At 50.1% G+C, this 70,717-nt stretch overlaps 1 protein-coding gene and 1 long non-coding RNA gene across 2 annotated transcripts; one reads left to right on the plus strand and one right to left on the minus strand.

The window, feature by feature from the left end:
• The first annotated feature begins 640 nt into the window (after positions 1–640).
• Positions 641–51,601, plus strand: TSPAN15 (tetraspanin 15). Its single transcript, XM_038534170.1, has 8 exons — positions 641–827; positions 29,261–29,446; positions 30,756–30,830; positions 40,487–40,582; positions 43,112–43,228; positions 48,462–48,509; positions 50,137–50,253; positions 50,783–51,601. The coding sequence occupies exons 1-8, from the start codon at positions 732–734 to the stop codon at positions 50,930–50,932; spliced, it is 885 nt and encodes a 294-aa protein (XP_038390098.1). The 5' UTR covers positions 641–731; the 3' UTR covers positions 50,933–51,601.
• Positions 16,309–17,972, minus strand: LOC111095469. Its single transcript, XR_005357921.1, has 3 exons — positions 17,696–17,972; positions 17,486–17,550; positions 16,309–16,473 (listed from the first exon to the last, which is right to left on the minus strand). It is a non-coding gene; the product is annotated as an uncharacterized LOC111095469 (long non-coding RNA).
• Positions 51,602–70,717: the final 19,116 nt, after the last annotated feature.

Raw genomic sequence — 70,717 nt, forward strand, 5'->3', positions numbered from 1 at the left:
CTGAGCGGTTAATTCCTGCCCTCTTCCTACGGTCTTTCCTCTTGGCAACAGCGGGAAGCACGCACTTGCACGGCCCCCGGGTTAGGCCCCCCCCAGGTTAGGCCTCCGGGTTAGGCCCCCCCAGGTTAGGCCCCCGGGTTAGGCCCCCCCCAGGTTAGGCCCCCGGGTTAGTCCCCCCCAGGTTAGGCCCCCGGGTTAGGCCCCCCCCAGGTTAGGCCCCCGGGTTAGGCCCCCCCAGGTTAGGCCCCCGGGTTAGGCCCCCCCAGGTTAGGCCCCCCCAGGTGAGGCCCCCGGGTGAGGCCCCCCCAGGTTAGGCCTCCCCAGGTTAGGCCCCCCCAGGTGAGGCCCCCGGGTGAGGCCCGCCGGCTCTCCCGCCGCGCGCCCTCCGCGCTCTCTCCCACGCCCCTCCGCGCCCTCGCAGCGGCGCCGGGTCTCGTTTGCATAACCCTCGCCCCCTCCCCTCCCCTCCCTGGGCCTCCGGCGGGTCCCGGGCCGCGCCCCGCCCCCTGCCCGCCCCCTGCCCGCCCCCTCGAGGGGCTGGGCCGCGGCCTCGCGCCCATTGGCCGCCGAGCCGGCTGGTCCCGGCCGGGGCTGTGATTGCGGCCAGCCCATGTCAGTCCCGGAGCGGGCGCGGGCGGCGGGGGCGCGCGGCCCGGCTGGCGGCCGCAGGTGGGGCTGCTCGCGGCGAGGGACGTAGCCCGGGCCCCGCGGCCCCGCGGAGAGAGCCCAGGATGCCGCGCGGGGACTCGGAGCAGGTGCGCTACTGCGCGCGCCTCTCCTACCTCTGGCTCAAGTTCTCGCTGATCGTCTACTCCACGGTGTTCTGGGTGAGTGACCCCGGGGGGGACCCTGACCTGGCGGGGTGCCGGCACTCCCTGGACCGCCCGCACGCCGACCCGGGCCTGGGTCCGGGGTTGGCTGCTCCAGGGAGGGCGCGGGGACTGCACGCCCGGTTCCTCGTCCCCCTCTCCCCGGGAAGCAGGAGACCCCGGCGCTCCGGCTCAGCCCGAATCTCAGAGCCGACGGGTCCGGAGCGGCAGAGCCGTGGATTAAGCCGAAGGAGCGCTCCGTGGCTCACCTGCGCGCACCTGCTCGGAGCGCTGGGTCTCCGCGTCTGCTGCGCTCGGGCTGGAGCGCTCGCGGCGGTTACGCGTTGCCCGCGCCCACCCGCCCGCGGGGGTTGCAGAGTTTGCCTCCCCATCAGCGGGTGGAGAAGACGTGGTCGGGCTTTGTGGGCTGGATTGGGCGGGGAAACCTGGACTCTTGGTCCTGTCCCCACTGGCTACTTGCGGACGTCCCGGAGCGAGAGGCTTCCCTACCGTGCCTCGGTTTCCTCTTCGGTAGAAGGAGGATGGGCTTGCCATGTCCGCGGAGTCTGGAGGATTCCACTGCATCACCCCTGGGGTGGCCTCCGGCAGCACCTGCAGGTCGGGTAAATTCCCGCAGCCGCTGGGCTTTACCTCCTCTTGTGTAGTGCTGGGCTGCAGGGTGGCAGTGGGGGGCCGAGACCCGGGCTTCGAATCCTGCCGCTACCACTTTCTGGCTCAGTGATCTTGGGGAAGTTACTTAAAGTCTCTAGGCCGTCATTTCTTCGTCTGCAAATAGAGACAGTAATTATATTCAACTGTAAGGACGGGCGTGGAGATTGAATGAGGTAGGCCAAGTACGGTGAGCACCGCGACCCGTGAAGAGCTCAAGAAGTGTGAGCCACGACTATTATTTTTGTAGACTGGGAAGCTGGGCCCTCCCGGTAGGCTCAGAGAGAGACTGATTTCTTTATGAAGATTTTGGGTGAGGCTGGACCCCCACCTAGAAATGAGGACATCTTTCTATAGGCCAGCTCCAGCCTTGCAGCTCTAGAAGAGTCCCCTGCTCCCCAGTAGCCACAGGGCAGAGTTGCCCTGGGACTTCGGGGAGGGGGTGTGGGAGTGGGGGTGGGGTGGGGAATGATCCCTGGCTCCCAACCCTCCCCAAACATACGCTCACTGTATTCTCTTCAGACCCTCAGCGGTTCTATTCTATTAGCAGGAACAGCTTGATCTGCCTGGTGACAGGTCTGACTTCCCATTTGACTGCTCTATGGATCTGCCCTTGCCTGGTGGTCTAGAGGTCCAGATTCTAGTCTCGTTCTGTTATTGACTCACTCGGAGACCTTAGGCAAGTCACTTCCTCATTTGGGACCTCAGAGCTGTTAAATGACTTGGCTCTCTAGAGATGGGAGAGAGATGGGCAGCACATTTGGGGGCCAGAGGATGAAGTAGAGGTTGGTGGAAGCCTCAGGGAGGCAGAAGGTTGTATGTGGGATTGGGGTGGGGGTGATTTGCTCCCAAAGTTGTATTAGCATCAGCCAGAGACTTTAAAAAAACACTACAGATGCCTGGCCCCTGGCACAGAGATTTATTTAAACTCCTCAGGTGGTTCTAGTTTGTTGTTAGGGTTGTAAACTGCTGGGCTTGTTGGTCTCACAGGCCCCTGGGTTCTGATTCTGGGATTCTTTGCCTGCCCCTTACTTGTCTGGCTGCAGGAGCTCTTCTCTCTGGAGGTCAGAGTTGAAAGAGGGGAGGCTAAGGTTGTTGGTGGGGGGTGCGGGTAGGTAAGGAGAAAATGGAAGACCAGGAGTCAGAAGGTGGGGCCTATGTTTCTGGCTTTACCCCTTCTCTCCATGTGTATCACTGACCAGTATCTTAACCTCCTTGTACCTCCATTTTCCTATCTGTGAAATGGGTAACTGATACCCTGCCCCACACTTCCCTGGATTGGTTTGAGGATTAGTGATATGGGGAGATAGTGACATGTGGGTTACAGCTGAACTCAGAATTGTCAAGGCCTTCTTCTGTCGCTGTCCCCTATAGCCTGCGGGCAAGACCACTCAATGGCCCTCGCTTTGCTTCTCTTGGGGCAGAGTGGGACTCAGAACTTGGAATCTTTCCTCTCCAGCCAACTGAGATTGTCTTCCCAAATCCTTGACTTCCCATCCCTGGAAGTATTTCTGCTTAAAAACCTCCCTACCCATGCCAAGGACTCAGCCACCTGCCAACCCTCCCAGGGCAGCTCTAGGTGCCAGATTTCCCTGCAGGGTGGAGGCCCAGCGTGAGTAAGTAATTTGTTCTAGACTGGCTTTGCTGCTAATTGGAAACCCATTATAGGAAGGCCCATTATCTCTGCTACCATCCCTTGGGGTGAGGAGTGGGGCCAAGGGTTACTTGCTTTATAAGCCCAAAGTACTAACACCATCGTCTCAGACTTAGGTCTGGAAAGGACTGTAAGTTTTACCCTAGCCACACACCTTTTGGAAGACTTTCTGCTTTAAATCTTATTATCAAATATGAAATGCAAGGACACTGTACAAAATTTTAAAGTACCAAAGTGAAGTCCTCAGTGACCAGCCTCCCTCCTGCCCCTCTCCCCTGGCCTGCCCTGTCCAGAGGGGACATCTATGATCAGTTTCTTATTCTTCACTTCTGAGGTAACATCCCAGCCATAGCATGCCCTAGGTGAACGTGTACCTGCATTATGTATTCTGTTTTTTTTCCCATATGAAGTAGCACAGTATACATAGTCCTACCCTTACCTTTTCACTGAAATGTAAGTCCATGTGAATTTTGGAGCTCTGGTAGTGGCCACCTCGTTTTGTCTGATGGCTACATAGAACTCACTGGAGGCTATGCCCAAACTCATTCAATCCGTCCCCACCTGGGGAACTTGGGTTGTTTCCGATCTTTGGTTACTGTAAGCAGCAGTGCAGTGAGCAGTTTTGAACCTGTCATTTTGCACATGCATGTGTATATCTGCAGGGAAATTTCTAGAAAGAGAACTGGTGGGTTTACAGGATACATGAATGTGTAATAGACATACAGAAATGCACTGGGCGTAAGTGTATATGGCCTGATGGATTTTTACAAAATGAACACACATGAGTGATCAGCCCCCAGGTCAACCACTAGAACAGAGAGAACAGAAGCCAGAAGCCTCCCTTGTGCCCGCTTCCGGTCATCACTCCCTCCCTCCAGTGGTAATCACAGTCAGGGTGTCTCATGGCACAGAAGCGTTTTGCCTGGTTTTGTATGTGCGTTTAAAATTTTGGTGTTTGGGGGATCCCTGGGTGGCGCAGCGGTTTGGCGCCTGCCTTTGGCCCAGGGCGCGATCCTGGAGACCCGGGATCGAATCCCACGTCAGGCTCCCGGTGCATGGAGCCTGCTTCTCCCTCTGCCTATGTCTCTGCCTCTCTCTCTCTCTGTGTGACTATCATAAATAAATAAAAATTAAAAAAAAATAAAAATTAAAAAAAAAAAAATAAAAAAAGATAAAATTTTGGTGTTTGTTAAATTATAGAGTTTATACCAGTTATAGTATTATCTACTGTATTACTTTAAACTGACTCATTTTTAATCTGAAATTATTATTTTTTAAAAAGATTTATTTATTTATTTATTTATTCATGAGAGACACAGAGGCAGTGACACAGGCAGAGGGAGAAGCAGGCTCCATGCAGGGAGCCCGATGTGGGACTCGATCCCTGTTCTCCAGGATCACGCCCTGGGCCAAAGGTGGCGCCAAACCGCTGAGCCACCCGGGCTGCCCTTAAATTATTTTTTTAAAAGGAGGCTTTATGTATACACCACTGCCAATGGGAAACCAATACGCATGATGCTAAATTGTGCAGGGAAAACAAAACGTCATTAAATCCTAGCTAGATACTGTGGGTGATGTAGGCTGTGTTCTGCGTTCAAAAGGCAGCCTGGCAAGTGTTTGAGGGGCTGAATGACAAACTGGCACCCACACAGATTTGCTGCAGCATGCAACGGGAAGGATGGCAAGGGAAATGAGCAATGAAGCCTTTGCTCAGTCTATGAGTCAATATAAATATGACTTTGAACCACTCACAAGATCTCCTGTCCTACACCGGGCGGTGGGGGGGGTGCCTCTCGTTTTCAGAGGGGGCCTCGGGGCTCAGGGTGTGTTTCAGGGCCACTTAGTAAGGCTGGCCTGAGCCCCTACATCTCATGCCCAGTTCAGTGCTCCTTCCGGTAGATTTTGGAGGATGTGTCCATGAGGAATGAGCTCACTCAGAGCCACTTGGAGCCTCCTCTTCCCACCATGCAGCGTGAATCATTCTGACATATGTGCCCTCAGCCCACTAGGGACACACCTCTAATTTTAGCACTGACCACAGGGTATCCTAGAGATCTGTTTACTTAACTGCTTTTCCTTGCTGGACTATGGACTCCCGGAGGTCAGGGGTGTAGCTCGTTCATATCCTCTTCCAAATGCTGGTTTTGGGGCTGGGCACACAGTAAGTGCTTGGGGAAAGCTCATTGCATTGGCGTGCTCAAGCCCCAACCTGTGTCTTGTAAGCAAGGATCTGAGGTGGGGGCACCTGTGTGTGTGGGGCTGGTGTGTAAACAGTGGTCAGATTTGCTGAGACCTTGAATTTGCAGGGTGGCCTGGGCTGATGGTAGAGTCACTGGCCCTCTAGAAAGCACTGGCCCTCTAAAAAGCATCAGCCTGTTGCTTTAACAATGGAGTAATTTCCAGTTGGGTACAAAAGGGTGTCAGGGTTGGGGGATGTTGACCAATCAGGAAAAAAAGGAGTTGGTGGGAAGGAAATGGGAATGGGTAGGTGGGGGAGGCAATAGTACCAGAGGCAGTATTAACTCTTCCTTGCCTTCTCTATGGATGGACCCCTCCCCCCCCATCATAGCGTGGCCTGTGATTCTTTATATTTTCCTATAATGTAATGTCTAAGAGTGTGGGCCCTATACCAGGCTGCATGGGTTCAAATCCCAACTCTGGTATTTATTTATAAGTCGAGTAACTAACTTCCTTGCACCTCAATTGCCTTATTTGTAAAATGGGTGATACCAGGGAGTCCCTGAGACTATGAAATGGATGAATATATAGGAAGAGCAAACACCAGTGTCTGGAACATTAGCATAAACACTGTATCAACTACTTCAGGATTAGCTAATCTTTTCCCACCCTCCTCTCCATTTTTCTAGGAACTCAAGAGCCATAGACTGAGAACTAGAAGGGTCCTTAGAAGCACCTCTAGAGCTATCTTTTCATTTTACCGAGGAAAACAGGCCCAGAGAGGAAGCGAGTTGCTTTAGACCCCCAAAGCAAGTTCAGGACAGGCCGAGGGCAGGACCCACATGGCCTGAGTGCATTGTGTCCCCGTGACCGCCAGCGGCTCTTCCCCTTGCCACCCTCCCCCTGCTCAGGACCCAAGGTGTGCGTGGTAGATAGCATTTCTGCAAAGAGCTATGTACCTGGCCTCCCAGTTAGGCACTAGACGAAGCCAGATGAAAAAGAAAGTAGATTAAGTTTCCAGCAGGAATTTCTAACTTTTGAAAAGAGCTTTATTGTTTTTGTGAAAATAATATGTGTGCTCAGTTAAAAACCGTTCAGGCAATTCTTGTGAGCACACTGAAGACAGTGAAAGTCACCTTTGGTTCTGGCCCTGGGAGAGCACCGCTGTTACACACCGAGAAACACCCATCTGGACATCTCCTTGTACATGCACATAATTTATTTCCTGAATTTTTAAAATTATTGTTGTGCTTGAATCCTTAGGCAGGATCATTTTCCCCTTATTCTAGGCAAGGATTTCACAGAGAAAATAGAGAGATTCAAGCAAAAAGTGACTTCATCCTGGAGAAACAGCCACCCTGCCTACCGACTATCTGAGAAGATCTAGAAGCAATGAGACTAGGGTCCCCTCTCCCAGCCTGGCCAGGGGTCCTTAACAATTCCAGAGAATCAAGAAGGCAGATCTGGGAGGCATTTGGAGAATCTTCCAGTGCATTCATCTTACAGATGAACAAATGAAGGCCTTAAGGAAGTTTCTTTGCTCTTAGTTTAGGCTTCTGTGCATGAGCCCTTTTCTTTCTGGAAGAAAGGCATTGTTTTAAATGGTAGGAATGGATGGGGACCTCACAGTCTCTTGTTGTTTGTCCCCAGGATGCAGGAGTAACAACCTGTCCTCCTCCTTCCCTGGCCTGCTGCCACCCCTCTCCAGGTGACTCACAATGCCAGCCTGGGGTGGGGCTCAGGGTAAACTAGATAAGAGACTGATAATGAAATTTCTGTACCGGCTGGCTCCATGTACAGGGGAAAGATGTCTTCTGGGTTAGCCCAGAACATACAAGATTGAGAAGATTAACCTTGCCCGGAGGGCAGCCCCGGTGGCACAGCGGTTTAGCGCCGCCTGCAGCCCAGGGTGTGATCCTGGAGACCCTGGATCGAGTCCCATGTCAGGCTCTCTGAATGGAGCCTGCTTCTCCCTCTGCCTGTGTGTCTCTGCCTCTCTCTCTCTGTGTCTCTATGAATAAATAAATAAAATCTTAAAAAAAAAAAAAAAAAAAAAAAAAAAAAGCCTTGCCCGGAGAGAAGCTGTGGATATAAATGGGTTTGAATCACATCTTTGTGGAAGGCCAGGGAGTCCAGTCCTGACCTGTGTTCTCTCCAGAGCGGAGATGGTTCTTTACTCATTCGGTCAACAAATAATTATTTGATGCCTACTGTATATGCCAGGCACTGCGATGTTTCCTGGGAAATAACTGAACAAGACAGACTTCGTCCGGGCCTTGGAAGACAGACACACCAGTAAATAAATGTAGCTTGTGATTGGTGCTAAAGAGTGAATTAGGGAGCAAATGGAGGAGATGAAATTTCCTACTTTAGATGGTGCAATCAAGGAAGGCCTTTATGAGGAGCTGAGGTCCAAGGAATGAGAAGGAGCCAGCCCATAGAAAAGGCCTATCGAGAGTATCTCAGACAGAGGCAATAGTACGTACAAAGGTCCTGAGGTAGGCAAGTATGGCTGAAGCAGATGGGGAAGCCTGGGATGGCCCAAGTAACAGGTGGAGAGGGTGACAGGGGCCTGATTGTATGAGGGGTGTGGGGTCTGATTGAAAGTGGAGGTGTAATTGTCCGGCAGTGCCAGCTGGAGACACAGATCCAGGGCCGCTTCTGCTGTTGACCCTGAGTAAAGGACCACCTCTCTGAGCTTCTGAAACTTCTGTCTGCGGATATGCTAGAGGCCTTGGGGAGGCTTCTGCAAGAGTAGAGATGCATAGGCACCAAGCACCCTATAGGGGCCAGTATCCACAGGGGGCTGGGACTTCAGATGTGAGGACTTCCAGAGTCTGTCTTATTAGAGGCTCCTTTGTGCTGGGGTTGCTCTGTCTGCCTAGAGCACATGGTTGTGGCAATAGCCTTAGGCTGAGAAGTCTGATCCCTTGGGAATGCATATGGCCTTGGGTGGGGCGGCGGTTAGGTCCTTCCCACCCCTTAATTCCTGGGGTTTTAGTGGTATACTGGCAGAGGCTGTGCACCACGTAATGGGCATGTGAGTCCAGGCAGGCTGTCCTAGAAGCATCCCACAAAGCAGAGAGCTGATCCCAGCACCTGGAGTAGTGGGGCTGGGAGAAACACTTCTGAGAGTCCCCGGGGTGGGGTGTTACCTATGCCAGGGAACGCCAGACAGGTAGAGACCGAACTCGGGTTCACAGCTTACATCCCCCACAATATCTAGCTAGGATTTAATAAAGTTGTCCCTCAGCAACTCCTATCCTCAACTGGTTTCTGCTCTGATCATGAGTCTGTCCCCTTCCCCACCTTTTTGGGGATGGAAAGAGTCTAGTGGTCACTACCACCCCTATGGGAGCCCGGAGCCCAAATATCCGTCCACTGCTGACTGAATGTCCCCACCAGAGCCTCCTGGGAGCCGCTGGCTGCCCCGCCCCGATCCCACAGTGTCTGCAGCTGTTCTGTGCTCTCTGCTGGCACCAAGTGAGTGACAGCCTCTCAAGGCACAGGGACAGGGCTGGCTCATCTCCTCACCCCACACCCCCAACCACCGCCCCTCCTCTCTGACCAGCACAAGGCCAGGCAAACAGTGATCCTGGGTCAGAGGTGGAGCAGAAGCCAGCCAGAGGCCTGAGTTCTCTCTGGCCCTGCAGGGACCACCCTTCCCCTCTGCACACAAGGCCACACATCAGGCCTCTGTCCCCAGGGCAGGGCAGCAGTCCCCTTTACAGTGTGCACACCCATTCCCTAGATGGAAAGGATAATCCTAGGGGAGATCACCGAGTGCTGCTCAGTGTGGACACTGTGCCACTGGCCATGGAGTGTTAGAAGCAGAGGCAGCTGCTGTGTGGTCCGGGGTATTTCCTCCCCTCTGAAAGGAAGGCACCAGGGGCCCTCCACGACCCTTGGAGGTTTGGCCCGGCTGGAAGTCCACGTCACCTCCTAACTGTGCCAAGGAACAGGTGACACTCCTGTTCTGAAAGGCTGTAAGAAAATCCCAAATGTTTTACAGCCATGCTTGGCAAGCAGTTTCAATTAAACTGCTTTTAGAACCAGGAAGTCCTTCAGGAGAGCTAGCTCACATTCCCTTCCCGTTTTACCCTCCTAGCATCAGGCGTTCCTTGCACAAAGGAAGCCCCTAAGCAGGCAGTGCTGGAGCACAACCTTTGGGGAGGGGCAGGGAAGGGCCCTGATGGTAGGCCTCACCCCCCACCCCTTAGGCCCCCTACCCTATAGTGCACCCCTGCTCCGCCTGCCAGGCCTGTTCCGCCCCCGAAGCCCCATCCAGGTCTTGGGTCTCCTGGGTCTTCAGCACAACCCCGCCAGAAGGGGAAGAGATTTTCCTGCTGGTTGGGCCCCTCCCTGGTGAGCCCACCTGGGGGAGCAGAGATGGCTTGTGTTGTTCCTTGGCTGTTTCCTGAGGCTGCCCTGTAACAACCCAGTGGCTTAGGGCAACAGAAATGTATTTGCTCGCCATTCTGGGGGTCCGAAGTCCGAAACCAAGGTGTCACAAGGTTCTTCTACCTCCAGAGGCTCCGGGGGAAATCTTACCCTGCCTCTGCTTTCATGTGGCCTTGCCCTCTGTGTCTGTGTCTTGTCCCAAAGCTTCCTCTGTCTTTTCTTAAATGGACACTTGACCTTTTATTTAAGGCACAACCAGGTGAGCAGGATGATTTCATCTCAAGGTTCAGAACCTAATTACATCTGCCAAGACCCCTTTTCCAAATAAGGTCACGTTGGCAAACATGAACACATCTTTTTTTTTGGTGGGAGGGTGTGGGGCGCATCCAATCCACTGCAGAGCTCAGTGGTCAGAGTCAGAAATCGAGTCCCCCTCTCTCCACTAACTGGTCACTAGCTCATCACCCTGACTCCAGGCAAATATGGCTCACCTATCTGGAACTATTTTCCCATCTAAAAAATGGGGATAGGTAGAAAAATAAAATAAAAAATGAGGATAGGCAACCACCTGCCATGTCTCTCCTGCAACAGTCAGAACTGTGGGTCGATGAGATCACAACCAACATTCCAGACACGATGCCCATGCGTCAGTAGTTCTCAAATGGAAGATATAATTTAAGGGAAAAAATCATCATAGCTCAACTCGCAAGTATGAATCCTTGGCTCAAAAAATACTCATCTGGTTGTACAGAAACTTCTTTAAGTTACAAAGTTAACTAGAGAGAAGGGTTACCTTTAGAACAGGTGAAAGGATGTATGTTGTAAGGATAACTGCAAGGAAAACAATACCTAGAACTCAGGGACCACCCCCCACTCCCCAGGTACATCCCAGTCCCCTGCAGAAGCCCAGACTCCTGAGCCATCTCCCACACCCCAAGCTAGCAGTCTCCACAGGCCTCCACCAGCCCTTCTCACCCAGGCTGAGCCTGCTGATTACCCCGTACCCCTTCTCTAATCCCAGCCAGACCTTCTCTCCTGTCTGGGCACCTCAGCAGCCAGCCTCTTCCCAGTGGTGCGCTAACTTCCCAGAGCACAGATACCGTCCAGATTGTCCAGAAGGCCAGGGAAGTTTCAGCCTATCAGTCAGGACTCACATGGAGAGAAAGTGGGCTCGGAAATCCGGCCTGGCTAGTCAGAGTTCCCTCACAGACACCACCAGAGCTCTGGCTTCCACTCCCAGCTGCACGTAAGAATCACCTGGGAAAGTTTATTTTTTTTTTATTTTTTATTTTTTATTTTTTTTTTTTAAATTTTTTTTAAATTTTTATTTATTTATGATAGTCACAGAGAGAGAGAGAGAGAGAGAGAGGCAGAGACACAGGCAGAGGGAGAAGCAGGCTCCATGCACCGGGAGCCCGACGTGGGAATCGATCCAGGGTCTCCCGGATCCGGCCCTGGGCCAAAGGCAGGCGCCAAACCGCTGCGCCACCCAGGGATCCCCACCTGGGAAAGTTTAAAAAGTGGGGGTGCCTGGATCCCACCCCATACCCACTGCATCAGCTCCGAAGATGGGGCCTGGTGTGTACTTGCAAAATGCTCCAGGGCCAGAAGCCTCAAATGATAGTCAAGGCCCCCTGGATCTAGAAGGTCTTTTTGACCTCAGGAAGTGACCGAGGCTCAGAATTTGGCATCAGCCCCGGAAGCCAGCACCCACTCCACTCCAGCTAGGGGGCTTGGCCCCAGTCTGCAATGGGGGGTCTCCAGGGGCTGGCCTCTGCCCTCTGCCCTCCACTGAGCCCAGCACAGCCTGTCCCCTGGCAAGGGGCTGGAAACAGCACAGAAAGCCTATGCGACTTGTACACGGCCATACACAGTGTCCTGGGAGGGGCTTCCAGCAGCCTGGAGAGTAGATGTTTCCGGCTCTCCCAGCAGGAAGGAGGAGGGCTCTGAGCCCCTGAGTCCTGACCCCGACCAAGCTCTTTTCCTTCTCCTCTCCATGCAAATATTTACTTCCCTGCAGGCCAAGATGCAAATGGCTCCATTGGCGAGAAAGTCCCCTTTGGAAAAAATTAAACACAACAGACACTTCTCTACAGTGAAATAGCTTCTTCTTAGGGATGGATGCAGATGCTGGTTTGTGCCAGTCACTTCCCCTTGTAGGGGCCTCAGTCTCCTCAGCTGTAAAATGGAACAAGTACCCCCATCTGCCTGGCTCACAGGGTTGTGCTGAGGATCCAAAGTGGTGCAGCAAAGTGTTGGTGAGGCAGGCACATGATGGCATCCCTCCCGTGCCCTCCAGCACCCCCTGACCATCACCCCCCCCCCCCCCCCCCCCCCAGCACGGGGCTCCTGCCCAGTAATACCTACTCCCGGCACCTATGCTGATGCCTCCTGCAGACGCTCCACTCAGAGCCCTGCAGGCACTGGCCCACTGGCCCCCGTGGGAGGCACAGTTATCCTCTTCCCACTGAGGAGGAAACTGAGGCACAGAAAATTGTGGGTGACTTGTCCCTGGTCATGTGGCCAATGAGTCTCACTCCTCACCCATCAACCAAGTGATCTTCCCCTGATTTGGTGCCTGATGGCGTGGGTCTGTGTGGCCTCCGGGCCCAGCCTTCCCAAGGGTTGTGTCTGACCTCAGAGTCCAGGTCCAGTCATCGTCCCTCTGCTGTGACCGCCCTCCCTCTCCTGAGGCTCGCCTGTGCTCCTCTCTGCCCGGCCTCCTCATGCTCCCAGCCCCCTTGCCACCTCTTCCGAGTCACCCTGAAGCTCTGCTACAGTCCAGGCTGCCCCGCGGGACAGGAAGCCACACCTGGCTTCTGGCAGCTGCTGCCCACCTTAGCTTCCATCTCCCTCCTGGGCTGACCCTCCAGGTGAGGAAGAGGACACCTTAGTCTTCTGTTTCCCCCTCCTGGCCCAGGCCTAGCCTAGAGCTGGACAAATGCACCACATTGACTTCCAAGGGCCGTGGAGGGCCCCTGGTGCCTTCCTTTCAGAGGAGAGGAAATACCCCCAACCACACAGCAGCTGCCTCTGCTTCTAACACTCCGTGGCCAGTGGCACAGTGTCCACACTGAGCAGCACTCGGTGATCTCCCCCAGGATTATCCTTTCTATCTAGGGAATGGGTGTGCACACTGTAAAGGGAACTGCCGCCCTGCCCCGGGGACAGAGGCCTGATGTGTGGCCTTGTGTGCAGAGGGGAAGGGTGGTCCCTGCAGGGCCAGAGAGAACTCAGGCCTCTGGCTGGCTTCTGCTCCACCTCTGACCCAGGATCACTGTTTGCCTGGCCTTGTGCTGGGTGGGTGGGGGGAGAGATGAGTCAGCCCTGTCCCTGTCCCTTGAGAGGCTGTCACTCACTTGGTGCCAGCAGAGAGCACAGAGCAGCTGCAGACACTGTGGGATCGGGGCGGGGCAGCCAGCGGCTCCCAGGAGGCTCTGGTGGGGACACTTAGTCAGCAGTGGACGGATATTTGGGCTCTGGGCTCCTATAGGGGTGGCAGTGGCCACTAGACTCTTTCCATCTCTAAGAAGGTGGGGAGGGGGACAGACTCATGATCAGAGCAGAAACCAGATGAGGACAGGAGTTGCTGAGGGACACACAGACCCTATGACAGGAGTGGGGCCTGTTTGTCCCTGTCTTCTTCCTTCCCTGAGGTCTCTTTTGGGCCTGGCCTCTCTTAGAGCTGAATTTGCCTTTATGCAGCCAGGAAGCCCTCCATGCTGCCCCTTGTCCAGGCCAATCGTGCCTTCTGTTTCCTCCTTTTTTTTTATTTTTTTATTTTATTTATTTTATTTTATTTTTATTTTTATTTTTTTTTTATTTTTAAGATTTTATTTATTCATGATAGTCACAGAGAGAGAGAGAGAGAGTCAGAGACACAGGCAGAGGGAGAAGCAGGCTCCATGCACCGGGAGCCCGATGTGGGATTCGATCCGGGTCTCCAGGATCGCGCCCTGGGCCAAAGGCAGGCGCCAAACCGCTGCGCCACCCAGGGATCCCCATCCTCCTTTTTTAAAAAAAAAAAAAAAAATTTAATTTTATTATTCATGAAAGACACACACACAGAGGCAGAGACCATAGGCAGAAGCAGGCTCCCTGCGTGGAGCCCAATGCAAGACTCGATCACAGGGCCCCGGGATACTGCCCTGAGCCAAAGGATGTCCAACCACTGAGCCACCCAGGCGTCCCTGTTTTGTCCTCTTAAAGCTAACAATCAGTGAGCCCTCCCTCTGTTTGCTAGACATTCTCTTATTTACTCAGCCAGCAACCCCAGCAACCGTGAGAGGCAGCATTATCATTGCCTCACTCTACACTGAGGTAAGGAGTGGCCCAGAGAGGTTAGGGAACTTGCAAGGAAGGAAATGCTCAGCCTCACTCTCAGTTCCTTTGTGTCTCAGGGCCTTTTTTTTGGGAGAGTGTTTCCCTTTCGGAGACATGAGCTGTTTTGGGGGTGGGGTGGGGGGAGCTGTTGGTTCACTGGCTCTGTGACTCCGGCAGCCATCTAACATTTCCGAGGCATTTGGGGGCCCTCCGGTTCTCCCCAAGGCTCTGCTAGAGGAACGAGGACCCCAGGGTGGGGATCAGTTTCCCAGGGCAGGGGTCCCAGACTCCTGCACGGAGGTGGGCTGACTATCCCCCTGCGTGGGCCAGGAGCGAGCAGACCCGAAGTGGCACAAGGCACCAGCTCTCTGGACCTGCAGGAAGGCAGAGATGGAGCCGGCATCCCTGTCTATCAGTGTCCCTCACTATCCTTTTTACTTTTTCATCAGAGGAGGGCATGCCAGGGCATGAGAACTCTTGTTCCTGATGTGGGAGGACAGCTTGTGGTGGAGGGAGCACTGGCCTGGGAGTCTGGAGACCCAGGTCACAGCTGCTATCCGGTGGCTAATATGCTGTGTGACCTCGTGGGAGTGACAGCCTCTCTCTGGGCCACAAATTCCCATCTGCAAAATAAGGGGTTGGGCCAGAGCAGCATCCGTCTACTTATTGCTGGCAGTTCACAAGAGGCTTTTACATGGTCTCTGGGGCAACATTTTAAAATGTAATAGCATTAGTGTGATATGTGTTGAAGAAAATAATTAGTATCTCAAATCTGTGATGTTTTTTTAAATAAAGATTTCATTTATTTATTCATGAGAGACACAGAGAGAGAGGCAGAGACACAGGCAGAGGGAGAAGCAGGCTCCATGCAGGGAGCCCGATGTGGGACTCGATCCTGGGACTCCAGGATCATGTCCTAGGCTGAAGGCAGACACTCAACCACTGAGCCACTCAGATGTCCCTCATTATTATTTTTAAATATTTTTTTTCAATTCCTTAGGAGTTTCTTTCTTCTTCTTCTTCTTTTTTTTTTTTTTTAATTTTTAATTTATTCATGAGAGACACACAGAGAGAGGCAGAGACATGGGCAGAGGGAGAAGCAGGCTCCCTGTGAGGAGCCCAATGCAGGACTCGATCCAAGGACCCTGGGATCACACCCTGAGCCAAAGGCAGATGCTCAACTGCTGAGCCACCCAGGTGTCCCTCAAATCTGTGATCTCATAGATGTTGACAGGTTAGGTCAGGATTTTATTATTTATTTATTTATTTATCTATCTATCTATTTATTTATTTATTTATTTATAACTTTATTTTTAAGATTTTATTTATTTGAGAGAGAGAGTGCGGACACATGCACATAAGCAGGAGGGAGGGGCAAAGGGAGAGGGAGAAACAGGCTCCCCACTGAGCAGGGAGCCCAATCCCAGGACTTTGGGATCATGACCTGAGCTGAAGGCAGACGCTTAACTGACTGAGCCACCCAGGCACCCCATGATCATATTTCTTTTAATAAGAAAAGTCAGCTGATTTAAAGAAAAGTAGTGGCACCTCCTGGTCAGGTGTGGGCACTTAATATAGTCTTTGGAGCTGTTGACTTTTAAGGAAAAAGTATTACATCACCTCACAGGTTTATAAAGGAGTGTCCCCGTCTCCCCGGGGCCTCTGAGTGACTACTGGGCAGGTGTTAGTGCTCCTGGGTAATAGCAGAGACAACCAGCCCTCAGGGAAGTGGCCTGTCCAAGGTCATGCAGCTCCTAAGTGGCGGAGGGCCTCCAGCTGGCGGGCGTTCTTTGCCAGGTTGCAGCAGCCCAGCCTCAGGGAGTGGCCGGTCATGCGGCCTTCACCTCCTCTCACAGCTGGCACTTGGCACCAGGGCTGCATGGGCTGCATGGTGATAGTTTGTTGTGTGTGTGCTCTCTTGTCCTACTTTTCTTAAAGTAGAGGAGGAGGGAATTGAGGGTGTGGAGTGGCCCCCCCTCCCCCTCCCCCCAGGCCTCTCCCCAGTCCACAGGGAGGGGCATGTCCTGAAGCCCTCGGGGTCCTGTTTTCTAGCTGGCTTTCTTGGATGCATAATCGGTAGGTTCCTGTTATAACCTATATTTAGCCCCAGTTAGCAGTTAGTGATACATCTGTTTAGGGCATTAATTCCAGGCCACAGGAAGCTGCCGGCCACTGGCCTCTGGTGAGTAGGCCCGGGGCTGTGGCCCAGGCTAAAGGGAAAACTCAGACCTGTAAGCAGGCTTCCTCTTGGGAAAGATAGAACTTGCATCTTGCTTGCTTTCTCAACTTTTTATTGTAAAAAGAGTACAACCTAGAGAAGGTGAAAGAATGACACAAGGAACACTCAGGTGCCCACCAACCAGAATCCAAACATTTGGCCATGTCAAAGTAAGTTGCAGACATTGTGACAATTCACTCCAATATCTCAAGATGCATCTCCTGAAAAAGAAAAAAAAGAACATTCTTGACTATAACCACCATTATCGTGCCTAAGGAAATACAAGATCCGTGTTAAAATTTCTCCAGTTGTCCCTACAGTACTTCTCACAGTGGATTAAAAAAAATAATCAGGATCCAGCACCACAGTTCCTGCCTTGCATTGAATCTCACTTTGACAGAAAGGTCCCAGTGCATCTGAAACATGGGTGGAAGTACCTCCGAGTCCCTGAATGTTATATGTTCTGGTGTCCCGGGAGGACCATTGTGTTACCTGCCTGCCTTTGCCTGATCCCCCAAGACCTACTGGGGCCTTGCCCTCTTCTTGCTCAGGGAGATTCACAAAGTAGATAGGGAAAGGCTTGCTGGGCCTGGATACTGATGTGGAACGCAGGGGTGGAAGGGGCCTGTATGAGCCTTCATCCCATTGGAAGCCCGACTGGGGACTCCCTGAGCTTCCACCCTGAATCGCCAGCCGCACATGCTGGGCCCTGTGCCAGACCCTGGGGGAGGTGCTCGAAGCTGCTGCCCAAGTCAGGGCTGGCTGCCCACGGCCTGCTTAGTGAGACCCAACATGCCCTGGCGTTGCTAGATCGTGGACGCTCCACAAACACCGAGCATGCATGAGCAGGTTTTCGGGAAGTCGGTGTCCCCACAGATACGTGGGACGTGGTCTTTTGTTCCCTGGCTCTGATGCTTCCGGTGTGGTTGGGGTGGGGCAGGAGAAGCTCTTTGTCTTGCAAGCTGGAGAACCCTGGTTGCTGGAGAAGCCTCAAATCAGTAGTTCCGAAATCAAGTTGTGAGAGGGGAAATGAGCTTTAAAAAAAAATTTTTTTTAAACCCACAGAAAAGTTGAAAGAAGGGTTTAAAGAACACCTGCATGCCTTTGGTTACCAATTGCTAACATCTTAACATCTCTCTCTCTCTCTCTCTACCTCTCTCTTTCAATACAACACTTTTTTTTTTTTTTTTTGCCAACTGGGCCAAAAGAAAGCTGCAGGCATTGTGACCTCACCCTCAGACACTCCAGCGTTCAGCTTTCCAAAAAAGGCATTCTCCCAAGAGCTTGCCATTGTCCATCTGAAAAAAAAAACAAAAAAAACAAAAACTCCATAAGACAAAACCTCATCTCGTATGCAGTTCCCATCCGCAAATTTCCCCAGTTGTTCCCCCGAAGGTCCTTTGGGCTGATCTTGGACTCCAGCAGGCCGCACGCAAGGCTCACATGTTGTCTTGGCCGTGACGTGTCCCTGGAATCCCCCGGCCGTCGGGGCTGCTTGTGATCCCTCTGCCGCCTCCGGCCGGTGATGTACAAAGCACCAGCGGTCTGGATTCTGGATGCGCTTCTCGGTTTCCTGGTCACTGGGCTCAGGCCACACGTTTCCGATACAAGCGCTGCGCGGGGGCAGGAGGCCCGGGCACCGCCGGGGGTTCGGAGGCATAGGATGCGCGGCCTGCAGTGCCAAGCCCGTCCGCCGGCCCCTCCATTGTCAACAGGCGCTTCCTCTTGATGACAAATAAGCTATGGGGTGACTCTTCCGGCTATGTGAATATTCTGTTCGATGAAAGAACTTTTTTTTTTTAAGATTTTATTTATTTGAGGAGGGAGAGAAAGCACACACAGGGGGAGGGGCAGAGACAGAGGAAGAAGCAGACTTCCCACCCAGCAGGGAGTCCCACTCGGGGCTCGATCCCAGGACTCTGGGATCATGACCTGAGCCCAAGGCAGACCCTCAACTGACTGAGTCACCCAGGCGGCCCCTGAAAGGACTTCTGAAAGCAAATCTGAGCGTGGGACTCCCTGTTTAAATCATTTCAGCTCTTTCCCTATTGCAACTTCGAAACATATCTCAGGTCGGCCTGCTTCCCACCCCCTGCCCCATGTCCACCCTAGACCAGGCCACTGCCACCTGGCATCAGAATGATCACAGGAGACTCCTGACTGTGTTCCCTCTGCACCTCCACCCCCTCAGTCCATTTTCAGCATGTCAGTCAGTCCCAGTAACTCATGGTTGAGTTACCCACGGGTCAGACGTTCCTCTGCAAACCTGCGCACCTCCCGCCCACTCTGAGCAAGAGTCAGAATCCTCCCAGGTGCTTGAAAAGCTCCATTTGACCTGCTTTGCCCTGCCCTGCCCTCTGACCTCATCTCCTACTCTGTGCCCCTCTGCCACCCCATAGATGATGCTCTTCTGTGAGCACATGAGCACCTTCCGAGGTCCCGGGAGCTGCTTGAACATTCGTCCATACATCGCATGGATGTTAGAGAGCTCTCTCCTACTTCAAGTGTGCTCAAAGGTCACTTTCCCTGGCTAAGCCATGTAAAATGACAGTCCCCTCCCCGAGCCGCCCTGGCCTCCTTTCCTGTTTATTTTCCTCCGTAGCACTTATAACCATGACATATGGAGTTTTTCTTATTTGTCTCTCCCCATCTAGAATGTGAACTCCCCCAAAGCTGGGGCTGATGTGTTTGGTTTGCTGCTCTAGCTGTGTTCCCCCCACCCCCTGCCTCTAGTTCCCCAAATAGCTGCTCTCAGAGCCCTGGGGGGGATCCTTTCAAGAGGTCCACGAAGTCAAAACCATTTTTATAGTGATAGGGAGATGTTGCTTGCCTTCCCCACTGTCATCCTCGGGCGACGTGTCCAGTGGGGTGTCCCAGGGCCTGGGGTAGTAATATGGCAGCAAACTGAGCGAGGAGCAGCTATGAGACTGCAGCTCTCTTCCATCAGCTACACATTGTTTGCAACGATGTAAAGCCCATGCCACTCTTTCTCACTCCATTTCTTCGGAAAATATTTTGTAAAAAGTATGCTATTTAGGCTAACGTGTAAATCTATTGTTATTTCTAAATGAGTCAATAAATATTTAGAATATGTCTGTTTTGATTTCTTATGTAGGAAATAATGAATATCTGTAAAAACCAAAGCTGTAGGGTCCTCCAAATACTTTAAGGCTAAAAAAGGTTATCCTGAGGTCAACAACTTTGAGAACCACTGGCTTAAAAATCCCCTCAGTAGAGAGACACTGAATGAATGTACATGTCCATTTAACCTGAGAGATGTGGCCTTGGTGGTCTGGCCTCAGTGAGCTTGCTGGGCCTCCCCCTGTTCCTCCATCTACCTGTGCTTGGCTCCAGCTATGCTGACCTGCTGCCCCCCTGGTACCTTCATGGGCATCCGAAACTGCTTGTCTACTTCAGAAATCTTTGCTCGTCTATTCCATGCATTAAATGGACTCAGTTCAAGCATCACCTTCTCCAGATACCACCTCAGATTTCACAGGTCTTGCCTGTGATTTAGCATCTCCTCCTCTCTGGCCCCTCTGCACACTCTACCCCAGTGTTTTCCTAACTGCTGCATTTGTTGGTGTGCAATTGTGTCTTACTAGACTGAGTTCCTTGAGGGCAGGACCTATCTTATCTTTTTATGCCCAGGCTTGACACATAATAGGTATTTAATAAATATATGTGGAATCAGTGAAGGCTACCTTGGAATTCAAAATAGGGACTCCTTTCTCTCTGAATTATCCTTGGAGCAAAGTGCCTCTAAAAGGGGAAATGGTTTCTGGCATCTAATTTGAAAATGTTGGTGTTTGAACAGTACTATATCTTTACTGGGGAAGGAGGAAGAGCATTTATTGAACACCAGAAATTTTTGCGTGACACCCTGCTTCGGGATCCTGCGGTTCATCACGCCACTGTGGACCAGCTTGGGCCCTGACTGTTTTTCATATGGTTTCCGTGGGGAGAGTGTGGTCTGGGAGCTAAGCCACCAAGTACTTGTGTACTGGGCAGCCCCAGTGGCTCAGCCGTTTAGCACCGCCTTCAGCCCAGGGTGTGATCCTGGAGTCCCGGGATCGAGTCCCACATCGGGCTCCCTGCGTGGATCCTGCTTCTCCCTCTGCCTGTGTCTCTACCTCTCTCTGTGTGTCTCTCAAGAACAAATAAATAAAATCTATATATATATAAAAAAATACCTGTGAACTTGTGGAACTAACACATTTGCACAGTACATTGCAGACTTTGAAGCTGTTGAGGTCAAGGATGGTATGTGTGTTGCTGGGTCCTGCCATGGTGCCCTGCATGCAGTAAGTAATAAACACCTGGCATTATTTGTTCAATGAGCATAACTAATACGATAAATATCAGTTCTGGTGAGGGCTTCCCATTGTTGACTTCATAGGTGATCAGAAGTGAAGAGAGACCTCTGTAGCTGGGGTGATCCAGAAAGGCTTCCCCGGGGAGGAGGGCTCTGAGCTGAGTTTTGGGGGATGGGTATTAGACCCTACATCTTTACTATTTCCAAAGAACAGTCGGTGTCCTATCTACTGTTGCTATAGGACAGTGTGGCAGGTGTGCACCTTGGAGGCTGGGTGGGAAGGGCACCTCTGTCCCCTCTAGGGCTTTTACTCATACTGAAGTGTGACATTCTGGACCAGGTAGGACAGCAACCTGGGGAGGGGACTTTGGGCCACCTTCTGCTGATGGCTGGGATTCTAGGTGGGGCTGTCCTTGTAATGAGTTTCCATGGACTTCCAGAGCAGCGAAAGGATTCTAGGGCTTGTAGCCAACCCCTTCCCTTTTGGAGCAGGGAAATTGAGTCCCAGAGAGGGGGAGGGGCTTGCCCAAGGTCATGTGGGAGTTAGTGACAGACTGGGATTAAAGTCCCCTCCCCCTTCCAATTCTGATACTGCTCCTTTTCCCTTTTGTCTTTTGACCGGTTTGGAGTCACGCGTCCTTGGAGTGGAGGCAATTCCTGTTCTGTAAGACCCCACACACGCAGGCACTAATGCTTGTGATCTGATTGCCTCCTCTCCCTTCCAACTCTAGTTCAGGGATAAAGGGAGAAAGAATGAACCAAGGGATATATATATATATAAGATTTATTTATTTATTTATTTATTTATTTATTTATTTATTTATTTATTTATTTATTTATTCATGAGAAACACACACAGAGAGACAGAGAGGCAGAGACACAGGCAGAGGGAGAAGCAGGCTCCATGCAAGGAGCCCAACGTGGGACTCAATCCCGGGTCTCCAGGACCACACCCCGGGCTGCAGGCGGTGCTAAACCGCTGCGAAGGGCCACATATATATAAAAAGCACTTTGATTCATTTTTTCTTAGATATAAAACTACATCTAATGTTAAAAATAAGAAACATGAAACAGTGTAGAGACAACCCTTAATTTACATATGGTCAACTCAGCTGGATGACCGTTGGGCAGTGGTCGCCTGGCCAGGGGGCCTCAGCACCTCTGTACTGATGCTGGAGGGTCCTTCGTCTCTTCCTTACCCCTCCCGCTGCCCTCCCCTGCCTGAGCTCTCCCATCCATGCAGCTGCCTCCTTTACCAGGGCTTCTCCTTTCAGCAGCCCCGAGGGTCATGGAGAAGTGAGGTCACATGAGACCCTCGTCCTACCCCTATCCCCCAACCCTGGTCCTGGAGTTCCTCTCACCTCCACTTTGGGTTCTGGGGGATGACTACCACACTGTTTCTGGGAAAAGCCCCAGGCCAGCAGAAGAATCGGGGATGTCTGGCCCAGTAGCTGGGGGACACGTGTATGCTCTAAAAGACTGCTGGGACCTGAACTGGAGGCTGTTGTCTAGGACAGAGCACTCTTGTCACCCCTGTGAGCCTGTGTCTCCTTTTAAAAGGTCTGAGAGGTGGGGAGGCCTCAGCCAGCACTCCTGCCAGCAGCCCACAGCCCTGAGCCGGAGAGCCTTTGCTCACTGGATGCTGTCTGCTGCAGGGGGGGAAGGCACTCCTGGCCAGAGGGAGAGGGTGACCAGTGGTGGTTTGGCACAGGATGTACTCCTGAGTGGACACTCCAGCAGGAAGGACCCCCTCAACCCCACACTGTAGAGCTCTTCCTCCTGAGGGGCCCCAAACCCATATCCCAGTCTCTATTCCCCATTTCTGGCTTCTCAGCTAGCGCTCTACCCTAGGCCTGTGGGTACTGCCTGCAGTGACCAGAGCTGGGGGACATCCTGTCCCCACTGCCAGGCCCACCCATCCAGGATGCATTCCAGGGATCAGTGGCTCCTGTGCCAATTGGGCTCTGTTAATGAGTCCACCTGGCCAAAGCCCACCTGGGGCTGAGATCTGGGAAGATCATCACCCAGATGCTGCGGGAATATAGCCCTGGGAGGCGGCTTCTGACTCTCTTGGTTCTGTGAGGGGGTAGGGGAAGTGAGAGGTCTGGAGAGGGTGGGAAAAGAAAACCAGAGATGAGGAGTGTGTTGGGGGGAGGTGATTTGCTCTCGACTTCTTTTTTTTTTTTTATTTATTTTTAATTTTTATTTATTTATGATAGTCACAGAGAGAAAGAGAGAGACACAGAGACATAGGCAGAGGGAGAAGCAGGCTCCATGCACTGGGAGCCTGATGTGGGATTCGATCCTGGGTCTCCAGGATTGCTCTCTGGGCCAAAGGCAGGCGCCAAACCGCTGCGCCACCCAGGGATCCCTGCTTTTGACTTTCCTTTTTCCCTTTGCTCTTTCCCTTGTTTCCAGACTAAACACAGGGCACTCTGATCTGTAGGCCTTGTACGCTCCATTCTAGAATGTTATCACCAGAGTTTCTTCTTTGGGCTTATGGGCATCTGAAGCAATATCATTTCTCAGATTCATTCTTCCAGCAGGTTTACTGGGCCAGTGGTCCCTGCACTCGTGGAGGATCCGGTGGTGGGAAGTCAAACTACCTTGTATCCTTCAAGGCTCGGCTCCATTGGGCCTTCTCTGATTTCCCAGGAGGAAGTAATTGCTCTGCCTCTTGTCTCAGAATATCCTTACGGGTTATCTGTTTTACCACTTCCACCTGTCTGCCCCCAAACTTTTTCTAAGGAGAGTCCCAGCTGGGTCAGCTCTTCCCCACAGTGTTTGGTACATGTGGGGAGTTCTTGATTAGAAATTCCACGCTCTGCCCTGGCCAGGTCAAATAGCTGGGCCTGCCAAACCTCCCAGCTTAGCCTGGAATGTGCTGTGTGCATGTAGGAGTCTTCGAAATCAAGAAGACTCTTGCCTATCTGTTGCTGACAGGAGGGGAAGCAAAACAGACCACTGTATCCACCTTGTTTCCAAAGGCCATGTTTTCCACCCCTGGACCTAGCTGGGGTCCCTCCAGTCTTCTAGAGGCCTTTATCCATTTCTGCCCAAAAAGCTCAAAGGGCCTGGGAAGCACTGTTCATAGAGCTGTCCTAATAAAGAAGGAATAAACCTTACTCATGGACAGGAAGTCCTGATAAAGATGTCATTCCTCCCCAAAGGGATCTATAGGTTCAACGTGATCCAGTGGAACCTCAGCAGGTTTTTTTTTTTTTTTTTCTTGGAATTTGATAAGGTGATTCCAAAATGCTACAGAAGAATCAAGGTCCAAGGATATCTAGCCACTTCAAAAGAAGACGGGAAGGGACTTAGCCTTCTAGATGCCCGGATGTATCAGAAAGCTGTAGTTGCTATCATCAGGGGGCGTTGTTTGCAGATAGACTGACGGAGGGTAGGGATAAGGAGCCACAAACAGACCTACGCATATGTGGGACCTTAGCGTGTGACCTCACCACATCAGTGGGGGCAGAACTGGCTAGTCAGTGGTGCTTATTACATTATACGTGAAAGTGAGCTGTGTCAGAGAGTATCATGGACCAAGGTCTGCAATTAACCCAGTGCTCCGCACTTGATGTCTAGATTTTGTTAAAAGAGAGAAGTCCTATTCACGGTCAAGGCAGAGTTGATAACAAAGTACCAGTGACAAAGGCCAGAGAGACTGGCTCCTTTGCCGGCAGCAGGAGACAGCAGCTGTTGCTTTCCCAAGGGGCTGGCTTTGATTTGGGGTTGGGAGGAGCCCCATTCCTTAAGCATGGGCTGGCTGGGGCAGGGCAGTGGCCCCTGGCTCCGGGACCCGGGAGCTCAGAACTGCCCAGTGGTCCTGGAGGTGGGTCTGGCACTCTCCTGGAGGAGACATCCATTCGGGTTGAGGGCACTCCCAGGGACTTCTGGATCTGGCCTGTCCTGCTTTCCCGAGGGGCAAGAGGAGGGGGACAACATGAGGTGAGCTTTTTTTTTTTTTTTAAAGATTTTTGAAATTTATTCATGAGAGACACAGAGAGAGAGGCAGAGACATAGGCAGGGGGAGAAGCAGGCTCCATGCAGGGAGCCCGATGCAGGACTTGATCTTGGACTCTGGGATCATGTCCCAGAGCCAAAGGCAAACGCTCAACCGTTGAGCCACCCAGGTGCCCCGAAATGAGCTTTTCGGAGCAACTGGGCGGAGAGACTGTTTTCTGCTGAATGAGGTCAGTGAATATGAATTGAACTCGCTCTAGCTTGTGGCCGGATGATTAGGGCACATGCTTTTTAAATAAGGATGGTCTCTGTGGCTTCAGAAAGGAGCATTGTGGAGAGTGGTGAGGGACAGCCTTCAATGGGGGATACTCTAGAGCTGTGCTGTCCAATGTGGTGGCTGCTAGCTACCTGTGGTGAAATTTAAATTAGTCACAATGAAATAAAATTTAAAATTTAGTTCCTTAGGCACACAAGTCACATTTCAAGAGCCAGAACATAGTAGGTGGCTAGTATGTGCCTAAAAGGGTGAAAACGGGTCTTGCAGGTCTGCTGTGAGACTTGCCCCAGCTGAGGATGAGCCAGCAGATGGTGACCGGATGCTTCCCGAAGGAGGAGACACAGGTGCTGGAATGCCTCCCAGTGCCTCCCACTTCCCAGCATCTGTGTGAAGCTGGGCCTCTCCCTGCAGTGGGGAAAGCTGGTTCCAAGCTGCAGGGCTCAGCGAGAACCTTCAGGTTGGTTTATGCTGGGCCCCAGGGCTCCTGCGTGCCCTATTGGAGATGCCACAGGGCTTGCGAAGCCTGGTGCTTTGGGCCTTGTCTGGGGGCTGCCAGCAGCATCCCCTCTTTGGCCCCAGATGGTCATGACTGTGCCCAGCCTCCTCGAAGCCCCCCACCTCCCTGCCCCCAGCCCTGTCTTGCTGAAGCTGTCCGGCACCATTTGCTTCTGGCTGGGGCTGGAGTGGTCACCACCAGCCTTGGGGAAAGGCTATAATTAGCAGAGAGGACTGGTTGGGATTGATTACATGCTGGCACTGACAGTTTATTTTATACTCGAATGCAAACACAAATTGATAGTGTCGGAGATGCAAATATCATTGGAAATCTTGAAGTTCCTGGGAGGGGTACGGCTGCCTCTCTCCAGGCCCACTGCCCCTTGAGCACTTGAATGAGGAGCCCAGAGCGGCCCAGGCTGTGTGGGAGCCCCCCTTGGGGGTTGTCTGCCCGGCCCGGAGCCCCCCTGGCTGGACCAGGAGAAGTGGGTGTGTGATGGCTCAGCACACAGTGCTGGGGGACTTGGGAGGCTTGGCTTTGGGTTTGCCACAGTTTTTCCTATGGCTTCAGTGGTCTGGAAATGTTGCAAGGCTGACTAGCAAGGAAAATGCGACGCTTTGCTACAGGAGGGAGAGCACACCAAAGGAAGTTTTATTTCCTGCCGCCAAAGCCATTCTGGAGTGGGCCCCGGGTCTCTAGGGAACTTGTAAAAATAGAAGAAGCCGCTGACTGCCTTTCTGGAGAGGGCTGGGGTCAGTTCTGCCCTGGTGTTTTGGAGATGGTTTCTAAAGCAGGCCACCTGAACCCAGAAGCAAAGCCTCAGGCGGGAGTGAGGGAGGGGCACAGGCTGGGGGCCCTCCAGCCCAGAAGACCTTTTTTTTTTTTTTTTTTTTTTTTCCATTTAAACCAGAAACAAAAAAGTCTCAGAAGTATATGGAATCAATTCTGAAAGTACTAAGATGTTGTCTTGTTGGGTCAGCGAGAGCAGAACTACATTTTTCATCGAGACAGAGGATAAAACCCCACCTCTGTCACCCTCAAGGACACCGTGTCCTTGCATATTTAATTCAGTACCTGCGTGAGCTCTCAAGACTTCTGTCCATCTGTGCGTCTGTCCGTGTGGGGTCTTTTTTAAACCGTGATCTTCAGCTTTGGGGCTCTGCGGCTGGTTCCAGGTTGGGGTTGAGGGCTTCCGAAGAAGTCCAGTGATTCTGAAGAGGGAGGCTGGGCTTTCTTACAGCTGCTTGCTCCTGATCTCTGAGGACCCCCAGGGCATAGGCCGGCCTTGAACAACGATTTCACCTTGTTCTGGGTTTGGGAATGTGAACTGACCTGATGGCCTCTGACTGATCTTGCTCTGGCAAAGGTAGATTTTACCTCCTATGATCACCATTTTCATGTACGAAGTTTCCAGTGTGTGTGTGTGTGTGTGTGTGTGTGTGTGTGTGGTGCCTTAGAAATTTAAACATTCACCCGGTGGGTAATTTGATGACATCATTTCCCTCACAGTTTTCCTGATATGGTCAACCTGGTGACTTTCGCATCTCCTGGCCCGCGTATTGGAAAGGCATCCCTTTCAGACTAGGGGGAGTGTGTCTCAGTAACCCCAGATTATCTTTTTGAACCAAAGGGAATGGCATTTAGCTATGAAATGCAGCAGAGGCCCGGACCTGGGCCCGGGGAGACAGCTTCCTGGCAATCCTCTGTTATCCGGTGTTTCTGGATTGTTCTGTTTGACTTTTGGCATCCCGGCCACTTGCTTGTCAGAGCTTCAGAGACAGCAGGCACCTCGTTTACCCAGGAGAGTCTTAGTACTCTTTAGAAGGAAGTCAAGGGGATCTATTTTGAGGGCACGTTGGAGCCAATTTAAGGCTAGTAGGTAACTGGAGAGGCGGCCTCCTTGGTGTTCTGGCTGTCGACATTAGGGTTGCTATGTTTGTGGCCTGCCTCACCAACATCCTGTCTGTATTACCCCTCACTTCCTTTGCTCGGACCTTAGCTGGCCACCCGGCGGTTCTGGTTTCTCTCCCACACCACCTTCTCCTTGGTGGGGAAGTCCAGCATAGCGATTTGTCTTTGCCCTCAGGAATGTGTGGCCCGGAAAGTCAGAATCCTTGGACAGGCAGGAGACGGGTAGACAGCGTCAGACGCAAACCCAAGGGGGTTGAATGGGAAGTCCGGCTCACATCCCTTCAATACACGTTGATTGTAAGCACTGATTGTACTTCCTAAATGACTGGACTGCAATGGGTGCTGGGGCTGCCCAAAGCAATCGGAAAATCCCTCCTGACATGGAGCGTATAGTCTCTGTGGGGAAGACAAAAAATGAAAAAGTAAAGGAAAAAAGGTTGCATGTTAAATACTGGTAAGTGCAAAGGATAAAAACAGGACAGGGAATGGGACTGAGAGTTTCAGGGGGAAGGATTTTCTACTTTTAGATAAGATGACCCGGAAAGGTCTCACAAAGCAGCTGGCAATTAAGCAGAGACAAGACGGAGGTGAAGGAATGAGCCCTGTGGATGTCAGGAGGAACATTCTAGGGAGCGAGAACAGCATGTGCAAAGGCCCTGGGGTGGCACACTTAGTGTGTTCCACCAGCAGTAGGAAGCCCAGTGCTGCTAAAGCCAAGTGAGGAAGGGGAAGGAAATAAGAGGTGAACTCAGGTTGTGTGGGCCTATCATCTGTGATTAGGGTTGTGGCTTTTATGCTCGGTACACAGAGAACCAGCCTGATCTGATTAGGGATTGCCTGGTCGCTCTGGTGTGGAGAATGAGCCAAATGGGGCCAATCAGGGCACTATCCGAGGGCGGCAGTGTAGCCCCAGGCTTGTCTGAGGCTTGGGTGTAGTGTCAACTGATAAAACTCCCTGGAAATTTAGTACGAGAGTTTTAGACTGAGAGAAAAGAGGGGCCCTCCTAGGGCTTTGCGGCCTGGTTTTTCCCGATGGAGTGCTACAACAGTCATGTTTCTACTGTTGGGAAAGTTGATTAACAAGGAATTCAACTTAAAAATCCCCTCCAAATCCCTCCTGCTCCAACCTCTCCACCCTCCCAATGGTCCTCCTGCAAATACATGCCATGCGTATGGACGCTGTGCACAGTGCCCGTCTCTCTGAGCGGCTCTGAAATGTCCTTGGGGTGACCTGCCTGTGCAGTAGGCATCACAGTGGCCCCAAGCTTTGGGGTTTATAGCGTTTCCACTTTCCTTATCTCACAAATGCCTTGCCAAAACCTAGGGTGTGAGCAGGGCAGAAACAAGCATCTTCATACCATTTTTCAGATGACAATGTAGACCTGTGTCCAACACCTGTCTGAGGCCCACGGTTAGCAAGTGGCGGATCTGGGACTCACACCCAGGTCCTCTGAGACCCTCCAACCAGTGGCATTTCCCCTGACTCACCAGTAGTGTCCTCTAAAGGGGCATTTCCAAATAGGGTCTGTGCCAGTTTTCTAGGGCTGCCCTAACGAAGTGCCACAGATGCTGTGGCTTCAACCACAGAGATTTACTTCTTCATGACTCTGGGGACTAGAAGTCCAGGATTAAGGTTTGGCAGAGTTGGTTTCTCCTGAGGCTTCTCTCTTCGGTTTGTAGATGGCTTCCTTCTCCCGGTGTCCTCACAGGGTCTTCCCTCTGTGTGTGTCTGTGCCCTAATCTCTTCTTATAAGGACACCAGTCATACTGGATAAAGACCCACCCATATGACCTCATTTTAACTTAATTACCTCTTTAAAGACTCTGTCTCCAAATATAGTCACATTCTGAGGTGCCGGGGGTTAGGGGTGCAGCGTATGAACTTTGGGGGAGTACAGTTCAGCCTAGAGCAGGTTCCCTCATGTATGATCACCTGGGGGTGAGCCCCCCAAAGGCAGGCACCATAGCTCCCAGATGAACTCTTTGTAGGAAACGCAAGTGACTGCCAGTCCTCCTCTCTCACTCCCTGCTTTCTTGCTGCAGCTGATCGGAGCCCTGGTCCTGTCCGTGGGGATCTACGCAGAGGTGGAACGGCAGAAATATAAAACCCTTGAAAGTGCCTTTCTGGCCCCAGCCATCATCCTCATCCTCCTGGGAGTCATCATGTTCATCGTCTCCTTCATTGGCGTGCTGGCTTCCCTCCGTGACAACCTGTGCCTTCTCCAAGCGGTGAGTTGGCCCCATGTACCAGTAGGCGGGGGGGGGGGGGGGGGGGGGGGGGGGGGGAGGTCCTTGGAGTCCCCAGGAGAGCTGGAGAGACTGGCCCTGGACCCTTAGGCAGCCCAATTTTTTCAGTTCTTGCCTCAAACCAGACTTTCTAGAAGGTTCTCTGGATCAACCTACCTGATTCATGCTGGCCCAGGAGAGATCAAGCCACCTCCACTTTTGGTGCAGAGGCTGATTTGAATACAATCCTTTATATTTAAACCCTGCGTTGGTCTGGATCTCAAGTTGCCAGTGGGAGGGACCACACTCAAATGAGAGCAAACAAACCCAAAAATCACTGGTGGTGAGTCTTTGGCTCATGTAATCAGCAAACCCACACTGGGACCTGGGGTTTAGATGGTGCCCTTGGGCTCTCTCTCTTTTGCCACCTCCCGGCTGGACACTGGGCTTTGTCCTCACGCTATCTTTGCAGTGGTCCCAGCAGTCTCAAGCCAACAGGGCCTTTTCAGCTCCTGATCCAGGGAATCTTAACTGGCAACCTGTGACCAAGTCCCAGGACTCTGATGGGCCTACTTGGGTCAATTGCCTGGTCTGGGATCAGGAGGTGGGGTCAGCCCCACCTGACCTCCTTTCTGTGAAGTGAGAAATGGCTCCCCAAAGCTGGGGGTACTGGGTAGGCAGATCCATTCACTCTGCACCCACATGTGTGTTTGATCTCACTGTCACCCCTCATGTGGGAAGCTCCTCAAAGCCCTCACAAGCAGAGCATTGGTGCTGCCTGAGGCTGGAAGTTGCTGGCCTTGGTTTGGACAATGCCTGCCCTATGATAAGGGGTAAAGGTGGGGGTATATATCCTTCAAGCCTCAGACATCCCCTCACCCACTCTGGGGGCTCTGGGAAGCCACTTCTGAGGGGTTCTGCAGGCAGACCTGGAGATGCTGGCCCAGCCCGCCCATCAGGCCAGGCCTGCCCGCTCTGGGTCAGCTGCAGTGAGGACCAGCTCTCCTTGTGGCGGTGGTGGTGCTGGGAGGGGGGGTTTCCTACCCAGACTCTGCTGAGGACCCCCCGGACACACCTCAGTAACAATCTGGCCTGGACAGCTGAGTCACCCTTCCTGACCACTGACTGGCCCCAGAGATGGGTTTTCCCGGGGAATATCTGTCACATCCTGTGTCCTCACAGGAGGAAAGAGCAAAAGGCCCAGGAGCCAGTAAGAGCTCCAGCAGAGACGATCCTCCTTATCATACTTGACCTCAGAGCAAATGGCGCTTCTCTTGCCCCTCTAGGCGAATCTCTGAATTTTGTTTTTCAGTTTATGTACATCCTTGGGATTTGCCTCATAATTGAGCTCATTGGTGGTGTGGTGGCCTTGATCTTCCGGAACCAGGTGGGCCTCTGGCGCGTGCGACAGCCGCGTGCGTATGCTGAGCACCCACTGTGTGTGCCCTAGGCTGAAAACTAGGGGTGTGCAGAGGGCGGGGTCGATAATTCCCTGTGGAAGGTCCATTCTGCTGGGGAGCTGGGCATTGAACAAGTAAACCAGAGAACAAGAAGAGGTGACAGGTGAGCGTCTGGGGCAGATGAGGGAAGGAGGAAGGAATGAAAAGGAACCTCCCAGATGAGGCTCAGGGGAAACGAAGGTCCAGGCAGAGGGAATCACTGAGGCAGAAGGGAGCTTGGCAGGTTTGTGGACCAGGTTTGTCTACCTTATTTCACTCAGCCCAATGCCCTCAGGATTCATCCACGTTGTTACAAGTGGCAGGATTTCCTTTGTTTATGGCGAATATTCCATTGCACGTGTGTGTTTGTAATAGATATATATAAATACAACATAAAAATAAAAATATATAAATATATTAAATAAACAGATATATTTTTCCATTTCTTTATCCATTCATCTGTCCATGGACACTTAGGTTGTTTCCATATCTTGGCTATTCTGAGTAATGCTGCAGTATACCCTTTGGATATATTCCCGCAGGTAGGACTGCTGGATTGACTGTATGGTTCAATTTTGAAATTTTGGGGGAACTTTCATAGTGTTTTCCATAATGGCTGGACCAATTTACATTCTCACCAATAGTGTCCAAAGTTTCCTTTTCTCCTTGCTAATATTTGTTATCTCCTACCTTTTTGGTAATAGCCATCCAAATAGGCATTAGGTAATATCTCATTGTGGTTTTGATTTGCATTTGATGAGTGATGTTGAGCATATTTTCATATCCCTCTTGGCCATCTGTATGTCTCCTTTGGAAAAATATCTATTTAATAGTTCCCTCTGCCCATTTTTAATCAGATTATTTGTTGTTGTCATTGTCATTGGTATTCAGTTGTAAAGTTTCCTTCTACATTTTTTTTCCTTACACATTTTGGATATTCTTATCAGATATGCAGTTTACAAATATTTTCTCTTGTTCTGTAAGTGGCCTTTTAATTTTTTTGTTTCTTTGCTGTCCGAAAACTTTTTAGTTTAATGTAATGATAATAATGCTTATTTTTACCTTTATCGCCTGTGGTTTTGGTGTCAAGTTTGAGAAAATTATTGTCGGGGCAGCCCCGGTGGTGCAGCGGTTTAGCGCTGCCTGCAGCCCGGGGCGTGATCCTGGAGACCCTGGATCAAGTCCCATGTCAGGCTCTCTGTATGATGCCTGCTTCTCCCTCTGCCTGTGTCTCTGCCTCTCTCTCTCGTAAATAAATAAAAAAAAAAGAAAAAATTATTGTCATGACCTATGTCTAGGATTTCTTTCCCCTGTATGCTTTCCTTTTAAGAGTCTTACGATTTCAGGTCTTATGTTTATGTCTTTTATCCATTTTGAGTTGATTTTAGTTTATGATGTAAGATAATGGTCCAATTCATTCTTTTGCACATGGATATCCAGTTTTCCTAGCACCATTTAAGCATACATTTTCCCATTATGTATTCTTGGCATTTTAATAGAAAATTAGTGGGTAGGACTGGGTTTACTTCTAGGTTCTCTATCCTGTTCTATTGATCTGTATGTCTGGGGTTTTTTTTTTTTTTGGTCAATACCACACTATCTTGATAACTATAGTTTTCTTATTATTTTTTTTTTTTTAGTTTTTTTATTTATTTATGATAATCACAGAGAGAGAGAGAGAGAGAGAGAGAGAGAGAGAGAGAGGCAGAGACATAGGCAGAGGGAGAAGCAGGCTCCATGCACCGAGAGCCCGAAGTGGGATTCAATCCCGGGTCTCCAGGATCGTGCCCTGGGCCAAAGGCAGGCGCTAACCCGCTGCGCCACCCAGGGATCCCTATAGTTTTCTAATATAGGTTGAAATCAGAAAATGTGATGCCTCCAGCTTTGTTTTTTGTGCTTAAGATTGTTTTAGCTTTTTGGAATCTCTTGGGTTCCATACAAATTTTAAGATTTTCTTCTGTTTCTGTGAAAAAATGCTATTGGAATTTTGATAGGTATTGTATTAAATCTGCAGATCACTTTGGATAGTATGAATAGTTCAGTAATAATTCTTCCAGTCCGTAAATGAGGGCTATCTTTCCATTTATTTGTGTTGTCTTCAATTTCTTTCATCAGTGTTTTTATGCTTTTCGGTATATAGATCCTTCACTTCTTTGGTTAGATTTATCTCTAAATAATTTATTCTATCTGATGCCATAGTAAATGTTTTTTTTTTGTTTTTTTTTTTTAATGATAGTCACACACAGAGAGAGAAAGAGAGGTAGAGACATAGGCAGAGGGAGAAGCAGGCTCCATGCACCGGGAGCCAGACGTGGGATTTGATCCCGGGTCTCCAGGATTGCGCCCTGGGCCAAAGACAGGCGCTAAACCACTGCGCCACCCAGGGATCCCGTAAATGGGTTTGTTAATTTATTTTTTGAATAGTTCATGGTTGGTGTGTAGAAATGCAACTGATTTTTGTATGTTGATTTTTGTATTCAGCAACTTTACTGAATTCGTTTATTAGTTTTAACAGTTTTGCTGGGATCTTTATCATTCCTTTCCTTTTCATTTTTAAGTAGGCTCCATGGCCAGCATGGAGCCCAACATGGGGCTTGAACTCACAACCCTGAGATCAAGACCTGAGCCAAGATCAAGAGTCGGAACCTCAGCCAACTAAAACACCTAGGCACCCCAGGAGTCTTTAAGATTTCTATATATAAGATCATGTCATACAAACAGAAAATTTTACTTCCTTTCTAATTTGGGTGACTTTTAGTTCTTTTTCTTACCTAATTTACTTGCTCTGGCTTAGGACATCCAGGACTATGTTGCATAGAAGTAACGAGAGTGGACACTTGTCTCTTCTTGATCTTAAAGGAAAAGCTTTCTCTTTTCACCATTAAGAATGATGTCAGCTGTGGGCTTATTATGTATGACCTTTGTTGTGTTGTGGTACATTCTTTCTATACCTAATTTGTTGAGCATTTTTATCAGAAAGTATACCAAATTTTGTCAAATGCTTTTTCTGCACTTGCTGAAAGGATCGTTTGATTTATATCCTTCATTGTTAATATGGTGTATCTCACTGATTGATTCACAGATGTTGAACCATCCTTGCATCCCAGGGATAAATCCTGCTTGATCATGGTGTATGATCTTTTTAATGTGCTGTTAAATTTGGTCTGCTAATATTTTATTGAGGATTTTTACAGCGATGTTCATCAGAGATATTAGCCTATAATTTTCTTTTCCTACAGTGTCCTCATTTGGCTTTGGTATCAGAAGAATGCTGGCTTCATAATGACTTTGGAAGTGTTTCTTCCTCTTCAATATCTTGGAAGAATTTGAGAAAGATTACTATTAATTATTCCTTCAATGTTTGGTAGAATTCACCAGTGAAGCCATCTGGCCCTGGAGTTTTACTAGTTTACTAGCTCTTGACCTGTTATTGTTCTGTTCAGATTTTCTGTCTTCATGACTCAGTCTTTGCAGGTTGTATGTTTCCAGAAATTTCTCTATTTCTTTTTTGTTACCCGGTTTGTTGGTGGATAATTGTTCATCATAGTTTCTTATGACCCTTTATATTTCTGAGATTTTGGTCATGGCATCTCCTCTTTCATATCTGCTTTTGTTTATTAGAATTATCTCTTTCCTAGTCTAACTAAACATTGTCAGTTTTATTTATTTTTTAAAAAAATCAACTCTTAGTTTTACAGATATTTTCTATTGTCTTTCTAGTCTCTATTTTGTTTATTTCTGCTCAGATCTTTGTTATTACCTTCCCTCTACTAACTTTGAGCTTAATTGGCTCTTCTTTTTCTGCTTTCTTGAGGTGCAAAGTGAGATTTTTTTTAATTTGAGGTCCTTTTCTTTTTCTTTTTCTTTTTTTTTTTTTCTTAAAGGAGATATTTATTACTATAAGCTTCCTTCTGAGAACCGCTTTTGCTGCATTCCCCAAGTTTTGGTATGTTGTGTTTCCATTTTTGTTTGTTTCAAAATATTCTTTTATTTCCTTTTTTCTTAGCCCTGTAGCTGTCTTTTCAATCTAGTGTCACTACTTCTCCTCCCTTTTCCCCTTTTCTCCTTTCAGATCATCCTTTCCAAGCTGGAAGGTCAGGGTATTGGTTCATGTCTCGGCAGCCTGAGGGGAGAGAGATGTTCATTCCATTTGTTCATGGGGCCGCATTTCTGGGCAGCCATTGGCTCCCAGCCAGCCTGTGGCTTTGCAGAGGTTATGGATTAGTGCTTTCCTAGCTAGAGCCCAGCCCCAGGTTGGTCAGCAGCATTGATTGTTTTGGTGAACAATCCCCTAAATGAGCAGCAGTCTGGTTTCCACAAAGGTGGGCTGATTTGTCACTTTCCAGTGCCCCTGGGTCAGTAGGGGCCAGGACACCCACCACTCCTTCTTGTAGTCATGGTGGGTGGAGTGGGGGTGGTCAGCTCTCTAGTCTTCACTGGAGGATGCTGTGGGCTGAGGTCAGGGCTGAGAATTTCTCATTATCTCATTAACCCCAAACCCTGAGGATTGGATGGGGTGTCCCCCTCATGGGGTCCTGTCAGGGGAGGATCTCTGTGTGCAGCCCAGGAAGGACTCTCACCATCAGGCCTCTCGGCTTTTCCATGAGAACATGGAAGCCATGTTCTCATATGTCCATGGTGCATAATTCAAAATAACTGGAAAATGATATATAAAACTATAAATGTGGTAACAGCTCTATCCTAAAAAAAAAAAAAAAAAAAAAAAAAAAAAAAATCGGCCTGGAAGAGACAGAGAGAGAGAGAGACAGGCAGAGGGAGAAGCAGGCTCCATGCAGGGAGGCTGACGTGGGACTCGATCCCGGGTCTCCAGGATCACACCCTGGGCTGACAGCAGTGCTAAACTGCTGAGCCACCCAGGCTGTGCTTTTTATTTTCTTTTTGATATTTTTTTCCTTAGCTCTCCAATTTTCATTTCCTTATAATCATGGAGGAAAATACCATATAAGGAAAAATAATGTCCTTTCCAACTCTAATGCAAACTATAAGACTGGCCAATGCTGAGGCTAGGGGAGCAGCCTGGCTGTTGATGGCAGCAGGAAGGGGCAGCGTGGAGAGAAAAGGCGGGAGGTAATGAAGGTCAGCTGCCAGGGGGAGGTGAGTTCCCAGTTCCATTTCCTCCTTGCCAAGAGGAGGAGAAGCATTTCTCTGAGCCATACTATAACAGGGGTGGCCCCATAGGCTACCTGTTAAGTCTACAAATCCACTCGTGGTGTCAGATGAGGACAAATTAGGCTAATGACCTCATGCTCGGTTCTCAGGAAGGGGCACTGGCCATGGCCACCGCTGGCAGCAAAACATCAACAGGTGCCTGGACATAAAGAAGAGATTCTCCATCCCTGACCCTTGGCAAGGTTTCTGCTAGGAGGCCTGACTCAATGGTCAGACTCAAGTGGCTTCTCTATTTGTAGGGAGTCTACTGGCTGTGCTCTGGGGAGCCCGCCATGGAGCCCCAAGGGCCCGGGCATCAGAAGGGCAGTGTCCTGATGGTACGAGGTGAACCTGAGTGACTTCCACAACTGTCTGGGTCTCACCTTGACTGACTCTCCAGCTTGTTCTGGGGCCTCTCTTGGGGGTACCAGGGGTGTTGGGGGAGGGCAGCTCCTGCCCATGTGTTCCCAGTTAGGCAGAGCTGAGCGGGACACCCAGAGGGTGTTAGGCTGTAGCTGGTACATTTGTACCCCAGCCCTGGCCTCCTGGCCTCTATCTTTCCTCTACTGCCAAGGCAAGGGTGAGGAGTGGTCTCTTTCCTGGCCTTGATCAGAGGTTGCTGATCCCCCAACATGGAACCAGGGAACAGTGGACAGCACCCAGCCTGGCACTAGATGGTTCTGGACATATCCTTGAAGCCAGAGATAGGAAAAAGATGACACTGTGGCCCCTTCAGTGGAGCACAGGACACACATATATCCTGCCACTCGATGCAGCAAAGTAGAGGAGGTTTTGCACTGAGATCTGGGCAGCCTCTCCCAGCTCGTGTGCTCCACCATGGACAGCATGTGGGAGTGAGAGCTGGAGCCCCAGGTACCTGCGAAGCTGAAGCAGACCTCTTCTCCCCGCCAGGATTAAATCTGTGACTTGCGGCCAGGTTGGAGGAAGGGTCTAGCAAATATTCCAAAGAACCTTGTAGCTTTCTCTCTTCCTTTTTTCTTGCTCCCTGGGTTCTCTTTAGGCCTTGGTTGTTAGATTGAGTCCGTCTCGGTACTGGAGGCAATAGGACCCATCCCCACAGTCTGGGGCACTGAGGGAAGCCCAGAGATGCTTGTTTGGTTCACGTGCAAGGGAAGGAAGGAAGTCCTAGGCCAAGCACCCCCTGTACACCGTGAGAACTGGGCTGATTGGTATTAGTGTCAGCGGGGCTGCTGACAGCCGGGCCTCTGCAGCCTGGGTCTCAGGGGGAAAGCCCCGGAAGCTCCTTCCAGGGAGGCCAAGAGGGAGGTTCCCCCTGCTGCCCTTCCACCCCCCTCTCCTCCCCCTGCTCCTCAGCCTCCCAGCCTGGCCACCTACCCCACCCCCTTGATTCCTCCGTCACTTAAAAACATTGAGCACCTTTACTGGAAGCCCTGCTGTGGAGGCTTTGGATAGCTTTAAAACTAGATTTAAAAGAACAAACTAGAAAGGACAGCTCTTTGTAGCTTGCTTCTGGTGGTTTAAACAATGTGCTCTGAAAATCCTGTGGCCTTTGATGTTTGCTTACTCTTTGCCTGGTTTAGCCCAGGCCTTGTGGCCCCTGAGGCCACACCAGCCTTGCATGCGAGGTGGGTTTTCTCGCCCTAGTTGGAGCTGCTTTTGCTGCTGTGAGCTGGATTGGGGGGCTGGGGGTGGGGGGCGGGCACTGGGTGCTTGGTCTCTGAGAGCAGCAGAGGAGTCAGGATTCCCTGCTGGGGTCCACAAAACACATCCTCAGAGTGGCTCCCCCAGTCCCGCAGAACGTAGCTGAACACAGCAGAGCACTTCACAGTTAAATTCATGAGCCATGCAACCAGCTTGTCTCACTCGTTCATCTGCAGCCTTATCATGGCAAAAGGACCGTTGAAGTATCCTTACATCTCTGGTATATACCCCCCTCACACACACACACACACACACACACGCACACACATGCATGGTGCCAAAGGCAGTGCACACACAAAAGAGCACAAGAGCCAGCATGATCCAAAGAGGTCCCCGAGGGGCCGGGGGCAGCTGCTGTCCACGCAGCCTGGGACCATCTGTTCCTCCTGCCCGTTTCGAGGGGCCTCCAGCGGGGCCTCCCTTCCCTGTGGGGGCCCAGCTCAGCTTACCAGATGGAAGGCCTGATTGTCACAGAGGCCTTTTTTGGGCTTAGCATGTTTGGAAAGTACCCAGAGACTGAGTAAGTTTGGAGAGAAAGGTCAGAGCTGCTTACTGAAGAGGGAGGAAGAGCCTTTCCCCATCAGGCCACTGGGGATCCCCTCTGCTGACCCTGCCCTGGCCTCCTGCCCTCATTCCCTGACTCCTTATCTCCAGGCCTGGGGGAGTCCAAACAATATGTGACCCAGGGGAGGGGCTGAGAGGTGACCATTGGGCTGGGGTGCAGAGGGACATGGAAGACCAGGACTGTGTCTGCAGGGCCCTGAGAGTGGACTGCAAGAAGTTGACACAGCCCTATGCGTGTGCTCCTGGATCACCCCCCTGCACCTGTGCTCAGCTGATGACCCCCTCCCATACCATTCAGTGCCATGAGCTCATTCCCTTGCCCTGTCCTGGGGAGTGGACTGACCCCACCCTAGCATCTTGTTTCTTAGGTGCCTCCAACCATGCCCCAGCTGGCTGGCCTGTCCCTTCATCCCCTGGAGGAGCAGGAACCCCAGATTGGAAAAGTTTCATGACCTGGGGGCCTCTGAGAAGGGTGGCCCTGAGGCCACGGGGTCCCTGCTCTGCTCAGGTTATGTGACCAGCAAGCCCCTGCCCTGGGGTCAATATAGGACTGAGGCCAGCAAGTGTGTGCATGGTCTTTCACACGTGACAGGGCCTACCCTCTGCCCCCCGGGGCTGCTGTTAGGTTCTTGGCTCCCCTGTCCACCTCTGAGTGGCTGATCTTCCTGAGCAGAAGGTTTTCTCCTGGCCACGGAGACAGATTTCCCTGAGCTGGTTTCCTTTGTTGCCTTGACTGTGAGCACTGTGAGTGTTGGGAAGGAGGCAGCTGATACACTGTCCCCCTCTTCCTGATACTGGACGTGGTTTGGGGGAGATTACCCCAAATTGAACCTTGGGATTAGCCGTTTCCACTCATGATGCAATGCTATAGGGTGTGTGCCTCCTGGAAAAGGAGAGAAAGACCTATAATAATACCATGGCCTACTATGTGCCTGGCACCTTGCTGAGCACATTTGTAGCTTTAGTCTATCTAGACTCAAATCCCTACGAGGTAGAGGTTGTCCTCTCCACCTGGCAGGTGAGGAAGTAGAGGCTTGGATGCTAAAGTAGAGGCTTGGATGCTAAAGGAAGTAGAGGCTTCCACCTGGCAGGTGAGGAAGTAAAGGCTTGGACATCTGAGGCCCGGGTGGCTGCTGGAAATGTTCTTGACCATGAGGCTTGATGGTCCTTCTCAGCCTAGTCTGATCCTCATAGCTGGAGGTTATTTCAAGGATAGGCCTGCAGGTGTGGTTCACAAGTGAGAAACTGAGGCTCAGAGAGGGCAAATAGCTGGGGTGGAGCCTGCAGTGGCAGGACCAGGCCTGGGACCCAGGGCCCTGTTTGCCCAGCAGCGCCTGCAGGCGCCTCCCCAGGGGATCGTCTGGCTCCAGAGCCAAGAATGCCCCCTTTGTGCCAGCACAATCTCTGGTGATCCGAGGGCCTCCCTGCTCTGAAAGCCCTGATTGTGGCTCAGAGTGTGGGGTTGGGCCGCCCACACTCCCGCCCCCGCCCCTTCCCGCTGTGGGGCCTTTTGTGCTCCTGGATTTCAGCACAACAGCCGGGCTGTTGATCCAGAAGGCCCAGCGTGACCGGGAGAGGGCGATGTGCCAGCGCTGCTCCCCATGGGGCTGGGCCCCACCTGAGCTCGGAGGGGGGCCTGGCCAGGGCCCTGCAGCGATGAAGCATGGCCCATGGGGTAATCAGGAGAGCTGATTCCCAGTCCTGGCCAGACACCCCCCCCCCCCCCCCCCCAGCCTGCTCTGGGCCCCAGGAGAGTCAGCCGCCCTCTCTGGGCCTCAGTGTCCTTATGCGTAGCACAAGAGCTCGGGCAGAGAAAAGTGCAGAGGGGTCTGGAGCACAGAGACTCAGCTGGGGCCTGTCTCTGGGCGGAGGAAAGGGCACCAGGCCGGAATCTGCCCAGTTCTGGCCGGGTGCCATCTCTTGGGGCCTGGGCTCTCTGATCTGTATAGGAAAGGGGGTGAATCACTCCTGCTCAGACATGGCAAAGGGACCCAGGCCTCAGAGGGGCACCGGGGCGGGGAGAGGGTGTGTGGGCAGGGAGGCGGTGGGGTGTTCCTGCAGGTGGGGTGGGGGCTACTTGGCCATGTGGGCACCCTGTTCCAGGCCCGAGTTCTGGGAGATCTTGGGTTGGACTTTGAGGGGGTGGGGTGTGGCCTGGGTTTTTTTGTAATGTCTCCATTCAAAATAGACCATCGACCTTCTGAATGACAACATTCGAAGAGGAATCGAGAACTACTACGATGATCTGGACTTCAAAAACATCATGGACTTTGTTCAGAAGGAGGTGAGCTAGGTGCCGTGGGTCAGAGGTGCACCTGCCGAGCCCTTTGCCCCTGGCTCGGGACACTGCTCAAGAGGGCGAGGGTGAGGGTGAGGGAGCAGTGGCTTATCCATTCCCAAAGCAAGTGGCTGGCCAAGTTGGGAGGCAATGGCGGGCCGTGGATGGGTGTGAAGGCCGGGGCCTGACCTTCTTAACCACTCTTCTGCCCAGAATATCCTTACCGTCTGTGTCCCTCTTTAGTTACTTAGCTATTCCCCCATCCAAAAAAAAAAAAAAGAATATCAGCTCTAGCCACAAGCCACTTTGCAGGATCCCAGGGTACCCTTCTCCAAGGGGCAGAGATACTTCTTCCTTGGGGTGGGAAAGACCTCCAAGGTGCTCAGTTCAGACACCGTTCTGCTGAATCTCTTCAGTGACAGGGAGCTCACTCCCTGCCAAGTCAGGGACAGCCCTGAGGTAGAGAGCACTCTTTCCTGATTCTGCTTCCCCCTGCATAGAGGAACAAAACATGACTTCTCCTTTTCCTCCATAGCATTTTTTGAATACAGTGATTATCATTTGGGGACACTGACCCTCCCCACTAAGGTCCACCCATGTCTGTTGGTGTTATAATAATAGCAGTGGCAGGCCAGCACTGCCCGGGATGGCGTCTACACATCGATCTCACTTAGTCCTGAGCCTCAGGTTCTCAACTGCAGCGGGCGGGTACAGGTGGTCCCTTCCTCTTGATGTCTTGATGTCGTTGTGACATTGCCTTGACTCAACGTGGAAGTCCTTAGAGCAGTGCCAGGCACCTTAGAGCGGTGACAGGGAAGTCCTTAGAGCAGTGCCAGGCACCTTAGAACAGTGACAGGGAAGACCTGTCCTGAGTACCGCTGCCGCGTTCTAGGGGTGGCAAGCAGAAGGTGAGGGCCGTGGGCCCACTCGGCCCTGACAGTGCTTCCTGGGACATGGCTTTGGGGGCTTCGGCTGGCCTGGTTCCCGTGCTAGCCCTCAGTGAGAACCAAACCTCACCGCGCCCAGGGCCACCCGTGGTGGCCACTCCCTTGGCTCAGGTCCTCGCTGTAGTCACAACAGGTGCAGCCTCTGGGAGGCCCCTCTCTGCCAGGGGTGTGTCGGCCAGCTCTGGCCATCGGGTGAAATGTGATGTTTTTATTGGAACCGGCCTTCCAGTGGCTTGGGATTTCATTTCTCCTGGGGTGGGATGGGGGGTGACTCATGCTTGGTGCCAAGCCCCAGGCTGAGTGCATCATGCGTGGCCTGACTTGGTAATCCTCGGCTCAGCTGTGCAAAGCTGGCAGTGCTCCTCCTGCTTTGCAGATGAGGCCGTGAAGCCCAGAGAGGCTGGTCGACTTGCCCAGAGTCACATGGCGACGGATGGTAGCATGAGGAATTGAATGGACTGCAAAGCCAATGCCCTTGGAACTGCACCCAGCTGGGCTGGGGGGCGGGGGGCGGGAGCTTCCAGGTCTCAGAAGCTGACAGCCTGAAGGGCTCTGTGTTTCTGCAGGGACCTCTGACCCTCTCACTCCCGTAGCTAACCCTCCAGTGACCCCCCAATCACAGAATATGATCCCAGCTCCCCACCCATTCTGACCGGCTAGACTTTGGCATGGTGTGGCCTAGGCCGGCTGCCCCACCTCATCCCTCCCCTCCTGCTCGCCCCGCTCCAGACACCCTGGCCTCCGTGCCTGCCACCAACGCACAGCTCACTCATCCTATGCGGGGCCTGTGCACTGTTTCCTGGCTTTTTCCTGCTATTCGTGTTTCAGATTAAATGTCATCTCTTCAGGGGGGCCTCTCCTGACCTCCCAACATACAGCTGCCCCCCCAGTTCCCTTCTCCCCTTTCCTGCGCCCCTGGCACACAGCATTACCCACTGGCCTTTCCATGCAGCAGTTACTCGCTGACTCCCCAGCACAGTGCCCACAAGCACGACTGGCACACACCCACCTCTCAATGGAGTCACTGCTTCCCTGGGCAGAGGGGCAGCGTGGGGAGAAGCTAAGCTAAGGGGGGAATGAGGCCCACCTTGCTGCCCCTTTGGCCCTGACCCCGAGGCAGGACGTGAGGAGGGTGCATGCCCCTTTGCTAAGGGCTGATAGACAGAGCTGGGCTGGGGGCAGGGGCAGGGGGTGCTAGGGGCCCCTGGGGATGCCTCCTGGGCTGTGGGGGCATCCATAGACTCCTTCTCTCTGAGACCTTCGAGGGTTGAGCCACTGCCCTGGGACGTGGAGATGGAGGCATCAAGGGAGACTTTCCCTCCAGTATCTAGTCCTGCTGGTAGCTGCCCCCTGCCCAAGAGGCTGCCCAGCCTTGGCTTGCACGCCTCTCCAGTGACAGGGTGCTCATTACCTCCCAGGCAGCTGGGCCAGGAAGCACAGGAGTATCTGACACCTGCAGCCTTGGGGGCCCCCCTGCCCCCGGGTGACCCGAGCGTAAACCCCAGGGTGTCCCGGTGGAGCCCCTTCCTGGCGTGGGCCTGGGACCCCATGGTGACAGCAGCCCTCTCCCCACTTGCCTTCCTCTCAGTTTAAGTGCTGTGGTGGGGAAGACTACCGGGATTGGAGCAAAAACCAGTACCACGACTGCAACGCCCCCGGACCCCTGGCCTGCGGGGTGCCCTACACCTGCTGCGTCAGAAACACGGTACCTGCCGCTCCTGGGGCCACCCGGCCCATCGGGAAGTGGGATGGGGGGGCAGGAGGCGGTGGCCCTGGAGACTCAGGCCGTGGGAAGGGCTACATGTGGGGGCGGGGGTGCGGGCGGGGAAGGCCGGCTTTGCCAGGAGTGGCCATTAATGGTCTTTGAACACTTGCCACGCGCAGGCCCGTCCTGGGCTCTCCAGCAGCATCACACATTCAGCTCCTTCCACAGCACCGTGGGGTGGGGCCTGTTGCTTTGCCCCCCGCACAGATGAAGAAGTGGGGACACCAGAGCGTCAGGTGCCTGCCTCGCCCAGGGTTGGCGGGGCTGGGATGAAATGCAGGCCACCATCGTGGCACCCGGGCTCTGGACTCCTACCTGGGTCGGGTGAGGCATGGAGAGGGTCCAGGCCAGAGGGAGCTTAGCAGGGTGGCCGGCTCGCAGCCTTCGCTGGAGGGCACCTGGGAAGGGGTCTGGCGATGTACATGCCAGCCCTGCCTCTCCCCAGCAGGATCCCCACTCAGCTCTTCACCTCCATGACCACTTGGGGGGCTGTCCCACGGAGTCCCCACTTACTGATGAGTGGCTTCGTCAGACCTCTGTGTTGTTGGACTCATGTGTCCAAAAACTGCCTCGTCTCTGGATTGGAATGAGGTGGCGAGCTTTGCAATTACTCATGCCCTGAAGAGTCATGGAAAATTTCTTTTCGAACATCTCTACCCTTCTGTGCCCACTCCTGGATTCTGTAAACCACGCAGCTGCCAGTGGGGGTGCAGGCCTCGGCCATGAGTCAGGGAGCCGGTGCCAAGTGCACAAGCCCTAAAAAAGCCTGGACCAGGAGGGAAGATTTGTTTAGAAATTTTAGCTGCCATTTTAGGATAACTTTCTGGGAAGGGGGAGTGCTGGGTAAGAGCCTGGCGTTTTCAGAGAAGCCTGTGGGGTGTGATCCTGAACTTCAGCCCCTAGGACAGTGGCACCTGAATGTCCATGTCAAGCTCTCCAAGCCTACATGTATTCATTCATTCAACAGATATTCATCGAGGCCATCCATGCCAGATGTGATTCTAGGTTCTGGGGGTACGTACAGAAAACACCTGGAAAACTCTCTGCCTGCATGGAACTGGTGTTCTAGTCAGGAAGACTGACAAAATACACGAGTGAGAGGCAGTATGCTTGAAGGTGGTAAATGTTAAGGAGAAAAATAAAGCAGGGGGGTGGAGGATTGCAATTTTAGATACCGAAAAAGTAGGTTCTCAGTAAAACCCCGAAGGAAGTGAAGGAGTGGGCCATGCATATCTGGGGGATGGACATTCCTGGCAAAGGGAACAGCAAGTGCAAAGGCCCTCAGGTGGGAATTGCCCTGGTGCATTTGAGAAAAAGCACAGAGACCAATGTGGCTGGAGCAGAGCGGGCATCACGGAGAACAGTAGCAGATGAAGTCAGGGAGATGACGGGTTCCTGAAGGCCATGGTCAGGACTTTGGTATTCCCATGAGTGGTGAGGTGTCCATTGAAGGGCTTTAGTAGCTGAGCGGTGGCGGATCTGACTCAGGCTTTACCAGGGTCCCTCTGACTGCTGTGGGGGCCAGAGGTGGACATGGGGAGTCTGCAGCGGTCCATGTGTCACAGGTCCCAGGCTGTCAGGGAAGCAGGCCCTGAGATTCTGGTTGGCAAGCAAGATCTGCAGGTTGAGTCAGCAAGCTGGGCATCGAGGAGGGCCAGGGGTTTAGTTCCAGGCTGGGTACAACAGCCCGAGAACCAGGAGAGCAGATGTGGCTGGCAGGTTCAAGAGCCAGGAAGAGCCAGTGTGGCGGCTCAGGTCTGCATCAGGCAGGCAGCAAGAAAGGAAGGATTCCCTAGGGGACGGACAGCCCTTTTGTTCTATTCAGACCTTCCACTGATTGGGTGAGGCCCACCCACTATAGGGAGAACCATCTGCCTAACTCAGTCTACTGATTCAAATGTCAATCTCATTGAAAGACACCTTCGCAGAAATACCCAGAATAATGTTTGACTAAATATCTAGGCACCCCAAGGCCCAGGTTAGTTGACACATAAAATTAACCGCATGTGACAATCACCACAGGAGACTGGCAGCCAAGTCTCCTGCTGAATGTGCTCCCACCATTGCGGGGGGTCCAGGAAGCTCCTGGAAGTCCATCGCATCAGGCCAGAGAAGACAGAGGCTTTAGCAGAGGTAGTAAAACTTGGTCAGATTCTGGCTCTGTTTTATATATAAGGCAACAGGATTTGCCGACGGATCAGATGCGGGAAGTAGGAGAAAGAGAAATCAAGGAGGGCTCCCAGATTTTGGCCTGAGCCACAAGGAAACATGGGGCTGCCACTGCCTGAAAGGGGAGGACAGCAGGGATGAGCTCAGTGTGGACAGGTAGACTGTGTGTGATGTCAAAGAGGCACTTGGATCTAGGGTGTTTGGGAGACAAGTCCAGGCGGGGAGTATCAACACGGATGCCACCCGCAGAGAAATGGACTATAGAGCCGGCATCTGGGTGGGAACCCGAGGTGGAGACGCGATGCTCACCTACTGGGGTACCTGTGGTCCTGTACTACAAAACCACCGTGGGTTCTCCTTAGAAAAGAGGGTGTTTCCTCCCTTTGTGAATCTGTTCGTGAATTTGTATACCAATCTATTTATTGTACACTCTTTTCATTTAGCCGCAGATCTGAATGAACACACAAGAGAAAAAAAATAAAAAAAAATTAGCAATAGAGCCTTGTGCTTGGTGGTTTAGAGCTTCCTGGCAGCCAGAGGAAAAGGGGACACATGGTCGGTTACGTTGCTACTGTTCAACAGAAGAAAGCAAGCCCGTTCTTCAGGGAAAGTCACTTTTCCCCCTAGCTCTCAGCTTTAAAAGGAATGTCTCTGCTCGTCTCCTGCAGAGGATTTGAAGCAACAGAGTTCACACAGGCTTGCGAAATGTGCTTATCCTGCAGGATGTCCCCAAGACTCGCTGGTGTGGAGGGCAGTTTGCCTCTACATTGAACGGCCTCTGACAGCCATGCCTGTTGAGCTCTTGTGTCCAATTTTTAGAGCTATCCACCCTCTCATTTTTGGTTACCCTTTGGGGGCCTGTCCCTGCAGACCTCTCTTTCCCTTCCCCCTGGCTTCTCAGACCTCAGACAACCCAGCTCATCAGGCCTGTGCCGGAGTGAGAGGAAGCACACATGAAGAACCCTTGTGAACTTTGCCATGTCCAGCTTTGGGATGCTTGGGAGTCCCCTTCCTGACCGCCTGTCCGTGGCCCTGTCCCAGGTGGAAGAGGCCACCGCAGAGCGGTTCTCAGGACCTGTGCACCATCAGCAGAGCCTCTGGAGAAGAGCGGTTCTGTGATCAAACCTAAGCAGGCTTTACCTTTAGGAAAGAGCATGGATGCCTCGTCCCGCCCTCCTTAGAGGGGACTCTCCTGGAAGGGGAGGCGAGTCCGGAGGAGGGGTCCGGGCTCTGGGCGGTGGCAAGGAGGCCTCTGCCAGCTGCACGTCTGCTCCCTGAAGGCAAGAGGAACACCCTCTTTTCTAAGGAGAACCCACCTGGGGCTCTGTCCCCAGAACTGGAAGCACAGTGCAGAGTAGTTACTCTTGTCACCTTCTATGTACCATGTGGTTGACTCACTTATTAGGTTCATTGTGTGTTTCCCTTTCTAGAATGTCAGTTCCATGAAGGCAAAGACATTCTTCGTTCCCCTACATTCCCAACACCTAGAACAGTGATTGGCACATAACAGGTGTTCGGTTAATATTTGTTCAGGGAACGACTGAAAGAACAAACACGAAAGGTAGAAAACACCGTTCCCGTCCTGCTGTCATGCACCTGCTTCCCAGGCCTGACCCTCTCCGTGGGGGTCGGGTTCACCACCTAGAGGAGTCACAAAAGTCGGCCCATGTTAAGCGGATGCTGGGTGTATTTGGGTCTACCTGGGGCACAGTCTAGACTGAGGGAGTTTATTTTGCCCGCAAGCCAGGTCCTGACAACTGAGCTGAGGCCTGAGGTCCAACTCACTCTTTTGGAAGGAGAGTAGACCGCCTTCCTTGCCCTCCAGGGGCCAGGATCATGTCCAGAGTCCCTCCGCCGGCGCCCCTGTGTTCCTTTGTGTCCAGCCCTGAGATAAGGCCTCAATGAATATATCTCACTGTATGTTCAAGACAGCCCCATGATGTGGGTTCGCTGAGCACCACTGCTTTAGGAAGAGGCCGAGGAATTCATTCATTCATTCATTCATTCTTTCATTCATTCAACAAATACTTATCTAGTGTCCTGGGACAGCACATCTGGGATTGGCCACTGAGCTCCTGAGTAGCAGAGCAGGATCCAGAGCAGGCAACATGATACCAGAGGCCGCGCTGGCCACTCTGCTGCTCCTGCATCGCTGCTGGCACCCGGGGCACCCACCCCACAGCGGCTTCCAGTTGCATGTGGGAGGGTGGGACTGGGGCATCTAGCTTCCTCTCACTTTGTAGGAGGAGGGGGAGACCATACAGGGCACGGACAGTGAGGGGAAGTACCATCCCCTGCCCCCCGCCCCCGACTTAGGCCTGCTGGGAAGGGATTTGACGGCGTCCAGGGCGTCCAGGGCCGACCACAGCTTTCCCTGCACCGATGGCAGGCAGCAGCCGGGCGCTCCTGAGAGCAGCTCTTCCCAGGAAGGCTATGGGTGGCACTTGGACCAGTAGGATGGCAGTCTGCCGGGGCGGGAAGTGTGGTCGGAGGCCCCGGCCTTGTCCTCAGGGAAACCACAGCTGGCTGGGGGCCCGGCTGTGGTCTGGGGTTTTCCTTCATAAGAGCCAGCGGAGCAAGAACAGCCGGGCCCCGACCTCTGAGACTGTGCATCACACTGTCAGCAGAGCCCCGGGGCGCCTGGGGCGGGGGAGCCTGGGGCGCCTGCAGCCTGCAGCGCCTGCAGCGGGGGAGCCTGGGACAGCACACTTTTCTCTGGGGTCCTGGGCTGCTGCTGGTGCAGGAGTGGTCCTCCCACCCAAATGCCACAGACCTAGCCTCCCCATCTTTCCTCCTGGGCATTTTTTAGGTGAGGAGGGGGTTGCTGGGGGAGGGAGGTTAAGATGCAGACTCCAGCCAGACTGCCTGGGTGGGAGTCTCAGCTCCATCCATACTGGCAGTGCCACTCTGTGCCCCAATTCTTACGTCAGGAAAAAGGGGGGAATACTAGTCCTTCATGGGAAGCCCTGTGTAAGGCGGCAGCTAATACACATTTTTGTTTCAGACAGAAGTGATCAACACCATGTGCGGCTACAGAACTATTGACAAGGAGGTAATGTCTTTGAAATCTCTTTCCTTGAGAAGGGTCGCTCTTCCTGTCCCATCACCAGAGTGATGGGCGGGATTCTCTGGGGTGGGGCCCCTGGCTCGGAACAGGAGTCAGGGACTGCCAGAGTTTTCCAACTGTGCCCAGACACCGAAGGACTCAGGGAGCCAAGAGTCCCCCAGGCTGGGAGAGCCTGCCCGCCTGCATTTGCTGAGCACCTACGAGGGCTTCTCTGTGTGAGGCCACCAAGCCCTTGCCGGTGCCCCCAGCATGCCTGTGTGCCCAGCTGTGCCCACACCAGCTTGCCTTGGGGCTCTGCTGGGCTAGGAGTGACGCTAGGGTGATGCTGAGAAGGGAGCTAAAAATCATGATGACTTGAGATGCCTGTGAGTTTTGAGTCTCAAAGTGAGGCCCCTGGACCAACAGTGACAGCAACCCTGGGAACATATTAGAAATGCACGTTTTGGGGGGTGGAGCCCAGCAGGTGCTTCTGACACACATTCTGGTTGGAGAGCCATAGACTGGCGGAGGTTCTCAAGCCATCAGACCCAATGGCCAGGTTTTATAATGATCATCTAGTAATGCCTTAGTGATATCTCGAAATGAAATTCACAGACAATATAATCTACCCACACACCTAACTTCAGAACAAGTGACAGAGCTGAAGTAGAAAGAGAAATAGAACAATTTACAATCATATAACATTTCATGTGGAAATGCTCAGGCATTAGATGCAACAGGAGACACATCGAAGCAGTTAGGTGTTTGTACCACAAGATGTAGCTGACACCTGGTTGGCTGGGGTTGGGAGGGGGGGAGTTGTGTTGACAACATGAATACCATGGGCATTATTTAAAAAAAATTTTTATTCAAATTCAATTAATTAACATATAGGGTATCATTAGTTCCAGAGGTAGAGTTCAGTGACTCATCAGTTGCAAAGAATACCTGGTGCTCATTCCATCATGTACCCATCACCCAGTTACCTCATCCCCCCTCCAGTAACCCTCAGTTTGTTTCCTAGAGTTAGGAGTCGTTTATGGTTTGCCTCCCTCATGGGTATTATTTTTGCCATGGACATAGTCTTTAAAAATGGTGGACAATTGTTGATAAAATTCCAAGCAAACTGCAATATAATCATTCTTTAATTTACATTCTTTAATTTAGTAGTATTTCTGCAAAGTTATATGCAGTAGATATGTGTGTGTGCCGTGTTTTTGTGCACGGGAAAACCACGCAGAAAACACTTTGGTTTTTATAAGTCCCTGGAGTTGGCCTTTTGGTTCAGCTAATTCTGGATGGGTTTTCAGCCGTCTAGGTGCCCCTAGGGGGCAGGTAGGCAGGTAGACAGGGCAGTTGCCTGTGAAGTAGGATTGCCCTTAGCTCCACGGTCCCTCAAGTCCCCAAGCCCAATTGCTGTGACAACCAGAAGTGCCACCAGCCTGTCCTTAGTGCTCTCTAGGGAACAGTACTGCCCGCGGAGACCCAATGGTCTAGAGCCACCTGCTCCTATAGCATGTGAGACACTGGAGGCTCAGGGAGGTGGAGGGCCTTGCCTGGACCTCGAGTGAGCAGCAGAGTTGGCACCGGGGCTCTGCGAGGCGAGGTGTCAGCCAGGCTCCTCCTCGTGCAGCGCCTCAGCGTGCAGGACGTCATCTACGTGCGGGGCTGCACCAACGCCGTGCTCATCTGGTTCATGGACAACTACACCATCATGGCAGGCCTCCTGCTGGGCATCCTGCTCCCCCAGGTGGGCTGGTCTCCCCTCCCCTCACCCAGGGAGGGGAGCTGGAAGTGGAATGGTGGGCAGGGTGCCGGTTCAGAGTGTGGCTTGGGGATTACAGAGAGCAGAAGAGGTACAAAGGGGTGGGGTGAAGAAGGCTCTTGTACCATCTGGGCTCACCGTGGGAGGGGTGGAGGGCGGGAGGGCGGGAGGGCTGGCAAGAGACGGCAACTGGCAAGAGGTTTGCTTGTGAAGCTCTTCCAAGTGCTTCACAGGCACGGTCTTCTTCATTCTGAGAGTAGATACCATCATCATGCCCATTTCACAGAGGAGGAAACTGAGGCTTGGCAAGGTTCAGTGTCTCGCCCAAGGTCCCCTAGACAGTGAGCGGCATTGCTGGCATGGAGACAGGAGTCCCAGGATGGAGGGGCCTCCTCCCAAGGGAGGGTCTCTGGGATTTCCTGGGACGTGTACAGAAGGGCCCGGGTTGGGGGCCGCCAGGGAGAGCCACCTGGGTCCCCAGCAGGCTCGCACCCACCCTGCCCTTTCTCCTCAGTTCCTGGGGGTGCTGCTGACATTCCTGTACATCACCCGGGTGGAGGACATCATCATGGAGCACTCGGTCACCGACGGGCTCTTGGGGCCTGGCACCAAGCCCAGCGTGGAGGCGGCAGGCACAGGATGCTGCATGTGCTACCCCAACTAGCGCCCCCGTCTGGGCCAGCAGCTCGGGCAGGACCGTGCCGCGACAGCACCGCTCGGGCCACATCACGGTGGCTGGACGGGACTGTGGGTCCTCTCCCCACACTGGGCACTGACCAAAGCCCCAGCCGAGTTTGGGGGGCCTGCTCAGGCCTCCCGCGGCCGCTGCCTCTCGGGGGAGCCGAGGCCCTCCCCGGGGCCGGGTCCTGCACCTGCCCGGCCTCCTGGGCGTGGGGAGCAAGGACGCCCCTTCAGCAGGCCTGGGCCCCCGGGAAGGGGGTGCCGAGCGCTCAGCCCAGGGCCCATCTGGTTTCTGGCAGTGCCGTGGCCTGTGGTGTTTCGGCCCCCGTGAGGGCAATCTTGTAGTAAAAAGTGAGCACGGAGGAGAGCACGTGTGGTGGCAGGTGTGTGGGCCCCAGGGTCCCTGGAGTCCCTCGGCCACGACCCAGAGGCCAGATTGGGCGCATTTCACAGCCTCCCAGGGGCCTTGAGCCCTCCCCAAGGCTGCTGCTTTGCTGACCCCGTTTTTTACGTGATTTTTGTAACATTCATTTTGTACACAGTTAACAGGAGTTTCTGACTAATCAGAGCTGGGTGTTGCCCACACGCCCCACTCTTGCCCCTCCAAGCCCGTTTATTAATCAAACAATAAAGATGTGATTTTTTTTTTTTTTTTAATGTTTCATTTGTGCTGTTTGGGTCAGGAGGGGGTGGGGAAGTCCTCCGCTTGGGCCTGGAAGCAAGGACTGAAGGGGGCACTCTGGGGCCAAGCTCTGGGAAAGTTAGTGACCCTGTGGCCCTGGGGGATTAGCAGCTGCCTGGAGACAGCCGCTCTGGGTTTGGGATGGCCTGTCCCAATCTTCCGAGCAGCTTCTTACAGGAATGGCTTTTCCCAGCTGTGCTTGTGGGCTGGGCCTGGGGCCTCCCCTGCCTGGCCTTCCTGCTAGGGATCTGCCTGTGGGGGGAGGCAGAGATGACCACGCTGGGAAACTGAGGCAAAACCACTCCTGGCAAGAGGCTCCTCTTCCTCCGGGAAGCCAGGCATGTGGGAACTAGGAAAGTTAGGGGTCTGGCGAGGAGCTGCACCTGCAAACCCACCAGCAGCCCTGAATCCTGAGAGCCCCTCCCTACAGCAGTAAGGGGGCCGGGGCAGGCCGGTGGCTCCCTGCCTGGCAAAGCTTGGTGCCTGTCGCCCTCTGCTGGAGATGGCAGGACCTGCAGGGGCCAGCCCCCACCCCCCTTCCTGCTCCAAGACCTGGGTTCCAGATTTCCCAAGAGGGTCTTAGCAGTTAGAGCAATAGACTGCAGCGGGGCGAGCCCCACGCCTGAAGAACGCAGTCTGCGGGTGCCAGCCAGGGAGCCGCCCGCACGCCCAGAAGTCAAGAGGTTGGAGGCTTGAGTGGTCTGGTGGGTGTGGTGAAGGGCAGGAGCCGGGCAGCGGTTTAGTGCCGCCTTGGGCCCAGGTCGTGATCCTGGAGTCCCAGGATCGAGTCCCACGTCGGGCTCCCTGCATGGAGCCTGCTTCTCTCTCTGCCTGTGTCTCTGCCTCTCTCTCTGTCTCTGTGTCTCCCATGAATAAAACAAATAAAATCTAAAAAAAACAAAAAATAAAGGGCAAGAGCGGCCTTGTGAAAGCACAGACTAGCTAACAACAGCAATCACGCCGCGAACATCCTCGGTGCCGAGCCCATGTGAGCACTTCACAGCTACCGGCCCCTGGAAGTCACAAGATCGCGTGGGGTCCCTCTTGCTATGTCCATTATATTGATGGAGAAACCAGGGCATGTTGAGTCATTTGTGCACCCAGCCGGCAGGCGGCCAAGCCATGCTGGGAACCCGGGAGGAATCTCATGGGGGCCCAGGCCCCTGTGTTTCACTGCCTCTGCCACTGGGTGTGCACACGGGCATGCTACCGGGTGGGTGTGCAAAGCACCGATGGCTACTAGTGCAGCTGCCCCCACGGGGTGGACACGGCAGCTGCTGCTCTCTGCCTGGTCCCCGTTCTGACCTCTGCACGTGAGCCCAGGTCATACTCGCATCCAGCTGGGGGCCTCTGGACTCTCCGGCTCCAGCTAATTCTCCGAGGATTGTCTCCGGGCAGCTATCTAGGGGCAGCAAGCTGGCAAGGCACCGAGCAGCTGTGGGACTGCTGAGTGTGCTCATCCCAGGTCCTGTCACCCTGTAACCTGAACACCTCTGGTCACCTTATCCTCCCTCTTTGTGCCACCTGTGCAGACAGCCCTCTACCTGACACTGCTGCTGGTGTGGGGCAGGGGTCCTGGGTGGGTGGCTACAGATGGCTGAGCTCTAGAAAGCACAGTGGGGAGGACACACAGAGAGGACTTTTTCGGTCCTGTGGTTGGGATGCTCCTCATCTTGCACTTGTTGGTGCTCAAAGCCAAAGGGGGCCCCTGGACCCCTCAACTCACAGGAATGGAAGAATGACCTTCGAGATGAATCCTTTTCCCTCACCATGGCACATAAAAGAAAATGGCCATATTGTCGCAGCCCAAAACAGTTGTGGAACTGGAGGAGATGTGTAGACTTTAATTTTGGACTTTTTTGTTGTTATGCAATTATAAGAAAAACAGAACATTCAAATGCCTTTGGGAAGGCGGGCTTTGAAGGCAATTTCCAAATATAATATTCCCCCAAAATTATTTTTGAGATGTACTCAGTGTAAAACAAACCACACATTTGTAAAAGATTATTATTTATTTGAGAGAGAATGAGAGAGGGAGAGAGAGAGAGTACACAGAGGAAGAGGGAGAAGCAGACTCCCCACTGAGCAAGGAGCCCATCGTGGGGCTTGATTCCCACGACCCCAAGATCATGGCCTGAGCCAAAGGCAGACACTTAACCGACTCAGCCACCCAGGTGCTTCTAAACTGCACATTTTTAAAAGAGATTTTATTTAATTATTCATGAGAGACACAGAGACAGAGAGAGAGGCAGAAACACAGGCAGAGGGAGAAGGAGGCTCCAAGCAGGGAGCATGACATGGGACTCGATCTCAGGACTCCAGGATCACGCCCTGGGCTGAAGGCGGCGCTAAACCACTGAGCCACCCGGGCTGCCCTAAACTGCACATGTTTAAAGGGACAAACCTATCATTAAGGAAACCATCACCACAATCAAGATAATGAACATTTTCATCACACTAAAAAAAGTTTCCTCTTGCCCCTTGGGAATCCCTTTTTTTTTTCTTTGTAACTGGACTTTTAGGGAATCCCTTCTTGACAGCCCTCCCCACCATGCCCCTGCTCCATCTCCTGGCCATCATGGGTCTGCTTTCCATTTCCATACATTATTTTGTGTATTCTAACATTTTACATCTGTGAATTTATATGACATATACTCTTCTTCTGGTTGTGCTTCTTTTACTCAACATGATTACCTTGAGGTTTGCTCACTTTGTAACATGCATCAGTAGTACATTCCTTTTTAACCACTCAGCAATATTCCATTGAATGGACATGCCAGGGTTTATTTATCAATCCACCCATCGATGGGAATTTATGTTGCTTCCAGGTTTTGGTGGTGGTTGGTATTACACATAAAGCAGCTATGAGCATTCAGGTACATGTCTTCATATAGACATACACGTTGGTTTCTCTTGAGTAAACACCTGGGAGTGGAAAAGCCAGATCATATGGTAAGTGATGTTTAGCTTTATAAGAAACATCAGTTTATTATAAGTGATGTTTATAAGAAACATTACTTCATTATAAGTGATGTTTAGCTTTATTTATAAATGCAAAGTATTTTCCCCAAGTGGTTGTATGATTTTATACCTCGCCAGCCATGGAGAGATCCCATTGCTCCATGTCCTGGCCAGTACTTGTTGTGTGTGTGGGGTGGTGGTGGTGATACCTCATCGTGGTTTTACTTTGCATTTCCTTAATAACTAATCATGTTAAATATCTTTTCACGGATGTATTCACTATTCACGAATGTATTTAAAGTACCTGTTCGAATCTTCCTTTTTTTTCTGCCAACATTTAAAAAATTTAAATTCAATTAATTAACATATAATGTGGGACGCCTGAGTGGCTCAGTGGTTGAGCATCGCCTTCAGCTTGGGGTGTGATCCCAGGGTCCTGGGATCAAGTCCCGCATTGGGCTCCTCGCAGGGAGCCTGCTTCTCCCTCAGCCTCTGTCTCTGTCTCTTCCTGTGTGTCTCTCATGAACAAATAAATAAAACCTTTAAAAAATAAAAACATATAATGTATTACTGGTTCAGAGGTAGAGGTCAGTGATTCATCAGTCTTATATAACACCCAGTGTTCATTACATCACACCCCCTCCTGAATGCCCATCACCCAGTTATCCTGTCCCCCCACCTCCTCCCCTCTAGCAACCTTCAGTGTGTTTCCCATGTTTAAGAGTCTCTTATGGTTTGTCTCCCTCTCTGAAATTATCTTGTTTTATTTTTTCTTCTCTTCCCCTATGGTCTTCTGTTTTGTTTCTTAAATTCCACATAAGAGTGAGATCATATGATAATTGTCTTTCTCTGATTGACTTATTTCACTTAGCATAATACTCTCTAGTTCTATCCATGTCATTGCAAATGGCAAGATTTCATTTTTTTTAAAGATTTAATTTATTTATTCATGAGAGACACACACACAGAGGCAGAGACACAGGCAGAGGGAGAAGCAGGCTCCATGCAGGGAGCCCAATGTGGGACTTGATTCCATGTCTCCAGAATCACAACCTGGGCCGAAGGCACTTGCTCAACCGCTGAGCCACCCAGGCATCCCAAGATTTCATTTTTGATGGCTGAGTAGTATTCCATTGTATATATACACCACATCTTCTTTATCCATTCACCTGTCCATCGACACCTGGGTTCTTTCCATAGTTTGGCTATTGTGGACATTGCTGCTATAAGCATCAGGGTGCAGGTGCCTCTTCGGATCACTCTACTTGTATCTTTGGGGTAAATACCCGGTAGTGCAATTGCCGTTTCATAGGGTAGCTCTATTTTCAACTTTTTGAGGAACCTCCATACTGTTTTCCAGAGTGGCTGTACCAGTTTGTATTCCCACCAGCAGTGTAAGAGGGTTCCCCTTTCTCCACATCCTCACCAATATCTGTTGTTTCCTGACTTGTTAATTTTAGTCATTCTGACTAGTGTGAGTTGGTATCTCATTGTGGTTTTGATTTGCATTTCCCTGATGCCGAGTGATGTTGAGCATTTTTTCATGTGTCTATTGGCCATTTGTATGTCTCCTTTGGAGAAATGTCTGTTCATGTCTTCTGCCCAACTCTTGACTGGATGATTTGTTCTTTGGTGTTGAGTTTGATAAATTCTTTATAGATTTTTGATACTAGCCCTTTATTTGATAAGACATTTGCAAATATCTTCTCCCATTCTGTAGCTTGCATTCTTGTCTTGTTGACTGTTTCCTTTGCTGGGCAAAAGCTTTTTATCTTGATGAAGTCCCAATAGTTCATTTTTCCTTTTGTTTCCCTTGCCTTTGGAGAACATGTTTAGCAAGAAGCTGCTGTGGCAGAGGTTACAAAGGTTGCTGCCTTTGTTCTCCTCTAGGATTTTGGTGGATTCCTGTCTCACATTTAGGTCTTTTATCCATTTTGAGTCTATTTTTGTGTGTGTGGTGTAAGGAAATGGTCCAGTCTCATTCTTCTTCAAGTGACTGTCCAATTGTCCCAACAACATCAATCTTTATTTAAAAATTGTGTTGTTTTCTTATTGAGGTTTGAGTATTCTTTCTATATTTTAGATACATGTTCTTTACCAGATAGATGATTTGCAAGTATTTTCTCCCCATCTATGGCTCATTTTTGCATTCTCTGAACAGTGTTTTTCAAAAAGTAGAAGTTTTCAACTCAATGAAATCCAATTATTAATTTTTTTCTTTCGTACATTGTGCTTTTGATATCACATTTAAGAAATCTTTGCCAAACCCAGGGTCACAAAGGTTTTCTCTTATATTTTCTTTTGGCAGTTTTATAATTATGTAAAACTCTTCCATTTAAACCATTGGCCCATTTTGAGTTAATTGTTTGATATGGTGTGAGGTATCGATCAAAATTCATTTATTTGGTGGATGCATATCCAGTTGATCCAGAACCATTTGTGGAGAGATGGTCCTTTCTCCCCCAACCTGCCTTTGCTGGAAGTCAGTTGTCCACATATGTGTGAGTTTGTTCTGGATTTTCTGTCCTGTTTCATTCATTGCTGAATAGAAAGTGTGAAAACAGATGTTCTTGTCTTACTCCTGATCTTATAGGGAAAGTGTTCAGTCTTTCATCATTAAATATAATGTTAGATGTGGGTTTTTCATGGATGTCCTTTATCAGGTTGAGGAAATTCTGTTGTATTTCTAGGTTACTGAGAATTTTATCAAGAATGGATGTTGCATTTTGTTAAACACTTTTGCTGCATCTTTTAAAATTTCTTAACATGGCAAATTACCCCAACTGATTTTCAAATGTTAAATCAACCTCACATTCTTCAAATAAGCTCCACTCACTTTTTAATAATTATTGGGTTTGATTTGCTAGAATTTTGTTTAGGGTTTTTGCACTAAAATTCAGGAGGGATGTTGGGCTGTAATTTTCTTGTAATGTCTTTGTCTGGTTTTGGTATCAAAGGAAAGCTGGCTTCATAGAATTTGTTGGGAAGTATTCCTTCCTTTTCAACTTTCTGGGAGAGTTTGTGTGGAGTTGGTGTTATTTCTTCCTTAAAAGTTTGATAGGATTCACCAGGGAAGCTACTTGGACTTGGAAGTTTCTTTGTAGAAGAATTTTACATAATAATTCCAATTTCTCAGGATGCCTGCCTGGCTCCTTCTGCAGAGAATACAACTCTTGATCTTGGGGTTGTTAGTTTGAACCCCATGTTGGATGTAGAGATTACTTAGAAATAAAAGCTTTAAAAAAATAATAATAATTCCACTTTCTTTAATGGATATCAGGCTATTTAGGTTCTTTTTTCCTTCTTTTTTTTTTTTTTTTTGGAGAACTTGGCAGTTTAGTCCTTCAAGGAATTTTTCCATTTCATCTAAGATATCAAACTTATTGGCATAAAATTGTTCAGAACTTTCTCTTATTATCCTTTTAATATCTGCATAATACATATTGATCACAGTTTTCTTATTTCTGGTATTTGTAATTTGACTTTTTCTCTCTCTTCTCTAATGAGTCTAGCCAGGGTCTGTCTGTCAGTTTTATCTTCTCAAAGAACCAGCTGGATCATTCTCATGAGTGTGTAAACAAGCTATGCTCTTCCTATCTGGAAACAAACAAGCAAACCTCTCTTGATCTTACTTCCCCTGTAGCCACCCCTCGATATCTGGCTTTCTCTCTACCACAACCACTTTGAAAGAGTGTCCATATTCTGATTCCTCTCCTCTCACTTTTTTTTTTCAGATTCACTTCTTTATTTCTTCATTCTATTAATAACTTTACTTTCCAACTGTATTGAAGTATGATTGACAAAGTTTATTGTCTAATTTGTGTATGTACATACATGTACATGTACAAATTCTAATATGTTGAAAGTGTGCAGTGTGATAATTTGATATACACCATGATAAGATCCCCACCATTGAGTTAATTAACACATCCATCACCTCACTTATCGTTTTTTAAAAATTGAGATATAATTGACATTTAACATTATATTAGCATTATATTCCATATACACAGCAATACCTAACATTATTTTCAGAGGTACAAGGTGATTTGCTATTTGTATACATTGCAAAATGATCACCTCAATAAATCTAGTTAACATCCATAACACCCCATAGTCACATTTTTTTTTCTTGTAATGAGAACTTTTAAGATCCACTCTCTTAGCAACTTTCAAACAATACAGTATTATTAACTATAGTCACTGTGCTGTACAGTATGTTGCCCAGGACATAGTTAACTGGAGTTTTTACCTCTTGACCCCCTTCACTCCTTTTGCCCACTCCCACCCTCACCTTTGTCAATCACCAATCTGTTTCTATAAATTGGGTTTTTAATTTTTAAATTACTTTTAATTTTTAAAAAAGATTTATTTATTTATTCAAGAGCGACATAGAGAGAGAGGCAGAGGGAGAAGCAGGCAGGCTCCCTGCAGGAGCCTGATGTGGGACTCGATCCTGGAATTCCCAGATCACACCCTGAGCCAAAGGCAGACCCTCAACTGCTGAGCCACCCAGGCATCCCTAAATTGGGTTTTTTAAAAAAAGATTCCACATATAAGTAAGATCATAAAGTATTTGTGTTTCTCTGCTTTATTTCACTTAGCATAATGCCCTCAAGGTCTATGTTTTTTTGCAAATGGCAAGATTGCCTTCCTTTTTTTTTTTTTTTTTTAAGATTTTTTAAAAAAGTAATCTTTATACTCCACATGGGACTCGGGCTCACAACCCCGAGATCAAGAGTCATTCTTCTGACTGAGCCAGCCAGGTACCCCTCCTTTGTTTATGGCTGAATAATGTTTCATTGTGTGTGTATGTGTATACATATATACACACACATATATATATACACACACAATACATATATACACACACAGATATATACACATAGGTACACACAAACATACATACATGTATATGCATACTCCCATACCCACATACATATGCACGCACACCAACACACACACACACACACACACACACACACACATACACACGCAGACATTCCCGTACCTGCATCTCAGGGACTGACCACTCCATCTTTCCAGTTGCTTAGACCAAAGACCTTGGAGCCAGACTTGACTGTTCCTGGAATGCACCCAGCCTCTGCATTTGCTCTTCCTCTGCCTTGGAGGCTCTGTGCTCAGATGTCAGCAAGACCTGCTCTCGGTTTCATCTGGTCAGATGTCGCCTGCTTGGTGAGAGGTCCACGGCCACCCTTGATAAAACGGCTGTCTCCCTCCTGAATTCTCTGCCCCCCTGCCTGGCTTCGTCCTCTTCCCAGCCCTTTCCACGGTGGAGCTGCTCTGCGCCTTTCGGCCTTATTTCCTGTCTCCGACTGGAGTGAAAGCTCCGTGAAGGTGGGGATGTTTGTGTGTTTTGTTCACCACTTGTCTTAGTTTGGGTTCTCCTGAAGGCTGATGCTGAGACAAATGCCTCATACAGGTAATTTCTTTGGGAACAGGGGTGAGGAACAAGGGGAAAAAAGGCAAGGAAGTAGAGAAAGCTAATGCCAGAATGTGTAATTGCCTCCCATGGTGGTGGGGTTGCTAACTCCCTTGGGACCCCGTCAAAAGGCTTGGGAATAAATTCTCCACCTGGGGATGAAAGCGAGAGATATTTCCCCATCAGCTCCCAATAGTCAAGAGCGGCCCACAGGGATGAGCTCCCCTGCACATTAGATTGTGCACACCTGAGTCCAAGCAGGCATTTTAGGCCCATGGCCCCAGAGCAGGCTGGAGGTAGGTAGTTCTGGACAGAACACAGCACCAGGGGGGTGGGGGGACTTCTGGGCTCCACTGTATTTCTAGCACCCAGCCCAACTCCTGACACACAGTAGCAGCTCAGAGTGGTTAAAGGAGGGGGAAGAAAGGAGGAGCTGGGGACATATGCTCCACGGGGAGATAAACCCCAAGCATCCCCTTCATCCACACACTGTGCCAGCCTGAAGGAAACCAAGACTAGTTTAGTAGGTTGTATGCCAAGATGCACTGCCAGCAACCCCAAAGCCTGGCTCCTTCCAAGTCCCTGCTCTGCCTACCACCCTCTTGGGGCCTGGGAAGTGCCCAGAAATAATATGGGGTCGCTGGCTCTGGCACCGGGTCCTGGCTCCCCACAGTCTGCGAGCCCCTGAAGGAAGCCTGTTTTGCAGTCCTAAGAGCCCCAGAAAGGCCGAAAGCACGTCTTGTGTCACCTGGCAGGGCTGCGTGTGGCCACCAGGTGGCGCCGCCGGCCGCTGCTTGAGCCCAGCCCTCGCCCTCCACCCGGTGCACCCCTCCCAGCCTGAGTGGCCCAGCTGGGGAGCTGGGGCTGCAGCCAGGGCGCCCCCTCCCCGGTCCCAGGAGCGAGCCTCAGGGTGAGGGAGCCTAAAATGCCATAGGTGCCCGCATAGAGCAGGCGGTCAATAAATAAACGGTTGTTAAGTGACATTCTGTGAGGCTGGCATAGACGAGATTTTCCAACCCTGTTTTATAGACTAGGGAACAGAGGCCCGATGCCAACCCTAGTAATTGGTTATTGTTGTCCACATGCTTAGTGTATCTTCTTCTTCATCCTGTTTAGTTGTCTCCCGATTTGCAGATGAGGACACCGGGGCTTAGAGAGACCTGGTAGTGGAATGAGGGGAAGAGCCAGGGTTTGAAGGGCTGCCTGCGTCAGAGGTTCCAGTGCCTCTCCCTCCTCCAACCCGAACAGGACCCCAGGTGAAGGACCCCTCCCCTGCCCAAGCAGCAGGGCCTGAGCACCCCTCGCATTGCAACCACCAGAGGGAAGCCTCTGCCTTTAGATGGCCACGGAAGGGCCTGGAATGAGCCTGGGGAGGGTGACCAGGTCACTGTCACCAGGTCACATGAAACCATTCGTGTGAAGTCGCTGCCCTGTGAGGGCTCGGCACCCAACCGGGTTTGGGGTCAAACCCTTGCCCCTTGTACTGAGCAGGCTAGGCTAACAAGCGACAGTCATAACATAGTGGTCACTGAGTGTGTTACCTATTTTACTGATTTATTTTTTTATCTGCAGTCTCTTCGGCTCACGGGCTGGATTTTGCTCTGTTTCCTGCACTGCTGTCTCCCCCATGCTTAGCCAATGGTGCTTCGTGCACGGAGGGTGCTCTGTCAGCAGGTGCTGGCTGAGAGAAGGGAAATGGCCAGGAGCATAGGGCATCTGTGCTGGACAAGCTCCTAGGACTCAGTGGGCCCTGGGCATTCCACACGCGAGCCCCACAGGGCCAAGGGCTGTCAGCCTGGTCAAATCTATGTCCCTCTTAGGGCTTCTCTCTCTCCTCTCCAGAGGGAACATCTAAGGGACCTGCCAGATGTAAGGATGCTCTTTAACCCCACCTATCACCCTGCCGATGGCTGCACTGTTGCCTCCCACTCCCTGCTCCTGTGTCCTTCCCTACATGTCCAAAGTAAATATTTCATAGCTTCCTCTCCCCTTTCCAATACCTAATGAAAAACCTGGGTGGCTACAAATAAAAACAGTACCTGTATCAACTTAAGAAATTGAGCCTGTGCCAGAGACAGATCTTGTAGCAGCTTCTAGCAAGGACCCAGATTAAGTTGCCATTAGTGAGGGGCTGGTTGGGGCTGGGCCACCTGGATGGAGTTTTTTGACTGGCTTAGCCATCTTCCTGATGCTGACCTGGGCAATGCTGGGGAGCCTCTGGAGCAAGGCAGTAGAGGTCCCTTCAGACCCATTTGGACCCTGTGGCAGCAAAAGTGGGTCTCAGAACCAACTGCAATGGGAAGAGCTGCCCAATCAGAGAGGGGAGAGTGGGAGCAGGAGACGCTCTCATGCAAAGGCTCCCAGCTCATGTTGCCGGGAGGATTAGCACGAGGTATCACACCCAGAAAGGGAACCAGCATGTGGAGAATACTGACCAGGGCATGATTGAGTACCACACACCCCAACATCTCCCACCTTAGATCAGTGAGGAAGATTCCATCAGGGTCTGAGGGTCCTGTATGGAAGTTGGGGCAATCCAAGCATCTGACAAGGACTGAGAAAGAACTCTTTGTTAGAGGAAGAGTCCTCAGGGGGAAAATATGGGCCCATAGAAAAGGATTCAGCAGAGAGGAAAGGGGACAGGAGGGTGAAGGCAATATCGTATCATCACTGTAGCTCTAACACCTCACAAACTCATAGTAGGTGCTCAATAAAGATGGAAAATAAATGCATAACCCAGAGGATAATCTTCCGCAGCAACAGATTTTACTGGCAAAATTGGAATATTTGTAATATTCTAATATTCTAATATTCAGGCTCCATGTAAGGTGCAAGAGAATACTTCTTCTATGAAGTAAGGGCAATTCATGGTAAGAGACTGTGATGAACAAAAATATGGTGGCTGGATTAGATTTGAACTGGATGCAATAGTGGGTCAAACAGAAAGCATAAAATTCCAATGAAAGATACAAAGGACTGATGGAGAAACATTTCCAGGATGCAAAGAAAAAGCCTAAGGACAGAGCATTACTGAGAAGACAAGGATGAGGGCCACAGAAGGCTCACCTGAGTGACAGGCATTCTCTGCCTTTCACCAGACATGCTCGCATGGGCACATACACAAGCATGTGCACACAGAGGATGGGGGTGGGAGGGGGGAATAAAGGAAACAGGCAATAAAGTTATAAAAAAAAAGTAAACTCTTGATTGAAAAAAGAGAAAACCCAGTAGAGTTAAAATGTGTAAGCTGGGGATGCCTGGGTGGCTCAGCGGTTGAGCGTCTGCCTTCGGCTCAGGGAGTGATCCCATACTCCGGGGATCGAGTCCCACATTGGGCTTCCTGCGAGGAGCCTGCTTCCTCCTCTGTCTCTGCCTCTCTCTGTGTCTCTCATGAATAAATAAAATCTTTAAAAAAAAATGTGTAAGCCGTATGGCAATTCTTCCTAACTTTCCTCACTGCTTATAGAGAGAGTTATAATATTTATGAGTTCCCTGGGTAAGGGGTAAAGACACCCAGGCCCTTGGGCTTCAGGGACCAGAATCCCAGTTGCCTGTGCCTCCCACCCCAGGCCTGCTTGTGCACCTTGGAGACACTCACATATGTGTCCTGGGAGCACTTACAAGGACATTCCTTGCAGCACTGTTTGTAATAGTGAAAAATGAGGAAAATCCTGAGTGTTTACCAAAAGAGAGTAAGAAGACACTTGATGCTATGGTCCTGCAGTGGAATATTACACTTGCACTGAAAATTAAGGAACCAAAGCTCATGTATTAGAGCTCAGAACAGCTTCATTTGATAGTTCAGTGTTAGGAGATTTAGCTACAGTGTAACAATAGATGAATTTCAACACCGATTTCTTTATCTTTTTTTAAAAAGATTTTATTTATTTATTCATGAGAGACAACGGAGAGAGAGGCAGAGACATAGAGAGAGAAGCAGGATCTCCATGGGGATCCTGATGCGGGACTCTATCCCAGGACCCCGGGATCACGACCTGAGCTGAAGGCAGATGCCCAACCACTAAGCCCACCAGGCATCTCTCAACACCCATTTCTAAAAGAGAAACTCCCTCCTCATGAATTAAAAAGGTCGTAAACCTTTATGTGCTAAACTACATGACAGTTAAATAAGCAGAGACTTCTAGAAATACAAATAGAACTGAAAAATAAGGAACTGAAAAAAACCCCATAGTCACGCTGGTGATCTAAATACAAAGCTTTCAGAATTTGACAATTCAGTAGACAAAATTATGCAAGTAAGTGGAGGATCTGAATAATTACAACAAGATCATACATAAATGCATCTTATATGTACATATATATGCATCTGTAATCGTTTGTCTCATATAAAACTATATGAAACATTAACAAAAATGTATTCTTTACTTGGTCACAAAGATATTAAATTTCAAAAAGTAGAGATTTTATAGTCCATATTCACTTATTCTTAATTCATTGGGATGATAAAAAGATTATTTTTATTTTTATTCTTAATTTTTTTAAATAGTTTTTTAAAGTAATCTCCATACCTAACATGGGGCTTGAACTCATGACCTCAAGACCAAGACTTGCACACTCTGCTGATTGAACTGTCACTTAGTCACCCACAGGCGACTGTCAGGGGTCCAGTGAGGAATGTGGTAACCCACTCCAGAACCTACTGAGCAGGAAAACCAGTTCTGGGAAGAAGAGACTTCTGATCAATGAAAACCTAATTTTATAGGAGTTCAGTATAGGAGTCTGGTCTACCTGATGGTCTACCTATGGTTAAAGTACTTTTTAATTTAAATTAAGAAATTTAGATGTTTAATTCTGTCAGTGAATTCCAGCTATCTGCGAATTATTTTTTTCTCTTGGACTTAAAAAAATACTGTTTCTATACATAGTACAAGGAGTAGAGTAATAAAAAAATATTCTGTGAAAATATTTAAAATTTTTTTGCCCTAATGATGCAAAAATTATTTTAAAAAGATTGTAACCAATTGAACAAACACTTTTTACATAACCACTGTGTCAAAGAGGAGATCAAAACTGAAATGTTTAATTATTAACAAATTATATAAAACTTTCCGGATACATTCAAAACTTTTCACAAAAGAAAATATATAGACTTACTGTTTTTGTTTTTCAGAATAAATGACTTAAGCCAACATAAATAACAATGAAAGAAATAAAACGCAAAGCTAGTATACGGAATTTCTAAAAAGCAAAAATTGAAATGAGTAAAAAAATGAATTAATAAAATGAAACGTTGGCTTTTATGAAAGATGAAAAATCTAACCTCTTACAAGCCTAAATCAGACTGGGGAGGAGTGGAAGAAAAGCTAAAATGCATACTATTAGGAGCAAGAAAAATGATATAATCACACATATGAAAGAGATGGAAAGAATTACAAATGAATATGATACCCAACTGCATGGCAATATGAAGCCACCCAGGTGTCCTCTATGACAATAAATTTAAAGAACTAGGGAAATGCAAAAAAAAAAAAAAAAAAAAAAAAAAGAACTAGGGAAATGCATAATTTTTTAAAAGATAAATTACTGGGATCCCTGGGTGGCTCAATGGTTTAGCGCCTGCCTTCGGCCCAGGGCATGATCCTGGAGACCTGGGATCGAGTCCCACATCGGGCTCCCTGCATGGAGCCTGCTTCTCCCTCTGCCTGTGTGTGTGTGTCTCTCTCTCTCTCATGAATAAATAAATCAAAATATTTTTTAAAAAGAAGATAAATTACCCAGATTCATCCCTTCCCCAAAACTGAATAGGCCTACAACAATATGTAAGATTAAAAGACTGGGGCACCTGACTGACTCAGTCAGAGAAGCATGTGACTCTTAATCTCAGGATGGCGAATTAGGAGCCCCACATTGAGTGTAGAAATTATATAAATAAATAAATATTTTTAAAAAGATAATTAAGTTCTATGACTAACACAACTCAATAATAGAAAGACAAATAGCCCCATTTAAAAACAGTCAAAGAATTGAATAGACACTTCTCCAAGGAAGATCTGCAAACGGCCAAAGAGCATACAAAAAGATGCTCAAGGTCGTTAGCCATCAGGGAAGTGCAAATCAAAATGGCAATGAGATGCCATGTCACACACACTAGGATGGTTACAATCAAAAAGCCAGCTGATAACATTTGTTGGTGAGGATATGGAGAAATTGGAACCTTTATGCATTCCTGGTGGGAATGGAAAATGCTGCAGCCACTTTGGAAAATAGTTTGGCAGTTCTTCACATGAATTAATATTAATATAGAATAACATGACACAGCAATGTTACTCTTGCATGTATAATCTAGAGAAATAAAAACATATGTCCACACAGGAATTTGTATATGAATGTTTATGGCAACATTATTCATAATAGCTAACAGGTGGAAACAACCCAAATGTCCATCAATGGATGAATGGATATATAAAATGTGTTACATCCGTGTAATGGAATGTTATTTGGCCATAAACCATAATGAAATTTTGATACAGGTCACAATATGGATAAACCTTTAAAGCATTACATTGTATGAAAGAAGCCAGTCCCAGAAGACCACATAATTACGTAATTTGATTAATACGGAATGTCCAGAATAGGAAAATCTACAGAAACAGAAAGTAGATTTGAGGTTGCTGAGAATTAGGGGTGAGGGCAGAGGAATTAAGGTAGTGATAGCTACAGATAGGAGGTTTCTCTTTGAGGTGACAAAAATGTTTTAAATTGTGATGGTATGTTGCACATATCTGCGAATGTACAGAGAACAATTGAATTGTGTGCTTTAAATGGGTAACTCATATAGTATGTGAATTATATCTCAATAAACTACTAGAAGATGTATGACTTAGCAATGCATCAAGTCTAGATAATTTTACAGTTAATTACAGTATTTATACGGTAATACTACCTCCTGTAAACTCCCTCCTTAAATCTCAGGGGTTTAACACAATAGAAGTTTGGTTTTTACTCACAAAAAGACCCAAACAGATGTTCCTCATTGGTGGGTGGCTGATTCCCAGGGGTACTTTAAGGTTCTATGTTCCTTCCACCATCTACAACAGATCACAGGGGCAGGAAGAGACTGTGAGACCATATGCAAAGATAGACCATCAATCATCTTATTGGTGGTGGTAATATTAGTACTGCTCTTCTGATACTGTTGTGTATGCAGAGTGTGGTATAGCCAATGTTTATGGGCTATTCTAATCCTTCATCATCTGGGTATTGGGAACTAGAAATCTTGATATGGAAAAAGGAGATACAGGTGTAATACAGTAGAGGTTAAATAACACTTCTGTTATGCTGGATTTGAATCAGAAGAGCCAGTACAAAACTGTTGAAATATTTTATCTTAAAATATTTATATATTTGTATTTTTAATTTACATTTTCTCTCCCTCATTTTCTTCTAACCCAGCAGCAATGAGTATTCCTAGGACCCAGATAACAACATTTCCCATTTCCCATGAAAGGAAATCAGGGTTTTTGAGATGATAGAAGATTCCTAGTTTGGGACAGGAAACATCTAAGATGAGTCTGGAGCATCTTGTTATACCAGATAGAAATTTATCAAGCTACTGAGAGGCCATGTCAAAAGAACCCAGGAGCCAACTTAAAGAGTCCTCCACTGGCCAAAACGGGACAATTTGAGCTTCAGTGAGGACAATAAAGATAGCAGATTGAAATCTATCAGATGCTTGACTCATGAGTTCATAATGATACTGAAAGAAAAAAAACCCCACAAAATTAATTTGTTTCTTTTGAAGGAACAGAAAAGCAATTCATTGTCTTAAAATCTGATAAATAAATGGAAATAATCAAGCATTTATACTAATTTCCTTATATGTACCATGGAGTAACCAAACAATAAATGAAAGGAACTATTGCTTTCTAAACTTATTTCAGTTGATAAGAGAGAATATCTGTTGTGATTTAAGGGCTTCTGCCCATCTCCTCCCCCACAAAACATTTCCCCCATTAGCTTACTCAGTATCTGAAATGTCTCCATCCAAAACCAGCCCTAAATCCAAGGCACCAGAGCACTTAACGGAGGCTGGCACCTGCCCCACAGGATCCATAGACCTAGAGATACCCAAGAGGGAAAGTCTTGAGCCTATGTGGGTATGGTAAACTGGGGTCAGTAAGGGAAATATGGGAGGCTCAGGGCATCATGGGGGCCATGGAGGGTAGAAATGACCTTGAAACCAACCTCCACACTACTGTGGAAGAAGGTAATTCCAACTGCATGGCATCTAGCACCAAGGCATCAACCCTCTGGCCAAACCTATCAAGAACCACCTTCACCAGGGTGCCTTTCCTGATTCCACATTTCTCCTTTGGCCTCCTGCCCTTGCCCCAAAGAGCTGGGTAGAGGATGGCAACCATAAGAATTCTAAGACAAGTGGCAATAAATCAACACCTTCAGTGCTTACCGTGGCCCAGATACAGTTCTTAGCATATGACTTGCTTAACTCCACTCTCGTTATTTTCTGCTGTGTAACAAACCAACTGAAAATTTAGTGGCTTAATTATCCCTCACAGCTCTGTGGGATGACTGGGCTCAACTGGACAGTTCTTCTGTGCATCTTCCTTGGAGTGTCTCACACTCCAAGTAATAGCTGGGCCTGAGGTCATGTGGAGGCTCAACTGCAATTCTCGAATGTTGGCATGGCTGGTTCTCACCTCTTCTCCGTGTAATCTCAATGGGCTTGAGGAGGGCTCCTCCTCAATGACCTGTTTTGGTGGCCTCCCCTCCAGCTGGATTGCTAGACCTTTTCCATGGCAGCTCAAGGCCATGCCATCCTAGAGGAAAGGAGCTCATCCAAGATGAGCTAGTCATCTTGAAGATTAGGCTCAGGGCTGGCATAGAAACACTCCTTCCGGGACGCCTGGCTGGCTCAGGGTTGAGCGCTGGCCTTCGGCCCAAGGTATGATCCTGGAGACCCAGGATCGAGTCCCACATCGGGCTCCCTGCAGGGAGCCTGCTTCTCTCTCTCTGCCTATGTCTCTGCCTTTCTCTCACTATATCTCTCATAAATCAATAAATAAAATCTTAAAAAAAAAAAAAAGAAAGAAAGAAACACTCCTTCCATGTAGGAGGAGGAGGCTACCTAGAGCCATCAGTCACTGGCGGCTGTCCTGAAAGACCAGCTACCACCAACTCGCTGGATCCTCCAACAATCCCTTTGAGGTAATCACTCCCATTAGCTCCACTTTACAGATGAGGAGACTGTGACATAGAGAAAGGGAAAATAAATTGCCTAAGCCACAGTTAGCAAGTGTCAGAACTGGGATTTTCGATGAGGCAATCTGACTCCAGATAACTTCCGAGGTCATTGCCCAGAGAAGGAAGTCTTGGCAAGTTTCACTAGACCCCTGAGCAGTCCATCTTTTAAGAGAATAAGTGGGGTGGGGAGAGGAGGAGCACTCCAGCATTGCCGACAGGGAGAACCACCGGAGCACATTCAGACTTTGCTGGTGGCTGAGGCATGGGGTATAAGGAAGGGGCAACAGTGTGTCGGCTGGAGCAGTAAGCAGAGCTAGTCCAGGCCTTGGAATTTCCACTTGAGGGCAAGGGAAATCGCTGATGAGTTCTGAAGCAGGAGGGTGATGGGTCAGGTCTTGATTGTTGCCCACCCACCTACCCCTCATCTTAGCCAATTACATCTGCAACGACCCTATTTCCAGATTAGGACACATTTTGGGGTACTTGGATTAGGACTTCAACATATGAATTTGGGACAGTCACCATTCAGCACCTCACAGGAAGCTCTGACAAGAGTCCAGGCATGATCTCATGAAAAGCACCGTGTGGCTCCTGGGAGTTGGGGGAAGGGAATGTCAATGCCATCCCAAATCAACTCTGCTTTTTAAACATTAAGCTTAGGAGGCACCTGACTGGTTCAGTCATAGAGCATGAGACTTTTGATCTCAAGGTTGGGGGTTCAAGCCTCACATTGGGAGTAGAGATTATTTAAATAAATAAAATCTTTAAAAAAAAAAACAGTAAGCTTAACAATGGGACAGATGAGTGTGAAACCCTCCTCTCCTATTTTCTCTGCCTTCTCTATCCACTGTGCAATTTTGAGCAAGTACTTATGCAATATGGACCCAAGTTTCCACATTTGAATAATGCCGGTAAGAGTAGGGGGTTTATCTTTCTTCTTTTGGAGAATTTTCTCCCCCTTTCCCTAGGGGAAGCCAGCTAGTACCTTCCCTCTGTCCTGCCCCTCCCAAGTGCCCCCACGTAGGGGTGGGGAATACTCTGAAAATCAAATATACATCCCAGTGCCAACTTGCTGGAGGTGGGTGGTGGTGACCTGGGAACCTCAGACTCTAGCCCCCCAAGCCCTGGGCCTGTCAGGGCCACTCCCCAGTTGGGGCTGGGCACGCTGGTAGGGGCGGAGGCCCAGGAGGGCATTGTCAGGGAAGCAGCCAGCTGCCCGACTGGGAGGCAGGGAGGCCTGAATAGCTTCACAGCTCCGCCAGCTTCCCTGAATGGGGGCTTGGCCCCTCCCTGTCGGTGGCGAGGAATAGATGACATTTTCATTGCAAACTAACAAGGGGAGAAATCCAATTACCTTACAAAGGGGCTCCCAAAGGGGCCTCACAGCCTAGGGAGAGAAGAGGAGGGGGGGAGATCTCCTGGTCCAGGAGAAGACTGTGTGTGTGTGTGTGTGTGTGTGT

The sequence above is a fragment of the Canis lupus genome, chromosome 4 (assembly GCF_011100685.1).
Source record: "Canis lupus familiaris isolate Mischka breed German Shepherd chromosome 4, alternate assembly UU_Cfam_GSD_1.0, whole genome shotgun sequence".
NCBI classification, from domain to species: Eukaryota; Metazoa; Chordata; class Mammalia; order Carnivora; family Canidae; genus Canis; species Canis lupus.

Coding starts and splice junctions, on each gene's coding strand:
- TSPAN15 (XM_038534170.1), top strand. CDS start 732: ATGCCGCGCGGGGACTCGGAGCAGGTGCGCTACTGCGCGCGCCTCTCC. Junction 40,583..43,111: donor TGGACTTTGTTCAGAAGGAG/GTGAGCTAGGTG, acceptor CCTTCCTCTCAG/TTTAAGTGCTGTGGTGGGGA. Junction 50,254..50,782: donor TGGGCATCCTGCTCCCCCAG/GTGGGCTGGTCT, acceptor CTTTCTCCTCAG/TTCCTGGGGGTGCTGCTGAC.